The sequence below is a fragment of the Haematobia irritans genome, chromosome 1 (genome assembly GCF_050003625.1).
Source record: "Haematobia irritans isolate KBUSLIRL chromosome 1, ASM5000362v1, whole genome shotgun sequence".
NCBI classification, from domain to species: Eukaryota; Metazoa; Arthropoda; class Insecta; order Diptera; family Muscidae; genus Haematobia; species Haematobia irritans.
Window position 1 is genome coordinate 266,707,774 of NC_134397.1, and position 72,089 is coordinate 266,779,862.

The 72,089-nt window shown below is 35.6% G+C and overlaps 1 protein-coding gene across 1 annotated transcript; it reads left to right on the forward strand.

Annotated features, from left to right (window-relative positions):
• Nucleotides 1-37,613: 37,613 nt before the first annotated feature.
• On the forward strand, nucleotides 37,614-46,779 carry LOC142222757 (uncharacterized). Its single transcript, XM_075292928.1, has 3 exons — nucleotides 37,614-37,624; nucleotides 37,802-37,911; nucleotides 45,033-46,779. The coding sequence occupies exon 3, from the start codon at nucleotides 45,033-45,035 to the stop codon at nucleotides 46,158-46,160; it is 1,128 nt and encodes a 375-aa protein (XP_075149043.1). The 5' UTR covers nucleotides 37,614-37,624; nucleotides 37,802-37,911; the 3' UTR covers nucleotides 46,161-46,779.
• The last annotated feature ends 25,310 nt before the right edge of the window (nucleotides 46,780-72,089 follow it).

The window sequence follows — 72,089 nt, forward strand, 5'->3', positions numbered from 1 at the left end:
CTATGTTGAATAATAAAAAACAAATTTTGACAAAAAAATGTGTTTTCTTTGTTAGACCGGGGACTTATCAGTCAACTTGTTATGCATATTTATAATAAAATAATTTACGGAGGCTGTGCACGACGATGCTGACGAAGTTTGACTGCGTGGTAATGGACGACGAAACCTACGTCAAAGCTGACTACAAGCAGCTTCAGGGACAGTAGTTTTATACGGCAAAAGGAAGGGGAAAGGTAGCAGATATTTTCAAGCACATAAAACTGTCAAAGTTCGCAAAGAAATATCTGGTTTGGCAAGCCATCTGTACCTGTGGCTTGAAAAGCAGCATTTTCATAGCTTCCGGGACTGTCAACCAAGAAATTTACGTGAAAGAGTGTTTGAATAAACGTCTGCTGCCTTTCCTGAAGAAACACGGTTGTTCCGTACTGTTTTGGCCGGATTTGGCATCTTGCCATTACGGTAAAAAGGCCATGTAGTGGTACGCCGCCAACAACGTGCAGGTGGTTCCCAAGGACAAGAACCCTCCCAACACGCCAGAGCTCCACCCAATTGAGAAATACTGGGCTATTGTCAAGCGGAAACTAAAGAAGACCAAAAAACTGCTAAGGACGAGCAGCAGTTCAAGGCAAACTGGCTTTCTGCGGCGAAGAAGGTGGACGAGGTGGCTGTACAAAATCTGATGGCAGGTGTCAAGCGTGAGGCCCGGCAATTCGGATTTGGAAAAGCGAAAGCCTAACTGAATATTTGTCCTGAATTTTATACTAATTGAACTTGAAAAAGAAATTTAATTTGATTTTTTAAATAAACGATTTCACCGATTTACACGCGTTTTCCCTTGACCAAATTTTGACCGTATCACCCTTTATTCTCCAAATCTGACCCCAGCGTCTTTTTCTTGTTCTCAGACCACAAAAGGATGCTCGCAGGGAAAAATTTGGCTGCAATGAAGAGGTGATCGCCAAAACGGAGGCCTATTTTGAGGCAAAACCGAAGGAGTACTACCAAAATGGTATCAAAATATTGGAAGGTCGTTATAATCGTTGTATCGCTCTTGAAGGGAACTATGGTGAATAATAAAAACGAATTTTGACAAAAAAATTTGCTTTTCTTTGTTAGACCGGGGACTTATCAGCCAACCTGTTATGCATATTTATAATAAATTAATTTACTTGGAGAAAATTCGCAAAAATGCTTAAGAATGCTTCATCTTCAATAAGCAATTCAATGCAAATGTCTTTGATACCGTGTCCATGCATTCCATTAACTATCCGATGACAAAATTATATTAGGAGGTCATCATGCATGAAAATGTAGCCGTTGGCCTTTATCAAGTTCATGGTATTTCATACATTACGAAACTATGAAGACATATTAGAAAATGTTGACCAGAGCAAACAACCATCCAAGCATAAGCGTAGGAAGGCCTATGTGGAGGGGGCTTAGACCCCTCCAGAAAAATTTTAGCCCCCCCCCAGAATTTGAAAACCTATTTACGATTTTCCATTATTTTTATATATCCAGCAAAAAAGCGTTACCAAAAAAGTAGTGAAAATATTATATTTGGATCCGGAAGTGGTGGAAAATTGGCGCAGAAGTTATGAATTTAATATGGGCTTGTCCCATTTTTTTTTATTTTTCCAAATAAAAAATTTTTATTTTTTAATGCATTCTTACACCGAAACGTTTGACCTCGAACATTTCCCAAAATTATCGATATTCCTAGAATAGATTTGGCTTTTTTGCGGCAAAATGTTATTAATTTTTACCCTTTCTTAACGTATTTAAAAAAATACCCATTAAGATAAGAAAAAAAGTTGTAGAAATTGAATTTAAAAACTTCCTGTATAGCTAAAACAATTAGCATATTAATGAGGACATTTTTGGAAGTGCTTTTACCATAAAGTTGTGTCTTTAGAACAACTTCCAATTTTTTTTGCTGGGAAAAATTATGGAACTATTAGTTGCTTTATTATAAATTAATTGTCTAGTTATGTTGAAGTCTGACTTTTTATTCATTTTTATAAAATAAAATATTAACCCTCTAATGCCCCAATTATTTTTGCCACAAGACAAATTTATACGGTAAAATTCAGTATATGCTGCAAAGCCTCTTGAACAGTTTTAACGAAATTTTCTTTTTATTTTACCCAGTTTTGTTGGCTTAAGGTGTGTTTTACTAAAGGCTTCCTCATATAACGAAGCCCGCTTAAAGGCAGGATTGGGCATTAGTGGGTTAAGTGAATCTATAACTTCAGTCTATTAATTTTTAGCTAGGGGGGCTATAGCCCCCCCCCCCTACGAAAATTGTCTAGCTACGCTAATGCATCCAAGTACATCATATGGAAGAGTTTCCTCTCTCTCTGAATGATATGACATTAAATCTGGTATGCTTCCAGAAACTGATGGTAATTTCGTTTATTAGAGATGATGATGATGTAGATTTACATCTAAGTAAATTTTGCTACCCACACTGCAAAATTTCACAAATCATTCTAAAGTGATTGAAGTAACAGGTCCTTAGATTGTCCTAAAGTTCTGTATGTAAGTGACAGTTTATGATATGCAAATTCCAAATTACAGATATGGGTCCAGGTGGATGTTCTTCGAAGTAATATGAGATGCAAATTGATGAACTTTGGCAAAATCTATGGGAGTTCTTAATGCAATGATGTTCATTTAACATGACAAAATATGATGAGTTCACTGGATACTTATATGAATTTGGGAAAGCATTAATGTTAATTAACTTGAATTGCTGTATTTTAATATGGCTATAAGGAAGTAAACTATAAGGTATTTAAATAGAGGTATTTTAAGCTCATTAGAAGCTGCGCTAAATTTTGTAAATATGGGTCCATGTTTTGATATGGCCCTCATATAGACTGATCTCCAAAGTTTTTGAGAGCATGGAATCCACAAATTTTATCCGATTTGCTTGCCGTATATAACAGGTTGGCTGATAAGTCCCCGGTCTAACAAAGAAAAAAAACATTTTTTTGTCAAAATTCGTTTTTATTATTCAACATAGTTCCCTTCAAGAGCGATACAACGATTATAACGACCTTCCAATTTTTTGATACCATTTTGGTAGTACTCCTTCGGTTTTGCCTCAAAATAGGCCTTCCCTGGGAGCATCGTTTTGAGGTCTGAGAACAAGAAAAAGTAGCTGGGGGCCAGATCTGGAGAATACGGTGGGTGGGGAAGCAATTCGAAGCCCAATTCATGAATTTTTGCCATCGTTCTCAATGACTTGTGGCACGGTGCGTTGTCTTGGTGGAACAACACTTTTTTATACCCTCCACCATAGGATGGGGGTATATTAACTTTGTCATTCCGTTTGTAACACATCGAAATATTGCTCTAAGACCCCATAAAGTACATATATTCTGGGTCGTGGTGAAATTCTGAGTCGATCTAAGCATGTCCGTCCGTCCGTCTGTCCGTCTGTCCGGCTGTCCGTCCGTCTGTCCGTCTGTCCGGCTGTCCGTCCGTCTGTGGAAATCACGCTAACTTCCGAACGAAACTAGCTATCGACTTGAAACTTGGCACAAGTAGTTGTTATTGATGTAGGTCGGATGGTATTGAAAATGGGCCATATCGGCCCACGTTTACGTATAGCCCCCATATAAACCGATCCCCAAATTTGGCTTGCGGAGCCTTCCGGAGCAGCAAAATTCATCCGATCCGGTTGAAATTTGGTACGTGGTCTAAGTATACGGTCCCTAACAACCATGCAAAAATTGGTCCATATCGGTCCATAATTATATATAGCCCCCATATAAACCGATCCCCAGATTTGACCTCCGGAGCCTCTTGGAGGGGCAAAATTCATCCGATCCGGTTGAAATTTGGTACCTGATGTTAGTATACGGTCTCTAACAACCATGCAAAAATTGGTCCATATCGGTCCATAAATATATATAGCTCCCATATAAACCGATCCCCAGATTTGACCTCCGGAGCCTCTTGGAGGAGCAAACTTCATCCTACCCGATTGAAATTTGGTACGTGGTATTAGTATATGGTCTTTAACAACCATGCAAAGACTGGTCCATATCGGTCCATAATTATATATAGCTCCCATATAAACCGATCCCCAGATTTGACCTCCGGAGCCTCTTGGAGGGGCAAAATTCATCCGATCCGTTTGAAATTGGGTACCTGATGTTAGTATACGGTCTCTAACAAGCATGCAAAAATTGGTCCATATCGGTCCATAATTATATATAGCTCCCATATAAACCGATCCCCAGATCAGAACTCTGGAGCCTCTTGGATGAGCAAAATTCATCCGATCCAATTGAAATTTAGTACGTGGTGTTAGTATATGGTCTCTAACAACCATGCAAAAATTGGTCCATATCGGTCCATAATTATATATAGCTCCCATATAAACCGATCCCCAGATTTGACCTCCGGAGCCTCTTGGAGGAGCAAAAGTCATCCGATGCGGTTGAAATTTGGTACATTTCGTTAGTATATGGCCTCTAACAGCCATGTAAAAATTGTCAAATTTTATTACTATAGAAAGTTTTGTCAAAATTTCATTTCTATAGAAAGTTTTGTAAAAAGTTTATTTCTATAGCAATGTTTGTCAACATTTTATTTCCATAGAAAATTTTGTCAAAATTTTATTTCTACAGAAAATTTTGTAAAAAATTTATTTCTGTAGAAAATTTTGTCAACATTTTAGTTCTATAGACAATTTTGTCAACATTTTATTTCTATAGAACATTTTGTCAACATTTTATTTCTATAGAAAATTTTGTCAACATTTTATTTCTATAGAAAATTTTGTCAAAATTTTATTGCTATAGAAAATTTTGTCAACATTTTACTTCCATAGAAAATATTGTCAACATTGTATTGCTATAGAAAATTTTGTCAAGTTTTTATTTCTATAGAAAATTTTGTCAAAATTTTATTTCTATAGAAAATTTTGTCAAACTGAATTATATGCGTATTTAATCGGCCTTTTTTTTTGTTTAATATATACCCCTTATGGACTAACTTACAATTTAGAAGACAGTGTTAAAAAGTTTTACGATACCTTGCCATCGGCAAGTGTTATCGCAACCCAAGTAATTCGATTGCGGATGACAGCCTTTAGTAGAAGTTCCTACGCAATCCATGGTGGAGGGTCCATAAGATTCGGCCTGGCCGAACTTACGGCCGTATATACTTGTTCTTCTTCATATGGGGCCGTTTTGCCGCGATTTCGACCTTCAAACGCTCCAATAACGCCATATAACCGTCACTTTTGATGGTTTTTCCCTTCTCAAGATAATCGATAAAAATTATTCCATGCGCATCCCAAAAAACAGAGGGCATTACTTTGCCAGCGGACTTTTGAGTCTTTCCACGCTTCGGAGACAGTTCACCGGTCGCTGTCCACTCAGCCGAGTGTCGATTGGAGTGTAGTGATGGAGCCATGTTTCATCCATTGTCACATATCGACGGAAAAACTCGGGTGTATTACGAGTTAACAGCTGCAAACACCGTTCAGAATCATAAACACGTTGTTGTCTTTGGTCAAATGTGAGCTCGGGCGGCACCCATTTTGCACAGAGCTTCCGCATATCCAAATATTGATGAATGATATGACCAACACGTTCCTTTGATATCTGATGTTTTCGTCGGTAACCACCTCTTTCGGGCGTCCACTGCGTTCACCGTCCTCCGTGCTCATTTCACCACGCTTGAATTTTGTATACCAATCAATTATTGTTGATTTCCCTGGGGCAGAGTCCGGAAACTCATTATCAAGCCAAGGTTTTGCTTCCACCGTATTTTTCCCCTTCAAAAAACAGTATTTTATCAAAATACGAAATTCTTTTTTTCCATTTTTTTCACAATAACAAAAGTTGCTTCACAAGACGCTCTATCTCACAAACTAATTGACTTACAGACGTCAAATTTTGACACGAATTATTTGAAGGTTGGTACTATATAAAAATAATATGCATTCAATACTAGCGACGCCACCTATGTGCCAGACTGGGGACTTATCAGCCGACCTGTTATTGTTTTTTTTTTTATTATTTTATTAATAGAACTGTAAATTAATTTTTGCAGAAGAAAATCCCATTCTAGTTCAATTTGTTGTGAGACTTTATCTTATTGTTAGCTTATAATTTATAGATCTGTTATAGTAAATCAGTACCCTAGGATCAAAGTTGACTTTCTGAATATCAAAAGCATGTATCATTTTATCTTCATTGTGATTGTCAATTTCAATGTAAGAAAATGACCTTAGGTGTCCCAGAAACTTTCATTGTATATTACTCACAGTAATTTTTCTTCCAACTGATGGGAGATTTAACAGAAGCTCCATATTGTATATTGTACATATATTATTTGATTTATGTAATTTTGCTGCTATTTCTATTAGGCTGATTATTGTCCAATGAAGACTGTAAGCATCTCTATAGTTTTGGGATTACCTTTCACTTCTCTGTTATTAGCATTGATATTCCCAATGCTTCCAAGACAAATTCAATTGAACATGGTTAAATATTCCATCTACTGGGAAATAACACGGATATCATTTTCCTGGAGATATTTAGACAACCTTAATATGAAAAATAAACAAAAACAAATAACCACGTGTGGTGAATGATATATGTAGTTCATTTTACATTTTTGGATGTTTTACTGCACTGTGGTCAAATATATGTAGAGTATATTTATGGAATCAAAAACGGTTTATAAAGACGGTTTGTTTATATCAAAAAGACATAGAAGACATACAACTTTAATGGAGGTACCTCCTTGTTTGTTACTACTCGGACACTTAGGGACGAATATTTTGATAATGATGGAGTTTTAAACACGGAGGTTTATATAAATCGAAGTTGTAGAAGAAGAACAAGATGTAAGAGAAGACTCGAGTTGATCCTTGGCGTACATCGTTAGAGAATCATATAACATACAACTTGCTGGGTTGTAATTGTTAAACGTATATTAATCGTGATAGGATAGGTTAGATGGGTTCAAAATTTTTCTGCGGTGGTCTATCCCCTATCAATAATGTTGGTGATAATTTTGGATGTTTCAAAGCTCCCCAAAGTTTTTCACATTATAGTGAAAGACCGTTCGAACTCGGCTATAGAGCTTAATATGGAATCGAACTGCACTCAGTGATAAACAGAAGTTCACCATTGTGGTATCATAATTGACTGATAAGTCTAAGTGAAAATGTGATCTAAGTGAATTCACGATACCTAACCTAACCTACACTCAAAAAAAAAAAAATTGAACTCTCTATTTCACTAAAGCCAATTTAACTTTATTTTAGTACATGGAATTATTATGTTTGGACGAAGTTTCTTTTACTCTAATAATTTTTGTGTACGTTAGTTAAATTAACTAAAACCGTGGAAAAAATATACTCAAATGAAGCATAAAGATTAACTAAATTCGTGTCTTCCACAAAATAGTTCAGAATTTCTTTAAATTTGTAAATTTTACCAAATATGAGTCTATCATGAACTTCGTATGTCACTAAAGATATTCTTGCAATTTTGAACTCCAAATTTTGCCTTCAAACTACAAAATTTTCTTTAACAAGTGAAAAAAACTTAGTTATGTCTAATAAATTTTCTTGAATTTGTCGAAAAATATTTACTTATTTTTATGACATCGGCGTGATGCCAACGTTTGTAATACTGTTTAGTTAAAATTTTCTACAAATATTCAAAATTTTCTAAAATTAACCGAAAGTTTTCTCCCCGGTGGGTTCACTGTTTTCTCAGTGTAGGTTAAAAGAGTGTCCATATTTCTGTGTATCATATAGGCTGACATATATCAAACTCAGTTTTCAGCTTGTGGTACCTTTTACCTCCTTTGTTCCATCAAACCGAATCAACTTCGATATGGCGGTTGCTATATCATGTAAAAGCCTAGCATTTATTTGACATAAACAGAGTAGCAAGGTCTCTTTTTAGTAAAAATACGGCTGCATACACAATCATCCACTGTTCTTACTCGGCACAGATGTGTCGCCAACTCAAAGTACGATGTTTCTGTTCGTCATCCTCTTCTCTCTAAGTAGTTCTCCAGTCTTTTTCTTGTTTGGGTCACTCCCTTCTTAGCGTAGAACTGTTACACGTGGAGCAGTTTGGCAAAGCCCTCCAAACTGTCCCGGCTCTATGGAATTGCGTTCTTCAAGTTCACTTCCCTTTGTGTTAAATAGCTGTGCATAAAAAAGGCAGAAATTATTTAGAATCCCAAAAGTTTGATTTTAACATTGCAGCGAGAGAAGGAATATGATCACCTCAAACAGGTTTCAGAAGTAAAATGTTAGTTTACAATGGGGAACATGTAATATGTTTGTCGCAACCATGTATCTGATTTAGGCAAACATTTTATGTTTGCCGAGAAAACAACATTTTTTTTTAGTAAAAATGTTCCATTTTCCCCATCCAACATTAAAAATTTTCACTTACAACTTGTTTGATCTGATCACTTTCCTCCTCTACGTGTGGTATATAGATATAACACTGTCCACTAAAGAAATTTTTTATCTGCATGAAATTGCATATATGCTATGTTACGTAACTTTTCTTCCAGAATACAACGAAAATTGATTTACGTCATAACCCCATATAGAACAATTTTAACATATCAAAACATTTTTATACTTGCTCAAATTAAATCATGCAATGAAGGGTTTTACATTTCTCATTCACAACTTCAAACAATTCTAGAGTTTGGACAAATTGGCGTCTTTTCTGGACATTGAAGGTGCTTTCAATTATACGAAAATTTATAAAGTAGTACAGACATTAGAGAAGAATGGTGTCGAGAAATTCGTTATAAAGTGGATCGAAGTGATGCTGCTAAGCAGGGACATTGTGGTCGAGCTAACGAACTCCACAAGGAGGGCTAGGACCACTAGAGGATTGCCACAGGGAGGGGTAATATCACCTTTGCTATGGCTACTGGTGGTGAACGAGGTATTGATTGGTTGATTGGGCTGACCAGTAGGGGCATCAAGGTAGTGGCATACGTGGATGACATTGTGATAATGGTATCGGGGAAATTAATTAACTCTATTTCGGATGTGCTGCGCGGGTCTTTGCATTATCTTTCGAAGTAGATACTAGGATGCGGATTAGGGGTGAACCCTGGAAAGACGGAGCTGGTACTGTTCACCAGGAGGAGAAAGGTTGTCGGTTACAAGTCGCCTGAATTCCAGGCCACGAAGCTGACCCTCTCGAAGTCAGCAAGATACCTGGGAGTTCTTTTGGATTCCAAACAAAACTGAATGGAGAACACTGCGGATCGCATAAAGAGGGCCTATGCGGCATTATACTCGTGCCAGAAATTGATCGGGCAGAGATGGGGAATGAGACCTTCTCTTTTTGGCTGGCTTTATACCGCGGTTGTAAGACCTGTGGACACATATGGTTGTTATGTTTGGTGGACAATCGTAAACCATATGTCGAGAATAAATAGGATAAATAGGACTGCACTTATTTATATGACAGGCGCTATTAGGACCAGAGAATGAAGCCGACCCATTTTTGTCGGCGGCGGCTGACACTAAAGTTTTACCTCTGGCGGCGGCGGCTTGACGGCTAAGTCGATATAAATTTGTCCATTCGGCAGCGCACTATCATCCATTATAAAATCAATTTGAAGTTATTCGAATGGTAATGAGATTAGTTGTACAACCAATCTTACAATCAAATTTACATCTAGTTAAAATTTTCTGAGCTAAATATTTGCAAAAATATTATAGCAAGTTGAAATTGATTGATCATGGATGGAAGGTTCAACATTTTGGCAAAAATACTACAATATTCGGCGGCGGCGCCGACTGGCAAAAAATGGTCGGCGGCGCCTGAAATCAGCGGCGCGACTCGGCGGCTTCATTCTCTGATTAGGACCACAGCCACTGCCGTTTTGGAGGTACTGATGGGAGTTATCCCACTCGATTTACACGTAAGGAATACGGCGGAACTGACCCTTCTGACACTTGACTTAAGAACTTGAACACAGAGGACAGCCTGTAGGCATACTGAGATTCTGCCCGGGCAGTATAGAGAGACGGACCATATGGCCACGGAGCATGTTTATCAAACAATCCGACATACATTATACCAAGTATAGAGGAGTGGGAAGACAGGAGGATACCCTTCGGAATCCTGAACATGTATACGGACGGTTCAAACATGGAGGAAGGAACGGGCAGCGGAATCTATTGTAGTGAAGTCGCTGGGTTTCTTCGGATGGTTGTTCTCGAGACGTCAGATATCACTCCTGATATATGCTATAACGGGTCGCTGCCTGATAGGCGAATTTGCAAAAACTATAGGCGCGAAGTATAATAACTATTGTATGAGCTGTCATGATGCGGAGGAAAAGGAATCAATTAAACACCTCTTGTGTGAGTGTCCTGCATTTTGTGTAAAGCGCAAGCAACTTTTAGGAGCATATAGCTTCAGATTACTGGCGGATCTGGAAAACGTTAACTTAAGCAGTCTGCTAATGTTTTTGGAACAATCTGATTGGTTCAACAAAGAAAAATAATCAAGAAGGTTCGGCGGTTAAAACTAGAAGTGCCCATATGTAATAGGTACTTTTAGTTAATGTGGTATCACAATGGACTGAATAGTCTAAGTGAGCCTGAATCTTAATCTGGCTGCCACTTTAACCTAACCTAACCTTCTTCGGATGGTTGCGAGCAAACCAAGTTGATATGGGACGAACAGAAACGTAGGAACTGCGAAATTTTGATGTCAATGAACAGAGAAGAATTGCGGCCACTGATTGGTATCATAACAGGACATAACACTCTTGGGAAAAACAAGGTAAGAATAGAAAGACGATGATATCTGTAGATGGTGCCTGGACCCGGAAGTTACGGAGGACTCGTACCACTTCCTGTGCCAGTATCCAGCTTTATCCTTTAGAAGAAATAAGATACTGGGCTCCTTGTTCTTTCCGGCTCTCATTGATCTGCGGGAGTGCAGCTTAAGGAACATACTTGACGTTTACGACGTTTACAATTTTGTGACAGTCGCTAACCTAAAAAAGTTTGTTACAGACCATCTCTGGCAACGATGCCATACAGAAAACCTGCGTGTATCCCAAACTACGTCATATGTTGTCAATACCGAATTGCTAATTTCCGCATCAATATATTTTATCAGTATCAGTGCTTGAAATTAGCAATTTTTCAAGCACATGCTGCACTAAACCGGGACATGACCTACTAAAATCAGTGCTGATTCGTTTAATAAGCAGTTGTCATAGTCTCTCTCCTTTACAATCCTGTGGAACTAGTGTTTCATATTTTGCTGAGCATATTTATATACATACCTCACAATTATCAGTATGGCTATACCACTGTGCATAAGCTTTAAGAGCATAGTGTATCGTGGTTTGTTATATGCATTGACACCAGGTCTTTGCTATGACATGGATATGAAGGATATTTCCCATAAGCGCCTACTTGCTTATATGGTAGATGGAAATATATTCCAGCCGGAATATAAATAACAATGTATGGAATTTTCAATATCATCGATAGATGCGGAAGGAGAAAACAAAATGAACCGGGGGATTTGAGGAAATGGGAAACGGAAAAAGGGTTTATGTTTATTTGAAACGGGGGCTATTCGTTAATGTGTGTGTGTATGTGTGTGCTCGTGGGTAAATATGCCTTTTTCCTTTTTTTTTATTCTCCCTCAGCGACATCGGTGACGACCTTTATGTTATAATTTGTTATTATTTTGTTTTCTTTCTTTGTTATTCTTTCCCTGTTTAGTTCATTTAAAATCCGCCAAGCATTGCAATCTCCTCTCCACTGAAGGTTGCCTTATACTGGATGAAATGATAAGCCTCAATTTATTTATATAGAGAGATAAAATTCTATATGATATCCACGATAGGTCTGAGCTCCTACGTTGTTTTATTTTTCTCCACATCCAAAGGTTATCTCGTAATTTAGGTTGAGCCAAAAGGTCAATAGAAGGTGGAAGGGAGGGGACGGGGTCATGTATGGATTTGTTGGTTGATGTGATATGGAATACTTAAAATAGTTCATATTCATAGTCTATGAATGCGTAAGCGAATGGTGTGCTAAGTTTAAAGTGTAGAGGGTAGGGGTCCTTTGCAATTGTCTACCCTAAGGGAGCACCGTAGGACATCGATAAAAATCTTTGGAATGGGTACAAATGTTATGGTTATAGTTTTCGGGTGTCTGCTAAATATTGACATACATTTTCGATGAGGGAAGTTTTAGAAGATTTCGGATATTTAGGGTTGGTTGTAACAGGTAGGCATATATTTTTTTGATGGAAAAAAATGTTCAGGAAAAAAACTGTAAATCATAAAAATTATAAAAGGGTGTTTATAAATTTTAAATAAAAATATAATCCGCATTCATTTCCATTTTTAGGATATATGAACAAAGATATTCACGACAAAAAAATGAAATCTTGAGAGCAAGTACTTCAAAGTAAAAGATGTTTTCAAAATCAAAGGAAGCAACACGCTTGAAATAAACCATAAGTTATATTTTAAATTTCGTTAAATTGAGAATTAATTTATTAAACCAAAAATATATGTTCAAAGATGTATACACTTATACAATTTTAAACAAAGAAAAATATTATAGGATTTCTTTATTTGATCTAAATGTCGACGCTTAATTTTATTTGTGTTCTAAAAAAAGTTTTTGTTTTTGTTTGGGTAATTAAATTGGGTAATTTTAATTATACAATCGTTTTATGAATTTTTGTTTCAAAAATTTTGTTAACTGGAAGAAGTCAACAGTTTCCGATCTTCTACAAGCGATTTTCTGGAAAATAAACGGCACAAGATCTACAGCAGGAACTCATCATCTCGTGATGAGGTGAGGCGTACTTTCCTTTAGTTTGATTTTTTATAAAGTTTTTTCCTTATCCAAAAGTCGATAAAATTTTCAATGAAGTCAGTATAAAACGACATAATTAAGTGATTCGACTTAAAATTGGATATCCTAGATTGAAAGAAAATTTTGTTTCAGTTTAGTTGAGATTAGGTTAGGTTAGGTTAGGTTAAGTGGCAGCCCGACGTATTAGGCTCACTTAGACTATTCAGTCCATTGTGATACCACAGTGGTGAACTTCTCTCTTATCACTGAGTGCTGCTCGATTCCATGTTAAGCTCAATGACAAGGGACCTCCTTTTTATAGCCGAGTCCGAACGGCGTTCCACATTCCAGTGAAACCACTTAGAGAAGCTTTGAAACCCTCAGAAATGTCACCAGCATTACTGAGGTGGGATAATCCACCGCTGAAAAACTTTTTGGTGTTCGGTCGTAGCAGGAATCGAACCCACGACCTTGTGTATGCAAGGCGGGCATGCTAACCATTGCACCACGGTGGCTGAAATTAGTTTGGCTTTATTAATGCAAAACAAATGCTTGTTTTGCATTAATAGACGAGATAGACACATGGTGTCTTTGGCAAAAATGCTCAGCGTGGGCTCCTGAGTCGATATAGCCACGTCCGTCTGTCCGTGAACACATTTTGGTAATCAAAGTCTAGGTCGCAGTTGTAGTCCAATCGACTTCAAATTTAGCACAAGTATGTGTTTTGGCTCAGAATAGATCCCTATTGATTTTGGAACAAATCGGTTCAGATTTAGATATAGCTCCCATATATATATTTCGCCCAATATGGACTTATATGGCCCCAAAAGCCAGAGTTTTACCCTAATTTAATTAAAATTTTGCACAAGAAAAACAATTAGTACTATAGTCAAGTGTGCCAAATTTTATTGAAATCGGTTCAGATTTAGATATAGCTCCCATATATAGCTTTCGCGAGGCCAATTTTTAACTCCGATTTAGTTGAAATTTTGCACAGGGAGTAGAATTAGCATTATTGCTATGCGTGCCAAATTTGGTTGAAATCGGTTCAGATTTAGATATAGCTCCCATATATATCTTTCGTCCGATTGACACTCATATGACCACAGAGGCTAATTTTTAACTCCGATTTAGTTGAAATTTTGCACAGGGAGTAGAATAGGTATTGTTGCTATGCGTGCCAAATTTATTTGAAATCGGTTCAGATTTAGATATAGCTCCCATATAGGTTAGGTTAGGTGGCAGCCCGATGTATCAGGCTCACTTAGACTATTCAGTCCATTGTGGTACCACATTGGTGAACTTCTTCTCCCATATATATGTTTTTCTGATTTCGACTAAAATGGTCAAAATACCAACATTTTCCTTGTAAAATCGCCACTCCTTAGTTGAAAAGTTGTAGAAATGACTCTAATTTTCCTATACTTCTAATACATATATATCGAGCGATAAATCATAAATAAACTTTTTCGAAGTTTCCTTAAAATTGGTTCAGATTTAAAAGTTTCCCATATTTTTTACTAACATTGTGTTCCACCCTAGTGCATTAGCCGACATAAATTTAGAGTCTATAGATTTTGTAGAAGTCTATCAAATTCTTCCAGATCGAGTGATATTTAAATGTATGTATTTGGGACAAACCTTTATATATAGCTCCCAACACATTTGACGGATGTGATATGGTATCGAAAATTTAGATCCACAAAGTGGTGCAGGGTATAATATAGTCGGCCCCGCCCGACTTTAGACTTTCCTTACTTGTTTTGAATACTTTATTTTAAAGACATTTTTACTTGAAGCAAAACCGAATCTCTGAAAAGCTGAAAAACGAATAAAGTAAACCTTGTATTCTAGCAAAACTTTTAAAGAGAATTGTGTCTTAAAATTGCACTTCAATTCTTGGCTTCTTTGGCTCGGAATTTTTACCAAAATCATTTGTGTAAAGACAAAATCTTTGGACATACCTTTTTTCGGTGCAGTTTTAATATAATAAATTGAGGTTTTTTTTCGGAACAACAAAAAGTTGGTAGAAAATAAAAATAAAAAAAATATTTTCCTTTATACATTCAGCAAATTCCGTCAGGAACATAGGCTGTGTGCATAGGATCTCCATCGGTCTCTGTCCGCTGCGATGTAACGTAGTTGGACAAAAGATTTGCCTGTCTCGTTGAAAATTGTCTTTGGTCTGCCTCTCCTCCTTGATCCTTGAGGATTCCATTAGACTCTTGTGACATATTTCATCATATGCCTATCGAAGGATGTGCCCCAATCAGTTGTACTTTCTCCTTTTAATGTATGTGTTTATACTGTCTTGATCGGCTATTTTGAGTTCCTCGTTGGAGATATTATGTGGCCACCAAATTTTTAGAATATTGCGAAGACATCTGTTACTAAAAGCCTGTAGTTTCTGCTTGATGCAATTGCTTACAAGCCAGGTTTCGAACCAATACAATAGCACAGTTTTGACGCATGCAATATATATGTTTATTTTGGTTTTCGGTGTACGATTATTTGATTTCCATATATTTCGGAGCTCATGGTAAGCGGTTATGGCTTTCTGTATCCGTCCGCTGTTAACACCGTCTGCTGTTATCACTCTCCTTACACCCTCAAAAAATATTTTCAAAAAAAATATTGTTTAAACATTTTATGTTTCACCGTAGGCATACACTGGTAACAAAAATTAATGAAATTTTCTTTGTGTATATATGTTTAAGGCACTTATTGGTTACTTCCATTATGTATGCTGCAATACTTTCTAGGTCTCTCTTTCTAAACACATATGTTATATGTTTATAGGCTATGTCTAAATTTATATATTTTTGAATCCAAGCATATTATCCCCCATTTTCATAAAGCCCCGTTAGTGTTCCGTTAACTAACCCACTTTTGAACCGTATTATGGACGAAGCTGTCATCTTGCATATATATTCCATATGCCAGTTAGGAACTTAACTGACGAAAAATTTTCAGTTAAAGTTAACTGGAGAGAAGATATTTGCAATTTAGTTTCTGTTAACTGGCAGTTAAAGCCTAACGGAGCTACATAAAAATTGGCCGTAAATGTTATTAACATATATGTCCCAAACATGTTATGCTAGTTAATGAACATTGTATGCTTGCACTTAAAAATATTGTGTTAAAAAATTTGGGTTCCAAACATAAAGGGTGGTTAAATTGTAAGGCCGATTTTGAATGTGAACCACACCTAAACGCCAAGTTTTTTTTCCGAATTTTATTTGACATTTCTCTATTTCAGACTTACTCAATTTGAACCATGGAGAGATACACAATCCAACAACGTGTTAAATGGTTCCAAGAAATGTCAACAGTGGATGATCAATTTTCGAAGAAAATCATCTTCAGTGATGAGGCACATTTTCACCTCAGTGGATTCGTCAATAAACAGAATTGTCGCATTTGGGCGAATGAAAATCCAAGAGTGATTGTCGAAAAACCAATGCACCCACAAAGAGTGACGATTTGGTGCGGTTTATGGGCTGGCGGCATCATCGGGCCGTATTTTTTCCAAAATGAAGCTGGTCAGGCAGTTACTGTGAATGGAGTTCACTATCATGAGATGATATCGAACTTTTTATGGCCCGAATTGGAAGATATGGATGTGGACGATATGTGGTTTCAGCAGGACGGTGCCTCTTGCCACACAGCTAACGAAACAATGTCTATTTTGCGCAACAAATTCAATGGCCGTGTTATCTCACGTAATGGCGATGTCAATTGGCCGCCAAGATCATGTGATTTGACACCGTTGGACTTTTTTCTTTGGGGTTATTTGAAAGAAAAGGTGTACGTCGATAAGCCAGCAATAATTCAAGAGCTAAAGGATGAGATAATTTGGCACATTAACGGCATAGAACCACCATTATGCCTCAGCGTCATCGAAAATTTGGACCATCGGATGAAGGTGTGCCACCGAGGTCGCGGCGCACATTTGGCCGATATTTTGTTCCATACATAATTGAGTAATACCAATATATCATAATAAAATAAAATTACAATAATTTCCTAAATAGTTTGTGTTTTATTCAAAATCAACATCGGCCCTTGAAATTTTAACCACCCTTTATAATGGTGACACCCAAACATATGCAAAACAGTACTTTTCGTCCGTGTAGGTAGCAGAAGCTGTCGACGTTTCTCATGAATTCTTCATTAAGAAGGAAATTTGCTATCTCATTACATTTGATGCTCATATTTGTGTTGATTTTTATGCCATATTCTTGCGCTGTTTCCGCTAAATTTTAGATCTTGTTCTACATACATTCTCTGTTTGTGGCCAGAAGTACCAGGTCCTCTGCGTACCCAGGTCCTCCAGTGGCTGATTGATTCTCCATTCTATACCTCAGTTCTGGCCACTAATCTTGGTCATTATTTCGTCCAGGATCACCACAAAAAGTATGGATGATAAAAGATATCCCTGTTTCACATCGCTATCTGTGTTGAAAGGTTCGCTCATTTTACCGCAATGTGAGACTCGCATGGTGGAATCGTCATGCTGAGCTTTGATAACATTGTTTATCTTCTGGGGTAAATTCTTCTTTATTCCTCTGTATTGAGTTGAAAGCTTTTTCGAAATTGATGAGTGTAAGATATAACTTCGCGTTAAATTCGTTACATTGTTCGACAATGATACTCAAGCTATTAATATGGTCGACATATGAGCGGTTCGGGCGAATACCAGCTTGCTGTTTTCTAGGTCGTCTAGGTCGAGGTTGCAGGATTCTATTAAGCAGTATTCTATTGAAAATCTTACATATTGCTGGGGTGAGGGCGATACCCCTCCAGTTAGAGCAAACTTTGAGGTTTCCTTTTTTGGAATCTTAATTATAAGGCTTTTTTTCGTTGGAAAGATTACTTTTTTCAATTCTTCTATGCGACATTTATTTGGCCAAAATTTACATTTCCACTTAATTTAAATTTAAAGATTTGTCAATAATACGTCATGATAAGTGGGAAAATTGAAAGAAAGCTAGAAACAGTTCCACAAGATTGCTGAGATTCTCAAAAGTTTTCTAAGACTGTGACGATATCCAAATAAGGTTCAGTTTTCATCATGAATTTTAATGATAAATAAAAACCCTATTACAATCATCAGAATATACACTCAAATACTTTTTGGCATTCTTGGGAATGTTGCTCATTTGTTATATAAGTGGGTTTTCTATTACTCCAAACGAATATCAAAAAAAATCTGATTTGATTTTGTTCATGTCAAAAACCAACGTAGAACCCTATTAATAAAATCCCAATTATCGTTGTAAAAATCCCTAAGAATATCTCAATTATCGATAATTATCGATGAATAACTTTACTTAAAATGTCGTAATAATATTCACCGCAACTGTTTTGATAAAATACTGTTTTCTGAAGGGAAAAAATGCGGTGGAAGCAAAAACTTGGCTTGATAATGAGTTTTCGGATTCTGCCCCAGGGAAATCAACAATAATTGATTGGTATGCAAAATTCAAGCGTGGTGAAATGAACACGGAGGACGGTGAACGCAGTGGACGCCCGGAAGAGGTGGTTACCGACGAAAACGTCAAAAAATCCACAAAATGATTTTGAATGACCGTAACTTTGTACTGGTACGACCTTATAACCGGAAATAAATCCGAACTTATCAATCAAATCCTCAACCAACTGTTTTTCCTCACTCCTTGTACTTCCATATGTTCATTGGGATCACATATTGAATCAACTCTTGCGGAGACGATTAGATGATGTCTCTCCCTTCTGGTTATGCTGCAGTCCCGTAGACGCAAACAGATTTAATAGTGTCCTTCTTTAACTTCTGGGTCGCAGTTTTTACTAAGTCACATTAATTCTCGGCGTGAGGATTTATTATAAAGGATTATTGCTATCGGTACGAATTTACGAACAATATTCTTATTTTACATCAATACACGCTACAAATAGAGTTCACTTGTTCAGCTGTGAATTCGGTACAATTTCCCAAACTTATCACACTAACCCCTCCCTTAGCTGTATAAGCCTCTTTGGTGCGTATTTGTAAAGTTAAACATTTACAGCATTCTTACACTTCATCAACGACATTCTTACCTAAGCAAACATATGATGGTTGTTGTTTTTGTATGGACTCCACATAACTACGGACACATATGAAAATACTCGGGAAAATATGAAATCATCAAAATGTGTTATCGCACTTCAGGATATGTACCAATGACACCGAGGACGACCACGGCTACGAATGTCAATTGAAGCGTGAATTTCGTGTAAAATAAAAACTCGACTTGCCATGGTGCTTCGAAGAAGGAGATGATGGTCCGTCCAATATGGACATAGCGACATGTAACGTGACATATGTAACATGTCATTGGTTCACATCAAACAGTTGGCTGGCTGACTGACTGGATGTAGAGGATGAATAGATGGATGGATAGATGAACTTAACGACTACTCCCTAAGCGTCAACAGTAATTTTGCAGTTTATTAGTTTCCTATGGCTGTCGGTATGCGTGTGGGTGTGGGTGTGAGTGTTAGTGTTGTGTATGGTGTCAAATGCCTATGTGAATGTAGGTCATTAGGTTTAGTCAATGGCATATCCTTGAGGATAAGTCGAAATAACTTTGAATTAAGGCAGGAGATTTGTCTAACTTTTTTCTTTATAAAAAAGAAAGTTCCTTCAAATAAATATTTACTTGGTGACAGGAATTTTGGGGGAAGGCAATGTCAATGGATATTTTGAGAGAGACAAATTGAATTAGGCTAATATTTATCATGTGTGTGATTGTATGTACAAAAAAAGCAAAATAATAACTATGCGTAATACTTTAAGATTTTTGGTACATTTTCTAGAATACTCGAATTTAACAGAGCAAGAAATATTTCAATAATTTAATGTCGAAAGAATAGAAAAAGTTATTGAAAAAGATTTAATTTTGAAAATATTTCGTTTTGAAGAAATTTCGTTTGAAATGTATTTTTCTAAAATTTTTACCAATTTGTCAAAAACATGAAATATAGGCTAAATTTTGAGAAAGTAAACTATTGATTTTCGTTGTATAGACCAAATTACAGGTTTTCAATCCTCCATCGTCCAATTCCGGTGACTTTTACAGAATTTTAGTCTAGTTTTTTTTAACAGCTGATATATATCTAATTCTGGGAAGCGCTCTATGAGCAGTTGGTGGATTTAAATTTTTGATTATAGCCATGGTAGACTGTTCAGGTTTTCTGGAGCTTTTAAAAAGTTTCAATAAATAAGCAATGAAAATATTTCTCTGATTTCGGCAAGCTTTATATATGGCGAGAAAACAATATTTTTGCAACAAAAATGTTCCATATTATCCGTGAAAAATGCACATTATGTTCTTGAAACAAAAGTATTTAAAACAAGTATATACAGCAGTAAGTTCGGCCGGGCCGAATCTTAAATACCCACCACCATGAACCAAATATTAGGGTTTCCTTTGAAATTTCTGGAGGGCTTGAGGACTTGATGACACTTCCCGAAGATAAATTTAAAGATTTCAACTATGAGGACTATATCAGATTCTGGATTTATAAGAACCATTTTTCTTTTTTTTAGTTTTAGAGGAATCATTAACATCTCTTGTAAGTGTGCAAGAAAATTATAAAATAACGTCTTGATTTGAAATCTTAAATCTGTAGAAGTAAAATCTGGAAATTTTACATTGAGTTTCAAGCAATTTTCATGATCAGTGCGCCTTCTACACTCTCAAGAAGTGAAGTCGGTCTATATGGAGCCATTACCAAATGGACCGATAAAAACTTAATCCGATACACGTTTTTGTGAGCCTAAAATACCAGAATATTTACAATTTCAGGCAAATCAGATAAAAACTATGGTTTCTAGAAACCCAAGGAGTTAAATCGGGAGATGGTTCTTATGGGGTCTATACTAAAACATGGACCGATACTCACCGTTTTCGGCACACCTCTTTATGACCCGAAAATACCTCTAGATTTCCAATTTCAGGCAAATAGGATAAAAACTTCGGATTCTAGAAGCCCAAGAAAATAAATCGGGAAATCGGTCTATATGGGGGCTATACCAAAATATGGACCGATACTCACCATTTTCGGCACACCTCTTTATGGTCCTAAAATACCTATAAATTTCCAATTTCAGACAAATTGGATAAAAACTACGGTTTCTATAAGCCCAATACCCCAAATTGGAAGGTCGTTTTATATGGGGACCATATCAAAACATGGACCGCTACCCACAATTTTTGGCACACGTATTTGTGGTCCTACAATACCTCTAGATTTCCAATTTCAGGTAAATTGAATAAAACTGCGGTTTCTATAAGCCCAAGAACTAAAATCGAGAGATCGGTCTATATGGGGGCTATACCAAAATACCTCTAGATTCGCGGTGTCCAAGAAGTATAATCAGGAGATCGGGCTATATAGGTGCTATATCAAAATGTGGACCTAATCACAACATATTCGGCACACTTATTAACGCTGCCAAAATAACTCTAGATTTTGAAGTTCATTAAAATCGGATAAAAATTGGGATGTCTAGACACTCAAAGTCCCGAATCCGGGGGGGGGGGGGGGGTTCGTTTTGTATGGGGGCTATATCAAACCCATCTTTGAACTTGACCTGCCTGTACTCACAAAAAAAATATATTTGTCTTCATTCACGAAATTAATTACAAAATTATTTGATCAAATTAAAAAATTAATTGATACTATTAATTGGAAAAATTCTCCTGAAAATTTTTCTTGTGTGGACAGGCAAATTTCAGCACGATAGCTTCCATAGCGTGATTACACCAGACAGACATACGGACATCGTTATAGTATCTTAGAATTTCGCCCTGATCAAGAATATATACTATATACTATATGTATTCAGAAATCGATATTTATTTATATCATCACCATTCTATTGTGGTGGGTATAATTAATTGGATTAATTATTTTCGTAATTGAATCAAACAATTTTTTTTCTGTTTATTAAGGATGTACCTTGTCATTTACATTTACATAAAATAGGTGTATCGCAAAGAATTGAATAGACAAAGCGAGCCTAAAATATCGGGCTGCTACCATACCTAACATAACCTAACGATCCTCAAAGGGTTATGCCATTTACTACGTTCTATACAGTGCTTCAGCGTTCAAAACTTTTCGACAGTTGAAAATTTTTTTTAATAATTTTGTTTGTTTCACTCTTCTTATTAAAATGAAAAATAACAAATATTTAAATAAAAATTCTTCCGAAATATTCAACTAAATATGAGATAATTTCTACTTGTTACAGAATGCCATTGCATCCTTCTTCGCTAGACAGACACCCCACTATGTGTTAGTGTGTGTGTGTGTGTCTTTGGGTATAAGTGAGTAAGTAAAAATGAATTTTGCTATACAGCAAATGCAGTTGTCATTCACGATGTTCAATAATTACGAACAATGAACCAATGTAGGATGTAAAAAAACTGCAAGTTGTTGGCGAACAACGCAAATTTTACGTCATCCTTGAATTGACCTTGGGGTTAACCTCCACGCGATTCATTCCGGCACCCTCTATCTCTTCCTCTTACTCTCTCTCGCTAGCACTATTGTAGCATACGCAACTTCGAAAATAATTTTATGTTATGCTATTGTTTTTGTATGCGAAATTCGTAAGATGTCTTTGTGTGCGTGAGTGGGACGATGGTGTTCATTTCAAAACTAAGTTTTGGTATTTGAAGGGTAAATATAATCGGGCAAAAAAGGAAATAAAACAAAATAGTATTTGAAATAACAAAAAAAAAAAAAAAAAAACACCAAATAAAATGTAACACATCATCACCATTACAAGCGCGTCATTCGGTGTGATTGTTTTAGGGATTTTGGGGGAAACTTGAGCAGACGACGATGAGTATGATATCATTTTGGGTAAACATAGAAAATTATTGAAAATAACTAACAAAATTTAATATTGGGGCTAAAGGATAGAGGCAATGCTATTTAAGTTTATGTAGAACCAATTCATTGTATGACAAGAAGATACTGATTTCTCATTTATAATTAAACCCTCTTTAGAGAAAGTGAATCCAAGTATATCAACATATACACCAATAAAATCGGCCGTGCCGAATTTTAAACATCCATCACCAAGTGTTATAACGACTTCGCTGCGGATCGGCTTTCATGCCCTCAAGAAGTCGGGAGATTGGTCTATGAAGGGGCTTTATCGAAACATGGACCGATTCACACCATATTTATGATGGACCAAACATACCTTTAGATTTTGAATTTCAGACAAATCCAATAAAAATTTCGGTGTCTACACCCTCCAAAAAATCGCTTCTGTAACATATAACCCAAACACATTTTGCTTCAAGCATATATATTTTCAGAATTGGTCCAAACAAAGTATTGTTTGTATTGTTCAAACATATTATGTTTCACCTAAGGGCATACACTGGTAGTAAAAAATTTTCATGAAATTTTCTTTGTGTGGATATATTGTTAAAGCGCCAATTGGTTACTTCCATTATTTTACTTGCAGCATACTCTCTAGGTCTCTCTTTTTAAACACATATATGTTTATAGGCTATTTCCACATTAATATATGTTTGCATCTAAGAATATTGTATTTACAAACATTTTATGTCCCAAACATAATATGTTCTAACATATTAACATATATGTCCCAAACATGTTATGCTAGTTTATGAACATTATATGCTTGCACTCAAAAATATTGTGTTAAAAAATTTTAATTCCAAACATACAATTTTTACACCCAAACATATGAAAAACAGCATTTTTCGTCCGTGTAGATTTCTAGGAAGTCAGACAAAAAGTTCATTGTCCACAAAACTCAAGAAATCAAATCGGCAGATCAGCTATATTGTGACAATACCAAAGCATGGGCCGATATACACCATCTTCGGTATACTAACTTATGGTTCTAAAATATCTCTAGATTTCTAATCTCAGGTAAATCGTATAAAAATTCTCATGTCTAGAAGCTAGAAGATCGGGAAATCAGGATGAGTTAGGAAAGGGGCATCCCGCTATTTCAGGCTCACTTAGACTATTCAGTCCATTGTGGTATCACAGTGATTGATGCCCGATTCCTGTTAAAAGCCGAGTCCGAATGGCGTTTCACATTGCGGTGGAACCACTTGGAGAGTCTTTGAACACAGAAACAAATATCACCAAAATATTTCCAGTTGAAGTTGAAACAATTTTCAATTAATAAAGTAATTGACATAATTAACTTTTTAATCGGGGTAGAAATATTATGTTAATTAAGTCAATGATTGAACATTTTTAAATTCTTAAAAAAAAAAATTAATTGATAGAAATAACTTTTTAATCAAACTCGGAACACTAAGTCAGTTAAAAAAGTAATGGACAAACAATAATTTTTTAATCAAGTAGTTACGTTTTTAATTAAGAGATTAATTGAGTTTTGCAACCAACATTAATTTAATTTTTAATTTATTCAATTAAAAGATTAAATGAAATTTGAAATGAAATCAAATAATTTTAAAAAAGTGGATGATCATTAACTTTTATGATTGAAGATATTTCAATTAAACAATTAATTGGATCAATTAATTTCGTGACTGAATGAGTTTTTTTTTGTGAAATACTCACAAATGTCACTAGCACTACTGAGACGGGATTAATCCGCTGCTGAAAAACTTGTTGATGTCGGGACGAAACGGAGAGTGATCTGAGATTAATCGATATTTCGATGTGATTGACAAGCTTTTTGTGTAATAACCCAGCAAAAAAAGCGTCTCCAAAAAGGTAGTGAAAATGTTCTTTTTGGATCCGGAAGTGGTGCCAAATTGACGCAGAAGCGATGAATTTAACATGGGCTTGTCATAGGACGGATGACCACCATTTCAACAGCCGCTGCACTGTATTTGCATCACTTCTTAAGGTGTGAGGCGAATTCAGTGTTTTGGGATGTGAATTAAGATATTTTGTGATATTTTGACAAATAAATAATTTTTAAAATTTTTTTTATGATTTTTAATGCATTATAACTCTTGTCTGGAACCTTTGTGATCAAATATTTTCAAAAATTCAAAATTTTTCTACAACCGATTTAGCATTTTTTATCGCATTTTTATGATTTTTAGCATTTTATTAATTCTTAAACTGTTTTTAACCTATGTGAAACACAAAAAAAAAAATAAATTTCCCATTAAAAATATGGAAAAAGCGAGTTATAAAGAAATTGACTCAAATAAACTTCAGTTAAAATAAAGAAGATCTTTGCAACAGCATTTTTGGAAGTTATTTTAAAGTTGTACCTTGAGAAGAACTTCCAATTTTATTGCTGGGAATATAAGAAAATATAAACATTTGCTAAAATGGGGTTTGTATTCTAATCTGAATTTTATAGAATCTAGATTTAAAGTTGCTTTGATCCTTCAAAATATCAATACCAAAATCATTTAGTAAAGATCAACATTTGCAAGTTCAAGTCAACTTTTTATTTTTTTTTTTTTGAGTGTGTAAATCTGATGAATTTATATATAAAATTGATAAAATTCCTTTACTTTTACTTTTCACTGATTTAACTTTTCTAATGTAACACTAATTTGAGTAGTTTTCCTTAATGATGTCTTCATAATGAACAGAAAAATAAATATCACATTACAACTAAATTACACAGTATTTGTGAGAATATTATTTATATGTGCTTGTACTTTACTGAAATTCTCTGCAGGAAATATCCATGTTTCCTTATATTCATTTAAAAGCGAACGTTTAAAGCCTCTTAGCATTGTAGGTCACAAAAATTCTCTTTTGTTCTTTCAAGTTAAAATTTTGTTACTGTCATACGAGGACTACACAACAGCTTTTACCATTGTTTCGTCCTCTTTTTGGCTTCTTAAAACAATAATCGGATTTGGAAAGCTTTCACGAGAATCAGTGGGAAAAACACAGTAGAAAAATTTGGGCTTCCATGCATTCTTGTTGAACTAGGAGCAAAGTCGAAATAGGATTTTTGTTTCACCAGATGAATGCCATTTTTAATGCTTTCAAAAATGGTTGCTATGCATGTTAGAACGTTCGACATGTGTTTAATGCCTAACACGGTTAAGTTATAAAATTTTTGTATACAATTTTGGTCCAAAGTCTTTCATTATTATGGTATACTGGTATTCGCTGTGTTAAAATATTCGCTGTTTGTATTCCATCCTTGCTTATTTTTCTAGGCGTGAAGGATGCGGAAGTGATCTCGGATGCAGTAGTAGTGTCTAAATGACAGTAGCTTTATGGAAAGTTTACTCTTGCAAACTACTTTGATGATCCGTCTACGATTGAATTTCAAACCGAGGCCTAAAGATTGAACAAAAGACCTGGAGTTTTCAATGATTGCACTGTAGACTTCAACTTCTGAACTGTGGACCTTCAAAGATTCAATTGAAGACGTAATAGTGCTTGGAAGTCTCAGTGATTTAACAACAGACCCGGACACTGGGTTTCAATGAATGAACTTAACACTTAAAGCAGAACTGCCAAGATCATAGTGATTGTTATATTATGTACCAAAGAGGGAATCGAAAAAGTAAATCGAACTACACAAAAAAGAAAGTATATTATATTATGGGAAAGATGAACTAAATTTTACTAAATTTTTGAGATTATGTTAAAAATGTTTAAAATGTAATTAATTGTACTGTGAGGACCAGAAGTCGTTCTGGCCACACGTACAGTATTATTATTACCTCATTACCTGAATTCTTGTTTATTATTATTATTCACATTAAATTGTTTTTTGATTTCAGCTTAAAATCATGCATTGACTAAACTACAAGTGCAGCTTAACCAACAGAGGAAAATAATGTTTGTCAAATTTATTTGGGCAGAGCCCTATAGACTGCAAGATGATTGGATGGACGCACGTTTCGGGATTACCACATCCCTCATCAGCATCCTCTACTTGCAGCAAAACTATCAACCAATTATCGGAATAAATTCAGGCAGTTCATTAAACCCAACAATGAACCACACTTGAAGCTTCCGAAAAAAGGTTTTGCATGATAGCCGACTTATGCCGAAATATATATATAATGAACTTAAACTTTGCTTAAGACCCTCGTATGTTTTTCCTGAACTCCCGCACCGACCCTCGTAGTTGTTTACAACATTCGAAATGTATCAAAACAACATACCGTTTGTTTGTAGCAACAATGTACACAGTAAGCTGATCTATTATTTTCAATGCAAGTGAACAGCAAAACGACATAGCAACAAACAAAACAGCGACCCAAAGTTGTTTCTCACTACAAGCGTTGATCAAAACAACATACCGTTGCAGGACACAAACAACTATGCTGGCGAGTCGAAGTTGTTTACAACATTGCATCAAAACATCCAACAACACACAACAAGGGACAATGCAAGCAAACAAGTGAGCAGCCTGATGTAAACGGATTGTGAAACTATGAAAGGGGGACAGTCAGTGGAGAAAATTAAACCGAGTAACATCGGCAAGTGAGTCTGTGGAGTTAACAAGGAGCATTGCCAAGGTCGAGTAGAGGTGAGTAGAATGAACACTAAACATTCGTGACAGTGACCATAGAGTGAACTTGTGACAGTGTGAACACGCTTGACCGACCCACCGCGCACCCTACATGGATCCGCTCCGGTAGGCAATATAACTCTTTGCATTTATACCCCGACTTGTCGTGCACCCTACACGGATACGCTCCGGTTGGCATCCTAATTTTCCCATTTCTACACCGACTCGCCGTGCACCCTATGCCGATACGCTCCGGTAGACGTCATCTTATTTTAGTTTTTCGCACAGAATCGCCATACACCCTACGGGGATACGCCTCAGTAGGCAACGTACATTTTGCATTTAAACCGAATCGCCGCGCACCCTACATGGATACGTTCCGGTAGGCTTCATAACGTCTTTCATTTCATACACCGCCTCGCCGTGCACCCTACGTTTTCCCTTCGTTTACCGGCTCGCCGTGCACCCTACGTTTTTGTTCATTCGTACACCGACACTCCGTATACCCGACGGGGAACCACTCCAGTAGGCAAGCAAGAGTTACCTTCGCCCCGCTAGTTAGACGGACGCCCTCGTACACCACGCTTAGACGACAAGATCCGTTTACTCGACACTAACGACAGACGGAGGCCCCACAAACCACCTGAACCCCGAGCCTGAAGCCGAATCGATCTCAGACCACTCGCCGCAACTCAGCCAGCTACCCTGACACGACGTTCACGGCCGCCTAGCAGAGAAAACCGCCGTTGGACGCAGCACTGCCCCAGATCACGTCAGCGATGCAGCCATCGCCAACCTATCATCTACAGCTAACAAAAATTTTATTGTAAGCGAATTCTACTGAACTCCTCAATAAAGAATAATCGAATCGAAAATCAACGTTATTTTATCTACTCGGGTCTTGCGAGTACAAATTTTCTGTGACGAATCCTGCCCCCCGCGAGTATACCCCAGCATACAAGGGAAAACCTGTCGTTACAGTACCCTAAACCACATAATGGTCGGGGTATAATAACTTTGATCTGCCAAAAAATGTGCCTACTCTGATTTAATGATTGTAGACCCCATAAAATATATACCGATCGAGAATCGCCCCCTGAGAATCACCTCCTTGGTGTACGGTCCGTCTCTCCATGTATTTGTTGTTGGTAGGATTCCAACAACAAATACATATAGCTCTCATATATATGTATCGCCCGATTTCGATACATGAGGCCAGATTGTTCTCCTTTATTAACCGATCGGCTTCAAATTTGGCAGAACGTAATCCTTCAATTGTGCAAAATTTCGTCGAAATCGTTTCAGATTTAGATATAGCTCCAATATATATGTATCGTTCGAATTGCCCATATTTAGTCATAAACCCCTTATTTATTAACTGATCTTACTCAAAGTTAGGTAAATCTTCTGTAGTACGAACAATATGTGCACAGAATCATCGAAATCGTTTCAGATTTTGATATAGCGTCCATATGTATCGCCCAAATTTCAAAAATTTTCCCTAATAACGTTATTTTTGCCCATAATGCCCTTATTTATTAACCGATCTTACTTAAATTAATCGCAAGCTATTTGTATACCCTGCGTTACACTGTGGAACAGGGTATTATAAGTTATTGCATATGTTTGCAACACCCAGAAGGAGATGAGATAGACACATGGTGTCTTTGGCAAAAATGCTCAGGGTGGGCTCCTGAGTCGATATAGCCATGTCCGTCTGTCTGTGAACACATTTTTTGATCAAAGTCTATGTCGCAGTTTTAGTCCAATCGACTTCAAATTTGCAACAAGTATGTGTTTTGGCCCAGAATAGAATCCTATTGATTTCGGAAGAAATCGGTTCAGATTTAGATATAGCTCGCATATATATCTTTCGGTCGATATGGACTTATATGGCCCCAGAAGCCAGAGTGTTACCCTAATTTGCTTAAAATGTTGTACAAGAAGAACAATTAGTACTATAGTTAAGTGTGCCAAATTTTATTGAAATCGGTTCAGATTTAGATATAGCTCCCGTATATATCGTTCGCCCGATTTACACGCATATGCCCACAGTGGCCAATCTTTTTACTCCGATTTAGTTGAATTTTTGCACAGGGAGTAGAATTAGCATTGTAGCTATGCGTGCCAAATTTGGTTGAAATCGGATCAGATTTAGATATAGCTCCCATATATATGTATTTCATTTGAGGGCATTAGCCGATAAAAATTTAATCTAAAAGTATAGATATTTTGTAGAAGTTTAAAAATGTTTCTCCAAATCGGTTCTGATTTAAATATTTATATATGGGAGCTATATAGCTTTATATAGCTCCCATAGTTGAGATGGTATCAAAAATTTTGGTCTACATAGTGGTGAAGGGTATAATAACATATAGTCGGCCCCGCCCGACTTTAGACTTTACTAACTTGTTTTAAATTATTTTTTTCTTAAAAATTTGCTTTTTTTCTATTTTTTTTTTATTTATTTATTTTTTTTTTTTGATAAAATATCCTATACAGCAATTGTGGGCACCATTAATAGTAGCGAAAAGTAATGCCAATTTGCATTTAAGAAAGAATTCAACATATTAATTGACAATGCCAATAAAATATACCCTTATTTTCTTAAGTTGTATAATACATAATGTATACAAAATTACAACATTGAATAAATCCATGCCGTGGAGTAGGGTATAGTGGGTTGGATTACAAAACAACAGATCCTAGTTCGATTTCTCCTGGCGTCATTGTACAAATTTTTACCATAGGGAGAAAAAGACCGAGAATACGAAACTAACTTATAAGAGAGAATAAAATCTATAAATAGATATGAGAACAATAACACGCTCTCTCTTTTTGAGTATATTTATTTTAATGTTATTATTTTTGAAGAGCTGGTATGCTTGCGACGAAGTAATTATTTATCGACTGCTGGTGTGCTTGCACCGAAGCACTTTCCTCCAATGTCATGCCCGTGTAAAGGTATTACTGCTGATATATGTCCAAAGAAGTTGTTACCTAATTTGGCACAGCATACTTGTAGTCATACCTGATAATAGGAGTTTTTCTGGATTGTGGCGAATGGGTAATGTCTCCATCCATTGCTGACGTTGCTAATACGCTACCATATCCAATTTGTTTGTGATTTTATTCATTTGCAAATAAATTGTTATTAATTTAGAATACAGATTTTTAAACCAAAATTAAATAATATCTTCATTAAAGCAAAAAATTTTGGAGGGGATTAGCTTGTTTGCATTGGTTAAATTGGTTTTGTGACAAAACGACTTTATTGTATGGCGTCAAAATGTATGTATCTAATTCTATTACCCAGGAAAAAATTTGGAAGTTGTTCTAAAGGCACAACTTTAAAAACACTTCCAAAAATGTTCTCCAAAGATGTTTTTTTATTTTAAATACGCAGGAAGTTCTTTGAATTAAATTATTTATAAATCCCTTTTTATACCCACCACCATAGTATGGTGACGGGGCTATAATAAGTTTGTCATTCCGTTTGTAACCTATCGAAATATTGATTTCCGACTATATAAAGTATATATATATATATATATATATATATATATATATATATATATATATATATATATATATATATATATATATATATATATATATATATATATATATATATATATATATATATATATATATATATATATTCTTGATCAGGGAGAAATTCTAGGACGATATAACCATGTCCGTCTGTCTGGCTGGCTGTCTGTTGTAATCACGCTACAGCCTTCAATAATGAAGCAATCGTGCTGAAATTTTGCAAAAACTCGTCTTTTATCTTCAGGCAGATCAAGTTCGAAGATGGGCTATTTCGGTCCAGGTGTTGATATAGTCTCCATATAAACCGACCTCCCGATTTGGGGTCTAGGACTTATAGAAACCGTAGTTTTTTTTTTTTATCAAATTTGCCTGAAATTGGAAATCTAGAGGTATTTTCGAATCATAAAGAGGCGTGCCAAAAATGGTGAGCATCGGCCCATGTTTTGGTATAGCCCCCATATAGAACGATCTCCCGATTTTATTTTCTTGGCCTTCTAGAATCCGCAGTTTTTATTCAATTTACCTGAAATTGGAAATCTAGAAGTATTTTAGAACCATTAAGAGGTGTGCCAAAAATGTTGAGTATCGGTTCATGTTTTGGTATGGTCTCCATATAAACCGATCTCCCGATTTGGGGTCTTGGGCTTATAAAAATCGAAGTTTTATCCAATTTGCCTGAAATTGGAAATCTAGAGTTATTTTGGGACCATAAAGAGGTTTGCCAAAAATGGTGAGTATCGGTTCATGTTTTGGTATAGTCCCCATATAGACCGACCTTCCGATTTTACTTCTTGGGCTTATAGAATGCGTAGTTTTTATCCAATTTGTCCGAAATTAGAAATCTGAAGGTATATTGCTTGAAACTGAATGCAAAATTTTTACTTCTAGTTGTCACTTAAATAATTGGGATGAAGATTGACAAATTTTAGATTTCAAATCAAGGCGTTATTTCATCATTTTCTTGCATGATGTTTATGATTCCTCTAAAACTCAAACAAAAAATATTTCTTATAAATTCCGAATCTGATCTAGTCTTCATAGGTAAAATCTTTACATTTATCTGTGGGAAGCGTACTGGTTGAACTGATCTGCTTGGGAAAATATATATCATCAAACCCCCTAAAAATTTCAAAAGAAACTATTATGGTGGTGGTATTTAAGATTCGGCCCGGCCGAACTTACTACAGTATATATTTGTTGTCTTACATGTTGTTAGTATTAGTAAAAACAGAAGAAAAATTAAAGTTTTTAACATTAGGTTTATTTCGGTAGTGAAAGGGTTAAATTCAATTTTTTATAACTTTCACTTTTTCATATTTGGTTTGCGGATCCTCTCGCAGGACCAAATTTCATCCGAGCCGATTGAAATTTGCTAAGCGTTGTAAGTAACAACCATGCCAGACTTGGACCATGTCGGTCCTTATTTATGTGTAGTTCCACCAGATTTTTATTGCTAATCCTCTTGGAAGAGCAACTTTTATCCGATCCGGTTGAAATTTCTTATGTGATTGTTATGGAACCACGCCGACAAATTCTAAGACAAGTGATAGGACAACCACTAAAACAACGTAAAACATTGGGCGCCACAGTGGTGCAATGGTTAGCATGGCCGCCTTGCATACACAAGAGCGTGGGTTCGATTCCTGCTTCGACCGAACACCAAAAAGTTTTTCAGCGGTGGATTATCCCTCAGTAATGCTGGTGACATTTCTGAGGGTTTCTAAGCTTCTCTAAGTGGTTTCACTGTAATGTGGAACGCCGTTCGGACTCGGCTATAAAAAGGAGGTCCCTTGTCATTGAGCTTAACATGGAATCGGGCAGCACTCAGTGATAAGAGAGAAGTTCACCAATGTGGTATCACAATGGACTGAATAGCCTAAGTGAGCCTTATACATCGGGCTGCCACCTAACATAACCTAACATAGAACATTTCTACGTCTCGGTCAGGGAGGAATTCTAATGCGTTAACCATGTCCGTCATCCTGTCTGTTGTAATTAAGCATTCAACAATAGAACTATCGTTCTAAAATTTGTCCCATAATGTGGGTATTAAGTTCGAGTTTAGCCGCTAAAATTACCTTTTTTCACGATTACTTTTCTTAGTTAATCCACTTTAAGGAATACAAATTTTGTGAAAATTTGCATTGGGCTATTCCCCATGAAGTTATAATAAAATATGTATAATTTTATGCCTTTTTTAATGATTTAGTTTTCACTTTAATGAAAAAATGATTGTTTTAGCGGCTAAACTCGAACTAATACTAACCTATACTCATTATCGGGCGAGATTTGGAAACAGCAAAAAACAAAAAAAAAAAAAACAAACAAGTATATACGGCCGCAAGTTCGGCCAGGCCGAATCTTATGTACCCACCACCATGGATTGCGTAGAAACTTCTACGAAAGACTATCATCGACAATCGAATTACTTGGGTTGTGGTATTTTAAAACTTCTTAACATCGTTTTCTAAATTGTGATTTAGTCCATACATGGTATATATTAGACAAAAAAGTTATGTATAGTTAAGTCTACAAATAATTACGAATCGATACGGACTTTTTGTACGTAGAGAGCCAGAATTGAAATATGGGGATCGCTTATATGGGGGCTATATACAATTATGAACTTGATATTGACCAATTTTTGTGTGATTGGGAATCGATTTATCTGAGGGCCATATATAACTATAGACCGATATGGACCTAGTTAGGCATGGTTGTTAACGACCATATACTAGCACAATGTACCAAATTTCAACTCTCTCGGATGAAATTCGCTCCTCCAAGAGGTTCCAAAACCAAATCTCGGGATATGGACCACTTTTGGCATGGTTGTTAAATATCATATACTACTACCACGTACCAAATTTCAAGCAGATCGGAGGTCAAATCTGGGGATCGATTTATATGGGAGCTATGTATAATTATGGACTGATAGGAACCAATTCCTGCATGGTTGTTGGATACCATATTCTAACATCACGTACCAAATTCCAACCGAATGGGAGGAATTTTGCTCTTCTCTGGAGGTCAAATCTGGGGATCGGTTTATTTGGGGCCTATATATAATTATGGACCGATATCGACCAATTTTTGCATGGGAGTTTGAGGCCATATATTAACACCACGTACCAAATTTCAACTGAATCAGATGAATTTTGGTCTTCCAAGAGGTTCCGGAGGTCAAATCTGGTGATCGGTTTATATGGGGGCTATATATAATTATGAACCGATGTGGACTAATTTTTGCATGGTTGTTAGGGACCATATACTAACATTACGTACCAAATTTCAGCCGGATCGGATGAAATTTGCTTCTCTTAGAGGCCTCGCAAGCCAATTCGGGGGATCGGTTTATATGGGGGCTATATATAATTATGGACCGATGTGGACCAATTTTTGCATGGTTGCTAGAGACCATATACTAACACCATGTACCAAATTTCAGCCGGATCGGATGAAATTTGCTTCTCTTAGAGGCCTCGCAAGCCAAATCGGGGGATCGGTTTATATGGGGGGCTATATATAATTATGGACCGATGTCGACCAATTTTTGCATGGTTGTTAGAGACCATATACTAACACCATGTACCAAATTTCAGCCGGATCGGATGAAATTTGCTTCTCTTAGAGGCCTCGCAAGCCAAATCGGGGGATCGGTTTATATGGGGGCTATATATAATTATGGACCGATGTGGACCAGTTTTTGCATGGTTGTTAGAGACCATATACTGACACTATGTACCAAATTTCAGCCGGATCGGATGAAATTTGCTTCTCTTAGGGGCCTCGTAAGCCAAATCGGGGGATCGGTTTATATGGGGGCTATATATAATTATGGACCGATGTGGACCAGTTTTTGCATGGTTGCTAGAGACCATATACTGACACCATGTACCAAATTTCAGCCGGATCGGATGAAATTTGTTTCTCTTAGAGGCCTCGCAAGCCAAATTTTGGGGTCCGTTTATATGGGGGCTATAAGTAAAAGTGTACCGATATGGCCCATTTGCAATACCATCCGACCTACATCAATAACAATTACTTGTGCCAAGTTTCAAGTCGATAGCTTGTTTCGTTCGGAAGTTAGCGTGATTTCAACAGACGGACGGACGGACGGACGGACGGACGGACGGACGGACATGCTCAGATCGACTCAGAATTTCACCACGACCCAGAATATATATACTTTATGGGGTCTTAGAGCAATATTTCGATGTGTTACAAACGGAATGACAAAGTTAATATACCCCCCATCCCATGGTGGTGGGTATAAAAAATAACAAAAGCAATTTTTATCCTATTTTGCTTAAAATAGATATTTAGAGATATTTTAGATCCCTAAATAGGTGTATTTAATATGACTTGTATCGGTCCATGTTTTGGTATAGACCCCATATAGACCATAATTGATTTCTGGTGTATCTAGAAGCTGCAATTTTTAGCAGAGGGTCCTGAAAATGGATATTGATAATAGGATTTTAAATCGGTCCATGTTTCAGTATAGACCCGTGTAGTCCAATCTTGCGATTGGCTTCTTGGTCTTCTAGACACCTTATTTTTATTCGATGTATAGTGTGTGTTGAATTTTTTTTTCATCCTTATTTTTGAAAACTCTCCATACGTACCGATTCCCAATTTCACTTCTTGGGGTCGTTCAAATTGCGGAAATGCTTTTTTAAAATATATCCGAAATTTCTTTTATATTTCCAATTAACCCGCTACGACGAGGGGGTTTCAGAGGAAGCTATTATATTTGTTTCACTTACGGCTGTGTGTATTTGTGTTTATTTCGATTCCCTTAAGATTTGAAATTTCACTCAAATCTATTGAGATTTAAATTCTTGATCTTACTATGCACACAGTAAGATTAAGAATTTAAATTAACCCTTTCACTACCGAAATAAAACTAATGTTAAAAATTTAAAATTTTCAACTGTTTTTACTAGTACTAATAGCATGTAAAACAAAAATTGTCATTTTGAGAACCTACCTCAATTACTTCAAGAGCTATATGAACTTGTTCTGAAAATTTGATTCTTGAATTGTGGCCAACTGGCCGTATAAAAAGAAGCGCAATTTGGCCTATAAATACAAAAATACAAAAAAGAAGCCGAAAAAGTATCAGCTATAGTTTTTGTATAGATGTCCATTTACTAGAGACATACAGTAGAAAAATTGTCTCAAATTTTCATATTTTTCGTTTATTGTTAAAGATGTTTATAAATAAGTATTTTCGTGCTCACCAATATGGCAAATATTTATAGCTTATTTATATTAAAGTCTCTACTTTTCAATAACATCGAGAAATAAATCGAAACTAAGTGGGAAAATAGAATTTGGTGTCTTTTTCGAATGGCCTTCTAAGTGGACATCGGTTGTGAAAGGGTTAATTCAATATAGCCTTAAAGGGCCAAATCCCCATATTTGATTTCTTGAGCGCCTTGGCGACTTATTTTCTTTCCGATTGAATTCGTCCATATTGGTGGGCGAAATATTTTTAATTCTGCAATATTTATTATTTTTTTTTTATAAATTGAAGTTAAGCATTACTCTTTAATTCAAACTTAAAGCCTAAAATTAAACAACAACATTAAATCACTAAATCTTTGACAACTTCTAATGTGTTCTTATTTCCTTAGGCTCTGTGTGTAATGCCTCTGAAATCGATAATAATTACTTTATGGCTACGTTTCTATGAAGACCAAAACAATTGGGAGCAATCCATAAAATGTTATGATTTAAATTTTCGTTTACTATATCGTAAATATTTATCATCGTTAACAAACTGTTTGAACAATTTTTGTCGTAAAATTTAACATCAACATTGTTGTAGCCATTTGTGTTTTGTTTTTCTTTTTGTTTTTGGCAGTGACTAAAGTAATCAGTAACTTTTCGAGAAAAATCAATGGCAAATTTTCGATTGGGTAGTGAAAGGAAATGGGAAACGTAACCCATGGGGAGACTGAGGACGAATAACTATTTTACGATTAACAGTAATTTTATTGATTGACAACTACAGCAAAAAGTTTGTTTTTTTTTCTACACTGGGCCCATCACAAAAAAAACTTGTCCTTGTAACTTTAGTTTAGTTTTTCTGTGATTTAGTTGTTGTTGTTGTTTTATTTTTCTAGTTTTATAGAAGCTATTAACTTCCATAGGCAATGTGTTGACAATTTATTGCTAATAAAGTTATTTATGATGAATTTAATGAACGATGATATGTTTGAAGTGGTGAAGTTAGTTGCTGATTTATTATCGAAAATTAGATGAAAAAAACCTAGAATGATTTTTTTTTGTTACTACTGAATTGAGTTTTAAGAGGTTTTCGAAACTGTAGGAATAAATGATAGGGAAAAGTTTAGTATAAATGAATCCAATAAGGTTTGCAACCAATTTTAGGTGGGTATTATTTCTATACCTCTCGTCTGACAGCAGACAGGATAATTCCAGTGTCAGTTTATTTTAACCCTTAAATGCGCACTGTATCTGTTTAAGTTCAAATGCCGTTTTCTTAGCTTTTGTTAAATCATATAATCATTTTCAAGTGTAATCCCGCCGTTAGAATTTGTCTATACTTTTTCTGCTTTTCGGTACGAAAATAAGGACATTTTCTAACGTCAAATGTCATCAACCCCCGCCTTTCGACATCCAAGCTTTTTGACATTCACTTTTGAGACTCTCTCGCTTCTACGAAGGTAAATATTGTTTGACGAACAATAATTGATTAAATAAAGCCCAAATATTTTGGTTCAACTTCTAAACCAGTGCCTTTTTATTTCTTTTCTACTTTTATGCCACGCATTCATTGGTCCATTCGAGCCGAATAATTATTGGAAAGTATTAATTCGGTGTTTTTTATTTCTTCTTCGAAGGCAAAGGCTACGCCAATCAACAACAACAACAAACGATCGACGATCACCATCCTCTACGAGGCATTTTCAATTTATTGCACATAAATATAATTATATTATCAACAACCAAGGTATGTACTTTCAGTGATAATTAAAAAGTGAGCATATCCTTCGGTGTGAATATAAATAAAAACAGAAATAAACACTCGCCTACGGTCGCTTTACAACTCGTATTTTATATCGGTTGTACATTAAATCTCTACGAGAAAAAATTAAATTATCCGTCGGTCTTTAATACCCGGTTACATTCTCATTAAAGTGTTGAAAAGTGCGTTTAATTCCACTTTGTTTTCATCCAAATATTCAACGTCAAAGTTGCATTTAATTTTCGCTGTATTTTGTCATTTGTTTGCGTATACATTGTTGTGTTTTTCTTTTGGTTTTTTGATCTTCGATCTGCATAGAAAAAACAAAAACAATTGCATTGGTTGTAAGCATTGGTTTGCCAATAGGCATCAATAGTAAAGTGTTATACAGTTGCCGTTCAACTTGCTATACACACGTACGCACACAGGTGTTACATCCAACATACGTTCGAACTGCATACACGTTGGTTTATTAGCGTGGGTCGCTTACGGCGCGAAATTATAAAAATAATTTTTTGCAGGTTCAATTGAGAAAAGTATTTATTGTTGATTCCTACGGATATCGGTCGTTTACTATTATCGTTCGTGTTACGTGGTAGTGTACCCTACGGTCGGTCGATACAAACAATAAAATAACAGTATTTATTATATATTATATTATCGTAATACTGACATATTTGAGTTTCCACGAAACTTTTTTATTTATATATTATTGTTGTTGTTGGACCTTACTGTTTCGTAGTGTGCATCTTACAGTCCGTGCACCCTACAATCGGTCAAGTTGACATTTTACAATTTATAGTTCACGACTTTTCATTGTCTTGTAATTTTTCCATTTGGCAAGTGATATTCACGATACACTTGCACCAATTTTGTGTATCTACGTACACTGGGAGAAATTTTGGATAATATATACACTGAGAGAAACTCTCTCGTAATATATAAAGTTTTCAATTTTTTCGATAATTCGCCACGCAAAAATTATTCTTTGTATTCTACGATACACTGAAAATATTTTTTGTATTCACGATACACTTGCAAAAATCTTTTGGAACACAGGGTACACTGGGAAAATATTGTAATATTTTCCAAATAAAGATTTTGCATATATTTCGCCACGCGAAAAAGGGTTTCTTGTATTTACGATACACTGGAAGAAACTTTACGTGTTTTCATACACTTGGAGAAATTTTTCGCCAATTTTTACAAAAAGTTAAAATACTTATAATTTACCTTGCAGAGCTAATTTTAGCTGGTATTTCCAATACACTGTGAGGAAATTGGTGTATCGACGATACACTGTAAAAAATTGGTTGTACTCCGTACACTGTGAGAAATTTTCTGATCTCATTTTTTGTGTTGTTGTGGTAATCACGTTACCTTACTCACATTTTTAGTACTTTCGGTACACTGCGAAAAATATTGTGTGTTGACGATACAACTTTCGCATACACTGAGAGGAATAACTGCGTTTTCATTTGTTCGACGACAAATCGAAGTAGCTTTTTGGATCGATTTATACTCTTTCCGATAGTTTTGGACATCACGTGTCAATTTTTTCGCCCTTTAATTTTGACAGTACTTGGTCATAATGACTACTACACCACTGACTGCTTTCACAAGAGCAACTGACGCAGTAGTCCGATTTGAAACGAAGTTTCACAGTTTGCGAGACGATGATTTAACCGCCTATAGACTAGAATGTCATGGTTCCGGGGCTAAGTCTTTGTGGGAAAAAGTTAAGAGCTTATTCGACGAATGTCTTGACTTTGTGTCCACACAGAGCAACGCAACCGAGGCAGTCGCCGCTGCTGACAGCAAATATGACGTGGCTTATAATTGTTATCTGAATGTCATGGAGTCGATTCAACGTAAATTGGAGGAACTACGTGCACCATCTAAGCATTCTGCTAAATCGTCTCGGTTGGAGGACCAAACATTACTTTTGAATGTTTCTCATAGGTCCGATGACTCACACAGTTCTTCCGTTAGCTCTAGGGGAGACAATAGTTCCTCCCACAGTCTCAATCTGCCGCCTTGTGATATAGATGTTTTTGACGGCGATTTTCTCAATTGGCCGACATTTAGAGATTTCTTCACAGCGGTATACATTAACAATAGCCGACTTAGCGATATTGAAAAATTGTGTCATTTACTCAAGAAAACCAGTGGTGAAGCTCGCGATGTGGTTTCGAAATTTCCGCTCACGCATAGAAGCTTCGCTCTTGCGTGGAAGGCGCTAAAGGGTACTTATGATAATACCCGCCTCTTGGTGAACCACCAACTCAAATTATTATTTGATTTGCCAGTCTTGGAGTCTGAGACCAGTTCAGGACTGAAGAAACTACAACGTGGTATCTCGACATGCATTTCGACAATGTCCATCTACGATGTGGCCACTGACGATTGGGATCCCATCCTCGTCTTTTTATGCCTTCAGAGGTTGCCGAAATGTACTGTTACACTTTGGGAGCAGAGTATTAAGGACAAGTCTGCTTTGTCTTCTTGGTCAGATTTGGACTTCTTTCTCACGGAAAGAATCCAGACATTGACATGTCTTCGCGATATCCGCGGCATTGACGCCAGGCCTCCGGCCAACAAAAGAATTCGCTCGCATTTCACGAATGCGAAAACGACTCGTTCCCCATCAAGTACGCCTCCTTCCTCCCAATCCTCTCCTGACAGATTATGCGTTCTCTGTCGACGACATCATCACCTCAGAACGTGTTCTAGGTTTCATAATCTTTCAGTTCGTGAGAGGATGAATATTATTAGGAGCCATCAGTGCTGCATGAATTGTCTGTCCCGCAGACATATTGCAGCTAATTGCCCCAGCGCATATGATTGCGGTAAATGTGGTAGAAGACACCACACTCTTTTGCATAGGGAAACATCGACTGGTCCCGGGACTGCTCCTATCGTTCCCGCACCAGTTTCACGGAATCCCGTACCGGTGCCAGTGGATGCCAATGAACCTTCTACATCGACAGGCATTGTGTCAGGGACGTCCAGTAGACAGGTATTCCACACTTCGCGTACTGGAAATGTATTATTAGGAACTGCAATGGTGAATATCGTTCACCAGGGTATCACGTATCCTGCTAGGGCCTTAATAGATCCCGCTTCGGAATCATCCTTTATTACGGAAGGATTGCGGAACCGACTTGGACTGAGTACGTCTTCGACTTCGGCTACAATTTCTGGTGTGAATCAAAGTGTTTCGATCACGTCGAGAGAACTTTGTTCACTTTGCATTGGTACCCCACTAGATGAGTCGCTCCTACTGGAGACTACAGCGTATGTTCTTCCGAACATTTCCGGCAACCTGCCATCCTTTTCTCTAGATCGTGACATTGTGTCTAGTATGCCAAATCTACGTTTGGCTGACCCCAATTTATTTGTTTGTCGTCCTGTTGACCTGCTTTTGGGCGCGGATCTTTATCCGAAAATTGTGTTGGAGGGTACGCGAACGAATATTTTGGGATCATTACTAGCACAAAACACAGTCTTCGGCTGGGTTGTCACGGGTCCTATCCCTTCCTCGAATATTTCAGTCTTCACGACTGCAGTGGACCTCCACGAGGAAAACGGTCTTGACGAGACACTTCTCCGATTTTGGGAACTTGAGGAGATTCCCCGACGCCCTCTCTTATCTGCATCAGATAAGTTTTGCGAGGACAATTACAAGAGAACGACTAGACGGGATTCTGAGGGAAGATACATTGTTACACTTCCGCTCAAAACTGATTTCTGTGGACAAATCGATTTAGGAAATTCAAGGACGGGTTGCTTAAGACAATTTCTTCGAAATGAGGCATCCCTCTTGCGAAAACCACAAATTAAGACGGTATATGACGACGTCATACGAGAATATTTACATTTGGGTCATATGAGGCCAGTTTCGGCTACGCCAACAGACGCCCCAGTTTGTTATCTACCTCATCACCCCGTGATTAACCCCGACAAAAGGACGACTAAGCTTCGAGTGGTTTTCAACGCCTCGAATAAGACGTCTACCGGCAATAGCCTGAATGACATTTTACATGTCGGTCCGACTCTACAAACTGACTTGGTCCTCCTCATTTTGAGATGGAGGTTGTACAAATTCGTGTACAATTGCGACATCACACAGATGTATCGCCAAATCCGAGTTGACCCGTCTCAGACCTGTCTGCAGAGAATACTATTTCGGGATTCTCCGCAAAACATTATCCAGGACTATGAGTTACAAACTGTAACATTTGGAGTAAATTGTGCTCCATTTCTAGCCATACGGACACTGTTGCAATTGGCGGACGACACGGAGAATGACTTTCCTCTTGCTGCGCACATCCTACGGAGGTGCATGTACGTTGACGACGTATTGACGGGCTACCATGATTTGCATACTGCGATTAGGTCTAGGGATCAGCTAATTGCCGCTCTATCTTCTGCCAAGTTTGAGCTGCGAAAGTGGACTGCGAATGATCGTACCATTCTCGAGGGCCTCCCTACGGGCCATTTGATTGATGCTGAGCTTCTCACGTTTGTAGAAGCTAGCAGTTCTAAGCCTCTTGGTATAAGATGGAACGCCCAGCTGGACGTATTCTACTTTGACATGAGTCCGCTCCCGGACAAGTCTCGGTTTACGAAACGCGATACTTTATCTGCCATTGCGAAACTGTTTGATCCACTAGGTTGGTTAGGCCCTATCATAGTTACTGCCAAGGTGATAATGCAGCAGATCTGGTCTGACAAGATTGGTTGGGATGATGCGCTTCTGTCTACGACAGAACGGGAATGGCGAAGGTTTGTCGAATGTTACCGCGACGTTAATTCGATTCAAATACCGCGTTGGGTTAACTATTCGCCTGATTGTGGCGCAGAATTGCATGTTTTTTCTGATGCCTCAGAGAAGGCATACGCGGGGGTGGTATACATTCGTATTTTGACTCCGAATGGTGATATATGCACTCATCTGCTTTCTTGTAAGACCAGAGTCGCACCGCTTAAGTCTGTGTCTCTGCCCCGATTAGAGTTGTGTGGAGCAGTTTTGGCCTCCGAATTGCTAAAGAGTATCCTCGACGAGATTGATATACAACTTCAGGGAATATTTTGTTGGACGGATTCGACGATCGTCCTTTCCTGGCTCGGCAAACCTCCATCTACGTGGACTACGTTTGTTGCCAATCGTGTCAGCAAGATTCAGGATATTACAGGTGGTGAGAATTGGCGTCATGTACGCTCTGAGGAAAATCCCGCTGACTTGGGTAGCCGGGGGGTTACCCCCTCGGAATTGGCTGGATCCCGACTTTGGTGGCATGGGCCACACTGGCTACGCCAGGATCGGTCTCAGTGGGATATTCGGGACTCCGTCCCCCTTGATACAGATGTTGAGTTGCGCGCTGTCAAGGTTCATACCACATTTTTTTCGAATTATGAGGATGTGTTAGAGAGATTTTCGTCCTTGGACAGGGCTTTACGAGTTCTGTCTTATGTCTTTCGATTTTTACATAGGACCCATCCTGCCCATAGGGGTCACCACGTTTATCGCAGCACGGCTTTGACGAGCTTGGAGCTTAAAAACGTGAGACGACGTCTGGCTATACTGGCTCAAAAGGCTTATTATGCGGAGGAATACGCTTCCTTGTTACGCAAGGAACCTATTGGTCCGAAAAGTTCTTTGTTGCCACTTAATCCATTCTTGGATGAATCAGGCGTGCTTAGGCTCAACGGGCGCTTGGCACGTTCCCCTACACTGGCATATTCAGAGCGTCATCCGATTATTGTACCCTACAATAGTCGGTTTGCTGCTCTTTTGGCCAGGTACGTCCATTTGATATCCATACATGGGGGGAATCAATTGATGCTACGCATTTTGAGGATTGAGTACTGGGTTCCCCGCCTGACTTCTTTGATACGAAAGACCATAAATGGTTGTAAGCGCTGTTTTTTGGACAGGAAGCGGTCTTGCTCCCAGATTATGGCCGCGCTTCCACCAGAGCGTACTACACTTTCTAGACCTTTTGCCACTACTGGTGTGGACTTCGCGGGCCCATTTGAGGTCAAATCCTTTACAGGTCGCGCTTGTAAGGTAACCAAAGGTTATGTTTGCGTATTTGTCTGCTTTTCTACGAAAGCTATTCATTTAGAGGCTACATCTGATTTGTCGACGACATCCTTTTTGGCGGCTTTTTATCGATTTGTCTCCCGCCGTGGTTGTCCCGGAACAATATTTTCCGACAACGGCACCAACTTCGTTGGAGCATCTAGGGAAATTGAGCGGGATTTCAAGGTTGTGCTGCGCGAGAGCCGCGATAAGTTGTGCTCCGCACATTTGTATCAACAGTTGTCTTGGCAATTCATTCCGGCGGGAGCTCCACATATGGGCGGTCTCTGGGAGGCCGCAGTAAAGAGCTTTAAGCTTCATTTTCGAAAGCACGCCAATGGCTTCAAATACACGTTTGAAGAACTTTCTACCATTCTGGCTAGAATTGAGGCCTGCCTTAATTCTCGTCCACTTTGTCCGGTGAATGATAGTCCGCATGATATAGTGGCTCTCACGCCAGGTCATTTCTTGGTTGGATCGTCGATCCTCGCTCCTCCGGAGCCCGTTATTGATGAGTCGCCTTTGCATATTGTTAACAGATACAGAAAGATGAAAGCTCTAACTCAACAGTTCTGTTTACGGTGGAAAGACGAGTATCTGAAGAGCTTGCATAAACGCTACAAATGGCAATTTCCTCAACGGGATATGCAGAAGGACGATTTAGTTGTCATTCGACATGAGCAATTACCCCCCACTTCGTGGAAGTTAGGTCGTATTGTTGATATTCATCCGGGTACTGACGGTCGAGTCCGCGTCGCGGATGTTAAAACCGAAAATGGCGTTATACGGCGTCCCGTAGTTAAACTTGTGCCTCTTACGGAGGTAAAATAAGTTCATTTTGCGTTGTACTCGCGTCCTCACTGGATTTTGCTAGCGTGAAAATCTTAGGTTTGATGGCCGCGTTTCGAATCGCTATAGGACGGAAAGTTGTAAGGCGACCTACGGTTTCTTGTCATTCTGACCATTTTGTTAATTTGATTTTCCGTTCCGTCATCGAAATCTTTCTATATTTTCATAGATGGAAAACATAGCAAAGATGGCCTCTACCCTTCCTGATTTTGAGGACGACGTCCCCATGTCTGATGAGGAACGGGAAATCGATCCAACCATCGCACCTCTGGCCGATGTATCCACCATCAGCACGACTGCTGATCCTGCCACTCTGGCCGACCTTTCCACCAATAAAAATCCGTTGACGACGGCTCCTGGAGTTCCTCCAGGAGAATTATCTGTGGCTTCGCCACCCCTTTCGGCACCAGTTCGAAAGAACCAGGGTTCGAATATTCAACGTGGCAGAAGAGAATGTGTCATATGCAAGGCAAAGCATCACTTACGTGATTGCAAAGAGTTCAGGGCGATGCGCATTGAACGAAGGCTGCGTACCGTAGCGCTTCATAAATGTTGTGGTAATTGCCTTGACGCCACACACTTTGTTCGTGACTGTCCCAGTCTACACAGGTGTAAGCACTGTAACGGTGACCATCACACCATGCTGCATAATCATGCAAAGAATAGCGCTGATCGGTCCCGCCCTGCTACAAAGTCTGCTCCCAGACAAAAATCCGGAGTTCCTCCAAAACCTGGTAGATCCTCTATTCGTCCGCATATTACGTCTGACCCTTCTGTCCGATCTTATCAGCCGTCAACTTCATCAGCTCCCCGACCCGTAATGGCGATTCAGCCCGTTGCTACGCTCGGGCCGACAATGGTCATTCAGCTAGAGTTGAATGATCGGCGAGTTCCTGTCCGGGCGCTTTTGGACCCTTGCGCAGGTCTTAGTCTAATTTGTCGGTCATTGGCCGAGGAACTTCGGCTAAGTCCTGTAGCAGTGGGTCCAGAAGTGTTCTGTCAGGTCTCAGTCGCATCATCACATGACCCATCGCAACGATTAGGGGTATCGGCAAGAATTGTGGATTTGACCCACATAACTTCTCCTTCGGAGTCCGTGAATCCTGCCCTAAAGGATCACTTTGCCGGGCTACAGTTAGCTGACCCGCATTTTTATCAAGCTTCACATGTAGCGATTGTCCTTGGTCCAGAGGTCTACCACAAAATAATGAGGCCACAAACATATTCTAGCCCGGGTTTCCCATGGGCCCAACTCACAATGTTTGGGTGGGTTATTTCGGGTCCATGCAACATATAATTGGGTGTAAGACAATCTTCCATTGTCTTCCGACTTAACGAGTCCTCGACACCCGGCTCTTCCGAGTCAAATTTATTTGAAATTTAAAAATCGATCGGGCTTAACGAGTCCATTTACGATCGCGTGCTTGACGAGCACATTTGTAAATATGAATTTGTTTTTGAAAAAAATGAAACATGAATTGGAAACCATAACAAGAAAAAACAGAATTGAACTAAAATAAAATGCTCCTTTTTTTATTAACTGAAATGTACATTCTGTATACTTTCATTATTTAAATTGAACATATAATTAATATTACTTTAAATTTTGCAACATGGCAGGATGTTGCAAGGCGGGCGGCAATGTTTAAGTTCAAATGCCGTTTTCTTAGCTTTTGTTAAATCATATAATCATTTTCAAGTGTAATCCCGCCGTTAGAATTTGTCTATACTTTTTCTGCTTTTCGGTACGAAAATAAGGACATTTTCTAACGTCAAATGTCATCAACCCCCGCCTTTCGACATCCAAGCTTTTTGACATTCACTTTTGAGACTCTCTCGCTTCTACGAAGGTAAATATTGTTTGACGAACAATAATTGATTAAATAAAGCCCAAATATTTTGGTTCAACTTCTAAACCAGTGCCTTTTTATTTCTTTTCTACTTTTATGCCACGCATTCAGTATCTTTTAAGATACAACCAGAAAAAAAATTCTTACGTCTTAAAATGTTGACCGAATTCTACGAAATCAAGTTAGATGCATTTTTTTATATCCTCCACCATAGGATGGGGGTATATTAGCTTTGTCATTCCGTTTCTAACACATCGAAATATTGCTGTAAGACCCCATAAAGTATATATTCTGGGTCGTGGTGAAATTCTGAGTCGATCTGAGCATGTCCGTCCATCTGTTGAAATCACGCTAACTTCCGAACGAAACAAGCTATCGACTTGAAACTTGGCACAAGTAGTTGTTATTGATGTAGGTCGGATGGTATTACAAATGGGCCATATCGGTCCACTTTTACGTATAGCACCCATATAAACGGACCCCAAATTTGGCTTGCAGACCCTCTAAGAGAAGCAAATTTCATCCGATCCGGCTGAAATTTCGTACATGGTGTTAGTATATGGTGTCTAATAACCATGCAAAAATTGGTCCACATCGGTCAATATTTAAATATAGCCCTCATATAAACCGATCCCCCGATTTGGCTTGCAGAGCTTCTAAGAGAAGCAAATTTCATCCGATCCGGCTGAAATTTGATACATGGTGTTAGTATATGGTCTCTAATGAAAATTGGTCCACATCGGTGCATAATTATATGTAGCCCCCATATAAACCGATCACCAGATTTGACCTCCGGAGCCTCTTGGAAGACCAAAATTTATCTGATTCAGTTGATATTTGGTACGTGGTGTTAATATATGGTCTCAAACACCCATGCAAAAATTGGTCGAAATCGGTCCATAATTATATATAGCCCCCATATAAACCGATCCCCAGATTTGACCTCCGGAGCCCCTTGGAAGAGCAAAATTCGTCCGATTCGGTTGAAATTTGGTACGTGATGTTAGTAAAGGGTGGTTAAATTGTTAGGGCCGATGTTGAATGTGAACCACACCTAAACGCCAAATTTTTTTCCGAATTTTATTTGACATTTCTCTATTTCAGACTTACTCAATTTGAACCATGGAGAGATACACAATCCAACAATGTGTTAAATGGTTCCAGGAAACGGCAACAGTGGATGATCAATTTTCGAAGAAAATCATCTTCAGTGATGAGGCACATTTTCACCTCAGTGGATTCGTCAATAAACAGAATTGCCGCATTTGGGCGAATGAGAATCCAAGAGTGACTGTCGAAAAACCAATGCACCCACAAAGAGTGACTGTTTGTGCGGTTTATGGTCTGTTGGCATCATTGGGCCGTATTTTTTTCAAAATTAGGCCGGTCAGGCAGTTACTGTGAATGGTGTTCACTATCGTGAGATGATAACGAACTTTTTATGGCCCGAATTGGAAGATATGGATGTGGACGATATGTGGTTTCAGCAGGACGGTGCCACTTGCCACACAGCTAACGAAGCAATGGCTCTTTTACGCAACAAATTCAATGGCCGTGTTATCTCACGTAATGGCAATGTCAATTGGCCGCCAAGATCATGTGATTTGACACTGTTGGACTTTCTTCTTTGGGGTTATTTGAAAGAAAAGGTGTACGTCGATAAGCCAGCAACAATTCAAGAGCTAAGGGATGAGATAATTCGGTACATTAACGGCATAGAACCTCCATTATGCCTCAGCGTCATCGAAAATTTGGACCATCGGATGAAGGTGTGCCACCGAGGTCGCGGCGCCCATTTTGTTCCATACCTAATTGAGTAATACCAATATATCATAAAAAAATAAAATTACAACAATTTCCTAAATAGTTTGTGTTTTATTCGAAATCAACATCGGCCCTTGAAATTTGAACCACCCTTTATATATTGTGTATCGGTACAATTTTTGATATAGCCCCCTTATAAACCCGCCCTTCGATTTGGGATTTAGATTCTAGAACTACAATTAAATGTGCTGAAGATTGTGTGTATCCCTCCATGTTTTTGACATAGCCCACATTAGACCGATCAACCCATTTCACTCCTACAGTTTCTAGAAAATGTATTTTTTATCAGATTTGCCACAAATTGAAAATATACTGGCATTTTAGATCGACAAAAAAGTGTATATAATTTAGTTTTCGTCGGTCCATATAGACCGATTTTAGATCTTGGGGGAACAGAACGTGCATTTATCATGAAAATTGCCTGAAACTGAATGTAAAATTTCCAGATTTTACATTTCGTAATCATTTAAATAATTGGGGTACAAATGTACAGATTTTAGATTTCAAATCAAGGCGTTATTTCATCATTTTCTTGCACACTTACAAAATATGTTTTCGATTTCTCTAAAACTCAAACAAAAAATGGTTCTTATAAATTCAGAATCTGATCTAGGAAGATTCATAGGAAGAATCTTTACATTTATCTTCGGGAAGCGTACTATCATCAAACCCCCATGGAATTTTCAAAGTATCTTCTATATTTGATTCATGGTGGTGGGTATTTAAGATTCGGCCCGGCCGAACTTACTGCTGTATATACTTGTTTTGGGTTCAGTTAGACTATTAAGTACATTGTTGTAGTACTGGTGGCATATTTCTCGATGAGTTTTGTAAGGTTCTATGTTTACCTAAATGATAATTGTTGTTAGTTTTTCAATAAAAAATATAAAAAAATAAAATTTTGCTAATATTTTCAAAAGGTGAAGATTTCAATTCTTCTTTCTTGCCCATCTTGGTGGTTATTTTTGGTTATTTTTTCAATAGTTTCTTAAACTTAAACTTGTAGAATTGTACATGTAAATGCAAATGTAAAATTTTTACAAGGTTTCACTTTCTTAAATAAGGAAAAAACCTCTTGCAATGATACCCCACAAATGCTTATTTTTAATAATTCAATAGGGATGGTTTAGGGTATGATATAGTCGGTTCCGGCCGACATTCTACTTTACTCACTTGTTTTTTTACGCCTGTTAATAATATGGAAGGTATAAATTGAAAAGTTGAGAAAAAGTTTTTTTATACCCTCCAACATAAGCTGGGATTTTAAGATAAGATAGAATTTTTCTAATATATTCTCGATATACAGTTCCTGGTCCCCTCACAATTTCCCATTTCTATCATTTGTAGTTTTTATACCCTTCATCACTACTGTGGTACAGGGTATAATAAGTTTGTGCATTTGTATGTAACGCCAAGAAATAATTGTCATAGACCCATCTTTTAGTATACCGATCGGCTTAGAATTAAATTCTGAGTCGATTTAGCGATGTACGTCTGTCTGTCTGTCTGTCTGTCTGTCCGTCCGTCTGTCTGTATATGTAATTTTGTGCACAAAGTACAGGTCGCAGTTTAAGTCCGATCGTCCTCAAATTTGACATAACGTCTTTCTTCGGGTAGAAGTCAATCACTATTTTGGAAAAAATCGGTTCAGATTTAGATATAGCTGCCATATATAGTTATCACCGATTTGATCATAATTCACGTATTTATGAACCGTCGTTCTTCAAATTTTGTACATCTGAATGTTTTGTCAGTCCCGTAAAAACTGCCAAATATCAGCTAAATCGGTTCAGATTTATATATAGCTCCCATATATATCTTTCGTCTGATTTGGACTTATATGGCCCCAAAAGCCAGAGTTTTGCCCTGATTTGCTTCAAATTTTGCACAACGAGTACGTTTAATTGTGCCAAATTTAGTTGAAATCGCTTCAGATTTAGATATAGCTCCCCTATATATCTTTCGTCCGATTTTGACTTATATGACTTCAAAAGCCAGAGTTTTGCCCCGATTTGATTAAATTTTTTACAAGTAGTATGTTTAATAGTATCGTTAATGGTGCCACATTTAGTTGAAATCGGTTCAGATTTATATATAGCTCCCATATATATCTTTCGACCGATTTGGACTTATATGGCCCCAAAAGCCAGAGTTTTGCCCTGATTTGCTTAAAATTTTGCACAAGAAGTACGTTTAAAAGTATCGTTTAGTGTGCTTAATTTGGTCAAAATCGGTTCCGATTTAGATATAGCTCCCATATATATCTTTCGTCCGATTTGGATTTATATGGCCTCAAAAGCCAGAATTTTGCCCTGAGTTGCTTGAAATTCTGCACAAGGAGTACGTTTTATAGTATCGTTAATTGTGCAAAATTTAGTTGAAGTCGGTTCAGATTTAGATATAGCTCCCATATATATCATTCGCCCGATTTGGTCTAATAAGCCCACAGAGGCAAAAGTGCTACTCTGATTTACGTGAAATTTTGCAGAGGGAGTAGAATTGAACTTGAAACTTTGCACAGGCAGTAGAATTAAGGTTCTGCATATGCGTGTTTATTTTGGTTGAAATCGGTTCAGATTTTGATATAGCTCCCATATATATATTTCGCCCGTTTTTCCGTCATATGACCACAGAGGTCAAAGTTGTTATCCGATTTACGTGAAATTTTGCACAGGGAGTAGATTCAACATAGTCACTATGCATGTGAAATTTGATTGCAATCGGTTCAGATTTCGATATAGATTCCATATATTTGTTTTTCCTATTTAGGGAAAACTGGCCGAAATACCTACATTTTCCTTATCAAATCGCCACTGCTAAGTCGAAAACTTATCAAAATGACTCAAATTTTCCTATTACTCTATTACACATCTATCGACCGATAAATCATAAATAAAATTTTGCGAAGTTGCCTCAAAATTGGTTCATATTTAAATGTTTCCCCTATTTTTTTTTACTAACATTGTGTTCCACCTTAAGTGTAAAATCTATAAGTATTGCAGAACTCTGTACAGATCTGTACAGATCTGCTCAGATATACAGAATATATGTGTATGGATTCATATAGCATCCAACACATTGGACGGATTTGATATGGTATCGAAAATGTGGACTTACAAAGTGGTGAAGGGTATAATATAGTCGGCACCGCCCGACTTTAGACTTTTCTTACTTGTTTCTCTTCCAGAATGTAATATGTCTTTTATTTTGAAGTTTGTTTTACAAGCCCTTATAGTGTCGGTATATTACGTCATATGATATTTTAATTTTCAATTTTGGTTCCTTTTGTAATAGACACAATATTCGGTTTTCGTTTGTGTTAAGACAATTTTCTTTAAGGTTCCATTCTATATTTCCAAAATATTTATTATGAATTATTTCTCTGGTATGACTGTCGCCTTAATAGCCAGAGTTTCTTGGACTATGTGTCGGCTACGTTATTTCAATTTCAAAAATGTCATTCATACGCCACCCTGGTGCAACATTTTTCAAATGTCATTACTAAAGTTCATGAAAATAAAACTATGTTTAATGTTTTTCACACTTTTCGCAGAAACTTTTAACCCTCCTAGTATAAGGTGGCAAGGTTCTCTCGACAAAAACTATTATCTGGAATTGCCTGAATGAAGAAAAACGTAATTATTCTATTATTGCTTTTTTACTTTGCTGGTCATTTGAATAAGTTTAAATGGCACTATGCATTTGTGAAATTCCAAGTTAGCTATAAATAAAACGGTCTTTTGGATTACTTAATGGCTGGGTGATGTAATGGAAAGTGGTCGAAGTTCTACAAGGGAAATTGCTGAAGAAGTACTTTTACAAATACTAAAATTGGGGAACGATATCGTATACTTAACCTTTTTCGATGTTCAATAAGTGATGAACTGAAAAAAAAATTGTAAATACAAAGAACTATTTCATTATTATAATGAATTTCCTATCAAACTGTTTTAGGTTCAATTAAACTAACATATACAGTCCATTGTGATACCACACATGGTGAACTTCTCACTAACTTTTCATTGAAGTCAAATCGGGAGATCGCTTTATATGGGGGCTTTAGCAAAACATATGCCAATACACACCATATTCGGAACATTTATTTGTGCATCTCAAATACTTCTAGATTCTCAATTTCACCCAAAGAAGTCAAATTGGAAAATCGATATATATAGAGGCAATACCCATATATCGCCCTTAAGGTAAAAAAAAAAAAATATTGAATGACTGGACATATAAACATTTCAGCTGCTGACCATGAACATCTAAACACCACGGTTGTCACAGTTTGTAGAATTCTACCAAAACTGGTGGACTTTTTACTGTTTGATAGATTGGTAGAATTCTTGACGTTTTGGTAGATTTTGCAAATATTCTTCTCCACTTAAGAGTTACTTGAATTTTATTTAGAAATAAAATTTTGACAAAATTTTCTATATAAATAAAATTTTGACAAAATGTTCTCTAGAAATAAAATTATGACAACATTTTCTATACAAATAAAATTTTGACAAAGTTTTGCTATTGAAATAAAATTTTGGCAAAAATTTCAATGTAAATAAAATTTTGACAAAATTTCCATAGAAACAAAATTTTGACAAAATTATATATAGAAATAAACTTTTGACAAAGAATAAAATTTTGACAAAAATTTCCATAAAAATTTGACTAAATTTTCTATAGAAATAAAATTTTGACAAAATTTTCTTTAGAAATAAAATTTTATAAAATTGTCTATAAAAATAAAATTTTGACAATTTTAATTGTATTTATCTAAATTTTATTTCAATTTAGACAAATTCTATAGAAATAACATTTTGACAAAATTTTCTATAGAAATAAAATGTTGACAAAATTTTCAATAGAAATAAAATTTTATAAAATTTTCTATAAAAATAAAATTTTGATAATTTTAGTTTTAATTTTATTTATCTAAATTTTATTTCAATTTAGACAAATTCTATAGAAATAACATTTTGACAAAATTTTCTATAGAAATAAAATTTTGACAAAATTTTCAATAGAAATAAAATTTATAAAATTTTCTATAAAAGTAAAATTTTGATAATTTTAATTTTAATTGTATTTATCTAAATTTTATTTCCATTTAGACAAATTCTATAGAAAATTTTCTATACAAATAAAATTTTGACAAAATGTCCGATAGAAATAAAATCATGACAAATTTTTCTATACAAATAAACATTTGACAAAATTTTCCATAGAAATACAATTTTGACAAAATTTTCTATACACATAAAATTTTGAAAAAAAAAAAATTCTATAGACATAAAATTTTGACAATTTTGTCTATAGAAATAAAATTTTGACAAATTTTCGATAAATTATAATTATGACAATATTTTCTATAGAAATAAAATTTAAACAAATTTTTCTATAGAAATAGAATTTTGACAAAATTTTCTATAAAAATAAAATTTGTTACGTACCCGTCCCTGGGTCATAATTAATCCAATTGCTTCCCCTTCTATTCATCGGTAACGCCGTTCCCACAAAACTGCTTTAGTCTATAGCCACCCGCAAGAAATTTTGACAAAATTTCGGAACTACCACAGTTTTGCTGCAAACAGAGGATGCTGATGGGTCCTCTGCTTGCAGCAAAACTATCAACCAATTGTCAGAACAAATTCAGGCAGTTCGCTGAACACAAAGTGAACCACACCCAAATAAATTTGGCAAACATTATTTTCCTCTGTTGGTTAAGCTACTCTTGTACTTTTGTCAACACAATGGTTTTAAAGCTGAGATTAAAACAACAAATATGATTGAAGTACAAACCAACAATAAAAAACAGAACACGAATGAAATACAATTTTGACAAAATTTTCTATATAAATAAACTGTTGACAAAAAATAAAATTTTGGCAAAAATTTCTATAGAAATAAAAATTTGACGAAATTTTCTATAGAATTAAAATTTGGACGAAATTTTCTATAGAAATAAAATTTTGACAAAATTTTCTATGGAAATAAAAATTTTGACAAAATTTCGATAGAAATAAAATGTTGATAAAATTTTCTATACAAATAAAATTTGGACAAAATTTTGCTATCGAAATAAAATTTTGGCAAAAATTTCTATGAAAATAAAATTTTGTTGTTGTGTTTTTATTGCAGCTTAAAACCATACATTGACTAAACGAGTTTAGCTTAACCAACAGAGGAAAAGAATGTTTGTCAAATTTATTTGGGCAAAGCCCTATAGACTGCAAGATGGTTGGATGGACGCACGTTTCGGAAATACCACATTCCTCATCAGCATCCTCTACTTGCAGCAAATTTTGACAAAATTATATATAGAAATAAGCTTTTGGCATAAATTTCTATAAAAATGAAAATTTGACAAAATTTTCTATAGAAGTAAAATTTTGAAAAAATTTTCTATAGAAATAAAATGTTGACAAATTTTTCAATAGATTTTATAAAATTTTCTATAAAAATAAAATTTTGACAATTTTAATTTTATTTATCAAAATTTTATTTCAATTAAGACAAATTTTTCTACAGAAATAAAATTATGACAAAATTTTCTATAGAAATAAAACTATGACAAAATTTTCTGTAGAAATAAAATTTGGACGAAATTTTTTATAGAAATAAAATTTTCTATGGAAATAAAATTTTGACAAAATTTTCTATAAAAATAAAATTTTGACAAAATTTTCTATAGAAATAAAATTTTGACAAAATTTTCGTTAGAAATAAAATGTTGAAAAAATTTTATATAAATTCAATATCTTTAAAAATTTTAGTTTTTATGTTAGGTTATACAAGGTTCATTGGCAACCATGCTCAATACCCGTTAAACAAGAATGGCTTAACCGAGAGATTGCTCGCACAATATGTACCAAAATCTCCGGATCTTAATCGATTGTGCATTTTAAAGAGAAAGGTTTGCTTAAAAAAATACCAATGTGTTGATCATCCCATGAAAGTGTTTCGTTGTAAATGAGACCAAATCAGAATCTCTTTAGTCTGACGCGTGTGAAAGCTTTGTAGGTCGCTTGATGGCCATATTTTTTACCAAATTGAAACAGATGTAAACTAATTCTAAAATTTGATTTTACGTCCCAAATTGTTTTTCTTTTAAACAATAAAATTTAAAAAAAAAAATATATATATATATATATATATATATATATATATATATATATATATATATATATATATATATATATATATATATATATATATATATATATATATATATATATATATATATATATATATATATATATATATATATATATATATATATATATATATATATATATATATATATATATATATATATATATATACCGCTTTATGATATCGAACTTTGAATAAAAAAATGATTTTGCTGCAATTGACAAAATTTTTTTAAATATTTTTTGGTCGAAAATGGGGTTAAATTAGGTGGACGATGTAAAAGAGCATATGATCAGATTTAAGCCAAAGTAAATTTTTTGTGTAGGTATTGGAGGCTTTTAAATTATTTTTTATTATTGAAAAAAAAAAAAAAATAAATAAATAAAAAATAAAATACTGCTATTTTTGATTGGAAATATTTTTTGTATATTTTTACTTTTGGACTATGCATTTGGTAAAAACCCCTAATTTATGAGGAGTTTTTGTCATGTATTGGGTTTTTGTTAATTTTATGAGCTTTGTGCTTCGATTTTAGATTATTTGTGTTAAAGTAAAATTCTGTAAACTTTAACGTTATTTGAGTTTTTTTTTAATTTTAACACATTATTTTTGCAAACGTTTGTAAAATAGGTGACAATTTCACTTTTTTTCTTTTTGTAGTGTCATATGAAATTTTTTTTTAAATTTGTAGAGTGTTAAAAATTTGGTCTGTGTCGCATAGTCACCAGCCATTTAATGTGCATCAGCAATGGATTGGTGGGGTGAAACATTTAACTTTGTTTTAATTACATCGATGCCTTGCAGCAATGGTATCATCGTCCTCATTGCAAGCTAAAGTAAAATGGAAAAGTTCGTCAAGCAGAGCTTATAGAAAATCCGCTAAATTGTTTTTCCATTTGTCGTTGGTAATTTGTTTTCTTTGCTTTTTCTCCCTCGCTCTTTTTTTTTATCTCTTGGAGTGTATTAGATATTATTAGTGGCAGAATATTGACAAACTTAAGCTACATTTACATGGTTTTTTTTTTGTTTTATATGAAAGCTAAGTGCATTATTGAACGTTGTCCGAACAAACATTATCCAATAAATTCAATCAAAATTCACGAAAAATTGGGAAACAATCCAACTTTGTTACTAAATTTCGCCAATGTACTGATGGGGGTGTACACATTTTGTAGTATTTTTTGTGGGTCATATTTAGGGGAAACGAGGTTGGTATGAATAGTTTCAATTTATAGGAAATTTAGTTTTTATAGATAACGATAATTAATGATTTTATATAAATAAAAGTAGGAAATCAGAATGAAAAACATTTTTTTTCAAATGGAATATTTTCCAAATTAACTGAAACTTTTTTAAAACTCTGCTTTGAATATGGACTCGATGAAAAAAGCCTCAAAATCTGGTGAATCCCACAAAATTATATGGGCAATAACAACAGCAAATTTTATATGCTGTTGTTATTGCCCATAGTGGGAGTTTAAAGGGAATAAACTCCTACTATTTCTGATTTTCACCTATGGACAGAGTCCACAGAAATTTTCCCTCAGAACACACATATTTACAACAACACAAAATAAACCCCAATATCCTTTTTGAATTGACCTTCGTTTTCAAGGGGCCTAATTTATCATTTTTGGGATTGGACAATGGTGGAAACTATACACACGTTTGTTGTTCTCAATAGTATTGTATGACATCAGATTTGTTATTCGAGTGACAGGATTTCGCCCGGGGTTTAAAATTTTCTGCTATGGACCGAGTCCAAAGTATGATACTGCGATTTCCACAACATTCGTACTTAATAACAGATATTTAATTTTTTTTAAAACAAATTTGTCCTCATATAATTACACCCTGCGCCACACTGTGGAACAGGTGGTATTATAAGTTAGTGCATATGTTTGCAACACCCAGAAGGAGACGAGATAGACACATGGTGTCTTTGGCAAAAATGCTCAGGGTGGGCTTCTGAGTCGATACAGTCATGTCCGTCTGTCCGTGAACACATTTTTGTAATCAAAGTCTAGGTCGAAGTTTTAGTCCAATCGACTTCAAATTTGGTACAAGTATGTGTTTTGGCTCAGAATAGAACCCTATTGATTTTGGAAGAAATCGGTTCAGATTTAGATATAGCTCTCATATATATGTCCTCCGATATGGACTTATATGGCCCCAGAAGCCAGATTTTTACCCTAATTTGCTTAAAATTTTGCACAAGAAGAACAATTAGTACTATAGTTAAGTGTGCCAATCTTGCACTCCGATTTAATTGAAATTTTGCACAGGGAGTAGAATTAGCATTGTAGCTATGCGTGCCAAATTTGTTTGAAATCGGTTCGGATTTAGATTTAGCTCCCATATATAGCTTTCGCCCGATTTACACTCACATGACCACAGAGGCCAATTTTTTGCTCCGATTTAGTTGAAATTTTGCACAGGGAGTACAATTAGCATCGTAGCTATGCGTGCCAAATTTGGTTGAAATCGGTTCAAATTTAGATATAGCTCCCATATTTATGTTTTTCTGATTTCGACAAAAATTGTCAAAATACCAACATTTTCCTTGCAAAATCGCCACTGCTTAGTCGAAAAGTTGTAAAAATGACCCTAATTTCCCTAAACTTCTAATACAGATCGAGTGATATTTAAATGTATGTATTTGGGGCAAACCTTTATATATAGCGCCCAACACATTTGGCGGATGTGATATGGTATCGAAAGTTTAGATCTACAAAGTGGTGCAGGGTATAATATAGTCGGCCCCGCCCGACTTTAGACTTTCCTTACTTGTTTTTTAATTTTGAGGGTGCACAGAAAAAAAATTCACGAAAATGTTTCCAATTAAAATTTTAATTGAGTTTTAAAAAGTATTCAATTAAAAATTTAAATGATTCAACAAATTTTTTAATTGAAACAAAAATCAACCACAAAAATTAATAGAATCAATTAACTTTTTAATTCGATTAATTAAGTTTTTAATTGACTTTCAATTCTTTTTTTTTAAATGATACTATCATTTCTGTGATTGAAAACATTTCAATTTAAAAAATTAATTGGATCAATTAATTTCGTGATTGAATCATATTTTTTTGGTGTGTGGGTGTCCCCATCTTCAAAATTACTTAACAGGCTTTTTATACCCTCCACCATAGAATGGTCATGGGGGTATAATAAGTTTGTAATTCCATTTGTAACACATTGAAATATCGATTTCCGACTATATAATATATATATATATATATATATATATATATATATATATATATATATATATATATATATATATATATATATATATATATATATATATATATATATATATATATATATATATATATATATATATATATATATATATATATATATATTCTTGATCAGGGAGAAATTCTAAGTCGATATAACTATGTCCGTCTATCTGTCTGGATGTCTGTTATAATCACGCTACAGCCTTTAATAATAAAGCTATCTTGCTTAATTTTTGTACAAACTCATTTTTGTCTGCAGGCAGGTCAAGTTCGAAGATTGGTCCATGTTTTGGTATAGCCCCCATATAAACCGACCCCCCGATTTGTGGTCTGGGGCTTCTAGAAACTGTATTTGCTATCCGATTTGCCTGAAATTGAAAACCTAGAGATATGTTAGGACCATAAATATGAGTGCCGAAAATGGGGTGTATAGGCCATGTTTTGGTATTGCCCCCATATAGACCGATCTTCCTATTTTACTTCTCGGGCATCTAGAAACCGTATTTTCAATCCGATTTGAAATTGGAAATCTAGAGGTATTTTAGAACCAGAAATAGGTTTGTCGAAAATGAGGTGTATCGGTCCATGTTTTGGTATAGCCCCCATATTAACCGACCCCTATTTGGGGTCTTGGGCTTCTAGAAACCTTATTTTCTATCCGGTTGGCTTCAAATTCGAAATCTAGAGGTATTTTACAACTACAGATAGGTCTGTCGAAAATGGGGTGTCGGTCCATGGTTTGGTATAGCCTGCATATAGTCCGATCTCCCGATTTTACTTCTTCAGCTTAGAGAAACCTTAGTTTTTATACACTTGTTTTTTTTTTGGAAATTTGAAATCTAGAGGTTTTTAAGGACTACAAATAGGTGTTCCAAATATATTGTGTATCGGTACAGATTTTGATATTTCCCCCTTATAAACCCGCCCTCCGATTTGGGGTCTAAATTCTGTAGGTTTTTCAGAACCACAACTGGTTGTGCATCGGTGCATATTTTTGACTGATTTCCTGACTTAGATCCTTGGGCTTATATGAACCGTAGTTTTTATCCGATTTGCCTGAAATAACGGATTTAGTTTTTATCGCCTCCATATAGACCGATTTCACTTCTTGGGAGTATAGAAGGCGCACTAATCATGAAAGTTGCTTGAAACTGAAAGTAAAATTTCCAAATATATTGATTTTACCCAGCAAAAACTGGGTAAGCACTAGTGATTCTTTCAGTAATAACGGTAATCAAAAAGTTACTACTTGCAGTATTACCTGGGATTTCAAAATAATAACTTACCTGTGTAGGCAAAAAGTAATTCTTTCTATTAATACCGGTAATCAAAATCATATCTTGAGGTCCGGATTCGGCTCTACAGTGGGCACCGTTAATAGTAGCGATAAGTAATGCCAACTTACATTTCAGAAAAAAAATTGCCAATAAAATATACCTTTGTTGTATAGTACATAATTTATATTACAAAATAACATCATTGAATAGATCCATGTCGTGGAGCGTGGTAAAGTGTGTTGGATTACAACACTACAGGGGTGAGTTCGCACTTTTTGGGTATCTTTATGGTAAAGATATTATTTTTGGAGAGCTGGTATGCTTGCACGGAAGTACTTTCCTCCAATGTCATGCCCGTGTAAAAGTATTACTACTGATATATGTACGAGGAAGTTGTTACCAATTTGTCTCAGGCATACTTGTACTCATACCTGGTAGTAGGAGTTTTTGCTGGGTAGATTTCAAATCAAGGCATTATTTAATCATTTCTATACATTATCATTCTATGCATTATCAAGTAACCCCCTATATATTATCAAGTAACATGCAACGACGAAGAGTTTTCAAAGGTAACTCCTATATTTGATTCAAGATGGTGGGTATTTAAGATTCGGCCAGGCCGGACTTACTGCTGTATAAATTTGTTTTATAGTAAAAAAATTAAATTTACTTGAAATTGAAAGGCAACATAGAGGGTGTTTCATTTTCGGGTAGGATTCTCGAAAATCGACTTTAAAAAAATGTTGTTCTGTTCAATTTATCAAGAACTTTTTCGGATTTATTTGACAGGAATAGTAGTGTTTTATGCATTCAAAATTAGATATTTAATTTCCCGGTATGTTAAGTAGACGGATACTCTCCTAAACAAACCACGCTTAAAATTCTTAGGAAATGTGAAGGTTACTCCAACGACAGGATAGAATTAAAAAAAAGTGACGGCTAGGCTCTCTCCGACTTTTTGTTGTGAATATTAACGAAACCTTTTTTTGTTCGCTTGGCTTAAAACCGACCATTTTAAACCTACATATTCACCGTGTGCCTGCAAGTTTTCCGGTTTCGACTAATATGGGTATGTTATGGGTATAAGAAAAAAAAACAAAGAGTAATTTCCCTGGCCCTACTCTTCAAAAGAGTTTTCCGTTTTATTTTTATACCCTGCGCCACACTGTGGAACAGGGTATTATAAGTTAGTGCATATGTTTGTAACACCCACACCCTCAAAAAAAATCGCTTCTTTAACATATGTTCCAAACATATTTTGCAGGAAGCACATATATTATTGCATACTGCCGAAACATTAATATGTTTGTTTTATGTGAACATATTATATGTTTGGAAGCATTTTGAGCCAAAAATATTTTCTATAGAAATTCAATTTTGACAAAATTTTCTATAGAAATAAAATTTTGACAAAATTTTCTATATAAATTAAATTTTGATAAAATTTTCTATATAAATTAAATTTTGATAAAATTTTATATATAATTTAAATTTTGACAAAATGTTCTATATAAATTAAATTCTGACAAAATTTTCTATAGAAATTAATTTTTGACAAAATTTTCTATAGAAATTAAATTTTGACAAAATTTTCTATAGAAATACAATTTTGACAAAAATTTTCTATCGAAATAAATAACATTTTGACAAAGTTTTCTATAGAAATTAAATATTTACAAAACTTTCTATAGAAATGAAATTTTGACAGTCTTTTCTATAGAAATAACATTTTGACAAAATTATCTATACACCCTCAAAAAAAATCGCTTCTTTAACATATGTTCCAAACATATTTTGCAGGAAGCACATATATTATTGCATACTGCCCAAGGCCGTATTCAGGGGGGGGGATGAGGGGGATCAAACCCCCCCCGAAATGAATGAATATTTTTATATAAATAAATATATATTTTAGCTGCATAGAAAAATCTTATCGAAGATGTTGAAGCAAAGCTGGAGGTTTTATTTTGAAAAATGCTTACCTATAAAACTTGCACAAATCATAGAATACTAGTTGAAAAGCCCGTCAAACGATGGTAAAAAAAAACAATTTGTTTTTGTTCTCGCACCACAAATTTGGTTTTTGGAAAATGTATTTCTGCTTTTTATATGTGTTTATTGTTCTTTTTGTGAACATGACTCGCTTTGTTTGGCCATAGCAACAACAACGAAACAGCCAAACACACAAGTGTAAATGAAATGGCGCAAAATCTGCGAAAAAACCTGCCTAATTCAGCGATGGAAGCAATAAAGAGATATTTCCAAACGTGCATATTCTTTTAAAAATTTTTGGCCACTTTGCCAGTTACTCAGGGATGGAAAATACAATTTTTAAGAAAGTACAAAAAAGGTATTTTTTGAGCGGAACGATTATTGTCAAGAGACTGAATTTTAAAGAAAATAAAATTTTGACAAAATTTTCTATAGAAATAAAATTTTGCAAAAATTTCCTATAGAAATAAAATTTTTACAAAATTTTCAATTGAAATAAAATTTTGACATAATTTTCTATAAAAATAAACTTTTGCAAAAATTCTATATAGAAATAACATTTTGACAACATTTTCTACCGAAATAAAAAATCGATAATATAGAATCGCATACTTTTTTCGACTAAAACTTTCTTGAAGTTCAATAAAATCCTGTTTTTGACGAGATTTTCTTCCCACATGAACATGTCTTTTTTTCCATATTTGTAAAAGACTATTTGCTAATAGGTTGATAAAGACTTTCTCAAAATATTAAAATATTTTGTCAAAGCTATTGTACCATAAATCTGATATCGACTCAAAAATGTCTACACAAAAGGTACTAAATCATTCGCGGGGGTACTACGGTACTGACCGGGGTGAAAAAGGTTTGAAAAAAGTACTATAGTACTGCATTTTCCATCCCTGCAGTTACTACGTGCTCATCCGAACGTTCATTTTCAACAATGAAGAGATTAAAGACGTATCTAAGAAATTCGACTAGCGAGAGTAGACTCAAAGGATTGGCATTAATGTCGGTTCATCGCCGAATAAATGTGCCGACTGAAGAAGTCATTGATTTATTTGCTGCCCAAAAAGCCCGTCGGCTCAATTTAATATTATAACCAGTGAGTAAAGTAGAAAGTCGGACGGGGCCGACTATATCATACCCTAAACCACCCCTACTGAATTAGTAAACATAAGCATTTGTGGGGTATCATTGGTATAGGTTTTGGAGAACATAAAGGGGGGTACATGTTTATGGGTGTCGTGTCACAATCTGCGCAGAAATGTCTAATATTAGGAGCTATAGTTTATTTTGCACCAAAAGAGTTAGTATGTCACTAATATTGAGCCCATTATTAAAAAAGAGAAAATCGTTCAATTAGTGTGGGTAATAACTCCAAATTTGTAAAAATCGAGCAATATTCTTATGTAAGAGCTACAAGTACGTATAAATACGATCGGGTAGTACATCAAAATTTAAAATTTGAGTAACATTGGTTAATAAATAAGAGTACTATGGCCAAATTACGGAAAATAGAGCGATGCATATATATGAAAGCTATATTTAAATCTGAACCAATTTGCATAATATTTTGCGGGTTTGATTATCATCACAAAAGGTTATCTTGTGCAAAATTTGAGAAAGATCAGTTAAGAAATGAGGCCTCTACGGTCAAAAATAAGGTTATTTGGGGCGAATTTTTCAAAACCGGGCGATACATATATGGGAGCTATATCTACATCTGAACCGATTTTGATGAAATTTTGCACATACCGTTAGTACTATAGTGGACTGGATCTAGCCAACTTTGAGTAAGATCGGTTAGTAAATAAGGGTTCTATGGCCAAATTTGGGAAAATCGGGCTATACATATATATGCGAGCTATACCTAAATCTGAACCGATTTCGATGATATTTCGCACATATAGGTAGTGCTATAGAAGATTACATTTAGCCAACTTTGAGTAAGATCGGTTGATAAATTAAAAATTTGTGGCCAAATTTGGGAAAATCGGGCGATACATATATATGAGAGCTATATCTAAATCTGAACTGATTTGGATGAAATTTTGCAGACTTGAAGGGCGGTAAAGAAGATAACCTTTTGCCAAATTTGGTGACGATCCGTTTGAAAAAAAGCACAACGTGACCGAATTTGTCGAAATCGGTCGATACATATATGGGAGCTATATCTAAATTTGATCCGATTTCTTCCAAATTCAATAGCGTTCGTCCTTGTGCCAAAAAACTCCCTGTACCAAATTTCATCAAAATCAAATAATTGCGACCGGAATCCTGTGAACAACAAATACATGGACGGACGGACGGACACCAAGCGCTAGATCGACTCAGGAGGTGATTCTGAGTCGATCGGTATATATTTTATGGGGTCTAAAATAAATATTTCTGGTAGGCACATTTTTTGGCAGATCAAACTTATTATACCGTAACCACTACGTGGTTTAGGGTATAATAACCCCTATGTAGTTTAGGGTATAAAAATATTGTATACATACCTATGCATAAATAAAATTTTCTACACATGAGATTATATGAATATTTTTTTTAAAGTTGAACCCCCCCCGAATTAAAATCCTGGCTACGGCCTTGATACTGCCGAAACATTAATATGTTTGTTTTATGTGAACATATTATATGTTTGGAAGCATTTTGAGCCAAAAATATTGTATGCTTGGAAGAATTTTTCCAGAACACGATTGTGCTCATTCCCTAACATAATTTTCACTTCCACGAAATTTTTTTGTTATTGGCACCTTTTTCTGTAATACAAATAATGTTGAAGAAATTATTCACTTTTATAAATTTTTTAAATTTTACCTTTCGCCTGCACGGGGAATCGAACCGAGGACCATACAGTTTGTAAGCCAACACACTATCCACTGGGCTACGTAGCTGTTAGTCACCAGTAGATAATTATCGTTTTATGTTACATTTATATAGCATAGTTTGCAGCGCCCACGAGCCCATGCAAACATAACATTATTTAACAGAAACATACATTTGTTTGCCACGTGGAGCAGTGGTTAGCATGTCTGCCTTGCATGCAAAGGGTCGTGGGTTCAATCCCTGCTCCGACCGAACATTTTTTTGTTTTTTTTTTTTAATTTGCACATTTATATTTATACTATATTAAATTTTTTTAAATGAAACTTCGAAATGTGCGTTATTAAAGATTTATAGTCAGTAACAGTGCTTGATATAAACGAAATTGACTGATTTTTGGATAAAATATTATTTTTTATTGCAAAAATAACAATTTTGTAATAAAAAACTGTTTTTGAACAAAACTTTAAAATTTGGAAGGAATTCAAAAACTAACAAAAGAAGAACGTGGAGTCGAGTATAAACATACATACATAATTTTATAATATAAACATAAATTTATTTAGGAGTAAACAGTTTTTTACTAGCATTTAACACCATCGCTCTAAAATTCCTTTTATTTTTCTTTAATAATTCATTTTAAAGAAAATAAACTTTTTAAATTGTTTTAGCTGTAAAACACGAACTTAATGCCCGCTTTTATATTTGATGGTGTCCGTCAACTCCTCGTGGACTACTAAAGAGGAACTAAAGTTTGTTTTTTAACATTTTGCTGTGTAATTTTTCACTATTTCCTCCTTATTTCATTTTACTGTCCTAACTCTAAAAAGTGTATAGTGCCCTTTCGCTATTTTTATGAAGACCCCTGATTTCTTTTAACGAACCAAGAAAAAAATTGTGCCCATAATGCCAAAATGATAAACAAAACACATGTCCACACATACATAAAATGCTGCTCTCAAGGCGAAAACATATGCTGTTTGTTTTTCAAATGTCTATTCTCTTGGTTCCGAATGTCTATTCTCTTTATTCAAATTAAATAATATTTAGACTTAAGCATATCAAATTTTTGGCCTTATCAAACAGTTTTCCGAAACAACATACAAGCGGTTCCACAGAAATTGTTCTCTTTTGACTATTTTGCTGTGTTATATTGATATCTTTCGTCAACTCTCCCGTTTTTCATCTCTATTTCTCTCTATACTCTCTCTGTCGCTTTGAATAAAATATCACAACATATGTATGTTTAGTCGAAATTTGTAAATTTATATATGTTTGTATTCACACATATGATTTTTATGAAACATTCATGCCCCAAACATAATATATTCTAACATATTAACATAGATGTCCTAAACATTTAGTGTTTGTTTAGGAACATTACATGTTCGCACTTAAATATATTGTGGTTTAAAATCGTGCCCGAAACACATTTTGTTTATATCGGAACATATGAAAAACATATTTTTCTAACAGTGCAGAAGGAGACGAGATAGACACATGGTGTCTTTGGCAATAATGCTCGGATCGATATAACCATGTCCGTCTGTCCGTCCGTCTGTCTGTCCGTCTGTCTGTCCGTCCGTCTGTCTGTGAACACATTTTTGTGATCAAAGTCTAGGTCGCAATTTAAGTCTAATCGCCTTCAAATTTGGCACATGTTCCTAATTTGGGTCAGAATAGAACCCTATTGATTTTGGAAGAAATCGGTTCAGATTTAGATATAGCTCCCATATATATATTTCGCCTGATATGCTCTAATATGGACCCAGCAGCCAGAGTTTTATACAGATTTGCTTGAAATTTTGTACAAATATAACACTTAGTCGTATAGTCAAGTGTGCAAAATTTGATTGAAATCGGTTCAGATTTAGATATAGCTCCCATATATATCTTTCGCCCGATGTGGACTTATATGGCCCCAGAAGCCAGGTTTTTGGCCGAATTTGGTTGAAATTTTGCACTAGGAGTACAATTAGTAGTATAGTAACGTGTGCAAAATTTGATTGAAATCGGTACAGATTTAGATATAGCTCCAATATATATCTTTCGCCCGATATGGACTAATATGGTCCTAAAAGCCAGAGTTTTGGCCCAATTTGGTTGAAATTTTGCACAGGGAGTAGATTTAGCATTGTAACTATGCTTGCCAAATTTGGTTGAAATCGATTCAGATTTAGATATAGCACCCATATATATCTTTCGCCCGATATGCACTTATATGGACCCAGAAGCCAGAGTTTTATCCCGATTAGCTTGAAATTTTGCACAAGGAGTACAATTGATAGTATAGTCATGTGTGCGAAATTTGATTGAAAGCGGTTCATATTTAGATATAGCTTCCATATATATTTTTCGCCCGATATGGACTTATATGGCCCTAGAAGCCAGAGTTTTGACCCAATTTGGTTGAAATTTTGCATTAGGAGTACAATTATTAATATAGTCATGTGTGCCAAATTTGATTGAAATCGGTTCAGATTTAGATATAGCTCCCATATATATGTTTTTCTGATTACGACAAATATGGTCAAAATACCAACATTTTCCTTGTTAAATCGCCACTGCTTAGTCGAAAAGTTGTAAAAATGACTCTAATTTTTCTAAGCTTCTAATACATATATATCGAGCGATAAATCATAAATAAACTGTTGCGAAGTTTCCTTAAAATTGCTTCAGATTTAAATGTGTCCCATATTTTTTATACCCTGCGCCACACTGTGGAACAGGGTATTATAAGATAGTGCATATGTTTGTAACACACAGAAGGAGACGAGATAGACACATGGTGTCTTTGGCAATAATGCTCAGGGTGGGTCCCTGAGTCGATATAACCATGTCCGTCTGTCCGTCCGTCCGTCCGTCTGTCTGTGAACACATTTTTGTGATCAAAGTCTAGGTCGCAATATAAGTCCAATCGCCTTCAAATTTGGCACGTGTTCCTTTTTTGGGTCAGAATAGAACCCTATTGATTTTGGAAGAAATCGGTTCAGATTTAGATATAGCTTCCATATATATCTTTCGCCCGATATGCACTTATATGGCCCCAGAAGCCACAGTTTTGGCCCAATTTGTTTGAAATGTTGCACTAGGAGTACAATTAGTAGTATAGTCATGTGTGCCAAATTTGATTGAAATCGGTTCAGATTTAGATATAGCTCCCATATATATATTTCTCCCGATATGCACTTATATGGACCCAGAAGCCAGAGTTTTATCCCGATTAGCTTGAAATTTTGCACAAGAAGTACAATTAGTAGTATAGTCATGTGTGCCAAATTTGATTGAAATCGGTTCAAATTTAGATATAGCTTCCATATATATCTTTCGCCCGATATGGACTAATATGGTCCTAGAAGCCAAAGTTTTGGCCTAATTTGGTTGAAATTTTGCACTAGGAGTACAGTTAGCAGTATATCTTAATCTGAACCGATTTCAATCAACTTTGGCACACTTGACTAGCCAAAGATGATTGAAATCGGTTCAGATTTAGATATAGGTCCCATATATAGCTTTTGCCCGATTTACACTCATATGACAACAGAGGCCAATTTTTTACTCCGATTTAGTTAAAATTTTGCACAGGGAGTAATATTAGCATTGTAGCTGTGCGTGCCAAATTTGGTTGGAATCGGTTCAGATTTAGATATAGCTACCAAAAAAAGCCAAAGTTTGGCCCAATTTGGTTGAAATTTTGCACAGGGAGTAGATTTAGCATTGCAGCTATGCGTGCCAAATTTGGCTAAAATCGATTCAGATTTAGATATAGCTCCCATATATATCTTTCGCCCGATATGGACTAATATGGTCCTAGAAGCCAGAGTTTTGGCCCAATTTGTTTGAAATTTTGCACTAGGAGTACAATTAGTAGTGCAGTTAAGTGTGCAAAATTTGATTGAAATCGGTTCAGATTTAGATATAGCTCCCATATATATCTTTCGCCCGATATGATATAATATGGCTTTAAGAGCCAGAGTTTTGGCCCAATTTGGTTGAAATTTTGCACAGGCAGTAGATTTAGCATTGTAGCTATGCGTGTCAAATTTGATTGAAATCGGTTCAGATTTATATATAGCTCCCATATATAGCTTTCGCCCGATTTACACTCATATGACCACAGAGGCCAATTTTTTACTCCGATTTAGTTTAAATTTTGCACAGGGAGTAGAATTAGCATTGTGGCTATGCGTGCCCAATTTGGTTGAAATCGGTTCAGATTTAGATATAGCTCCCATATATATGTTTTTCTGATTTCGACAAAAATGGTCAAAATACCAACATTTTCCTTGTAAAATCGCCACTGCTTAGTCGAAAAGTTGTAAAAATGACTCTAATTTTCCTAAACTTCTAGTACATATATATCGAGCGATAAATCATAAATAAACTTATGCGAAGTTTCCTTAAAATTGCTTCAGATTTAAATGTTTCCCATATTTTTTTACTAACATTGTGCTCCACCCTAGTGCATTAGCCGACTTAAATTTTGAGTCTATAGATTTTGTAGAAGTCTATCAAATTCTGTCTAGATCGAGTGATATTTAACATAAATGTATGTATTTTGGATAAACCTTTATATATAGCCCCCAACACATTTGACGGATGTGATATGGTATCGCAAATTTAGATCTACAAAGTGGTGCAGGGTATAATATAGTCGGCACCGCCCGACTTTAGACTTTCCTTACTTGTTTTTTACTAAAATTGTGTTCCACCCTAGTGCATTAGCTGACTTAAATTTTGAGTCTATAGATTTTGTAGAAGTCTATCAAATTCTGTCCGAATCGAGTGATATTTAACATAAATGTATGTATTTTGGATAAACCTTTATATATAGCCCCCAACACATTTGACGGATGTGATATGGTATCGAAAATTTAGATCTACAAAGTGGCCCCGCCCGACTTTAGATTTTCCTTACTTGTTAGATTTGATAATTTTACGATCGGTCCATGTTAGTACTTCTATACATATTTAACGTCGCGAAATTTGAATTTTTTGTTTTACATTGTAGGCAATCCAACAACTGGGTAACACATTGTCAGACCATTTTTACTTCGAATTTCCGAATTCAATTATAAAATATACGTCGGAGTAATTTAGAGACATAATACGTGAAACTCTTTCATATGTGAACTCTCTCTCTCTCTCTCTTAAAAATTTTCCTTATCAGAAATGGTTGAATTGGCCTCTATATTGACTTCTTACATTATTAAATATCCTTCCCACAATGTAAAGGACAAACTTTTTTGGGAGAGTTTAATATTACTTATATCAAGGGTTCATTTCGTCTATACTCTGTTTCTATGCTCAGATGTTGGTGGCGCCATTATCAAGTGCAATTTTGTCCTGAAGTGACCGAAGAGCCACTAGGAAAATAAAATCACTCCAGTGGTTAGTGGTCTTTGGCTCAGCATCATTTTGTGGACATTCTGTGAGGTTTTTTTTTTTTTAAATGTCATGCCAAAGCATGCCATTCCATTACGATGCCTCACAACACTTTTCCTAGTTGGCAGCGCGTGACCTGTACGACAAAATGTTTATTTATTAAAATCAGGGATTAAATTGATTGCTTTACCATTATTCGTTGGTTATTGCTGTGAATTCTCGATAAACTAAAATTTAAGGATTAAGTGGTAACCCTGCTTTACTATTTTAAAACAAAACCAAAAGAAAGTCTAATTAAATTAAGTTCGATTTTTCAATCAAACCACAAACTGCATTAAAATTATGTCATAATATTTTGCTAAAACTGAAAGTAATTTCCGTAATGGAAGTTCCATTTGAAATGAAAAGCGAAAAGTTTTGTGAAATGACATCGTGGCAATGTCGTTAATTCATGGAAAAATATTAATTGCGTCCTCTTAACTAATTGGCCAAGTGGTGGTTGGCTATATAAATTAATTCAAGTTTTATGCAGGATTTTATTTCAAGATGGAGGGGGAGGGCTCAAGCCAAACAAATAATTGGAGAAATTTTGTAACAAATATGTTTTTTTATTTTAAAATATCACAGAATTTTATAATTCACAACTCAAAACACAGTATTCGAAACCCACATTAAAAGGAAATGCAAATTCAGTGCAACAGCTATTGAAATAGTGGACATTTATCCAAGGACAAGTTCACACAGAAAAAAATTAACGAAACATTTTCTAATTAAAGTCTTAATTGAGTTTTAAAAAATTTTTCAATTAAAAATTTAATTGATTCAACAAATTATTTAATTAAACAAAATTTAATAGTATCAATTAAATTTTTAATTGGATTATTTAATTTTTTTATTGACTTTCATTTAATTTTTTAATTTATACTATCATTTCGGTGATTGAAGAACATTTAATTGGATCAATTAATTTCGTGATTGAAGACAAAAATATTTTTTGTGTGCTGTAATGTACCAGACCAAGATCTGAATTGGGATGTAAGTTTTGTAAAGAATATCATAACATCTTAGAATTGTGAAAGACTTAGGACTGCGGGAGCCTTCTTTCGCTAGCACAAGCGGGTGGGGGGTTCGTGTCCTTTCCTCTCACAACCACTTTCCCATCACAGCATTATTTTATTACAGACTCCCTATTTATTTGAGTAATTAATGAAATCTTACATGGACCGAAATGACTAGAGAAAACTAAAAAAAAAAAAATAATAAAATGTTTCCCCACTCTAGTCACAAATAAAAGGTAAATAGAAACAGGAGTATTTCTAAAAATTGCCAACGTTAAATGTATCCCAGATGTAATTGGGATAAATTGCCTCAAAACCCTCGCCATACCAATGTTCTGTTGGCATACATTTTAACAGAAGCCCTAACAAAAATTATTTTCTTTTATGGCCTCATTCCTTGAAAACACTTAAGAAGAACAATTTACCGAGCCATGATTTTTATATCATTACCTTCAAATATTTATTAATCGAATATATGTATATAACTCTAACATATTTTATTTAAATTTTAAATTATATCATTTCAAAATTATTCAATATATATTATAATAGAAAATTTTACTCGTTAATATGAAAAAGAGGTAACAAAATTTACGTCCCTAGTAGGGTTAAGA

Bases quoted from the DNA above. Each gene is read 5' to 3' on its own strand.
- LOC142222757 (XM_075292928.1), top strand. From the start codon at position 45,033: ATGGAAAACATAGCAAAGATGGCCTCTACCCTTCCTGATTTTGAGGAC.